General features: G+C 42.0%; 3 protein-coding genes across 3 annotated transcripts; all 3 read right to left on the bottom strand.

Annotated features, from left to right (window-relative positions):
• Positions 1–11,084: 11,084 nt before the first annotated feature.
• LOC111588688 (olfactory receptor 52E1-like) lies at positions 11,085–12,119 on the bottom strand. Its single transcript, XM_055011892.1, has 2 exons — positions 12,053–12,119; positions 11,085–11,991 (listed from the first exon to the last, which is right to left on the bottom strand). Exons 1-2 carry the CDS (start codon positions 12,117–12,119, stop codon positions 11,228–11,230), a joined length of 831 nt encoding a protein of 276 aa, XP_054867867.1. The 3' UTR covers positions 11,085–11,227.
• Positions 12,120–18,609: 6,490 nt separating this feature from the next.
• Positions 18,610–43,511, bottom strand: abcg1 (ATP-binding cassette, sub-family G (WHITE), member 1). Its single transcript, XM_023299192.3, has 15 exons — positions 43,418–43,511; positions 38,393–38,624; positions 29,386–29,503; positions 29,161–29,293; positions 28,965–29,015; positions 28,039–28,184; positions 26,087–26,210; positions 22,911–23,025; positions 22,466–22,599; positions 21,794–21,895; positions 20,988–21,156; positions 20,431–20,531; positions 19,802–19,960; positions 19,609–19,727; positions 18,610–19,066 (listed from the first exon to the last, which is right to left on the bottom strand). The coding sequence occupies exons 1-15, from the start codon at positions 43,478–43,480 to the stop codon at positions 18,838–18,840; spliced, it is 1,995 nt and encodes a 664-aa protein (XP_023154960.2). The 5' UTR covers positions 43,481–43,511; the 3' UTR covers positions 18,610–18,837.
• A 3,611-nt stretch (positions 43,512–47,122) lies between these two features.
• LOC111580532 (olfactory receptor 6N1-like) lies at positions 47,123–47,895 on the bottom strand. The gene is given in 3 exon segments (XM_023288315.2): positions 47,123–47,306; positions 47,308–47,345; positions 47,347–47,895. Coding segments are annotated over 3 exon segments (771 nt in total).
• Between the last annotated feature and the right edge of the window lie 3,716 nt (positions 47,896–51,611).

Here is a 51,611-nt window from a genome sequence, read left to right on the forward strand (position 1 = left end):
TTTTTAGAGCGACATGCTATACTATGATGTTTTTAGAGCGACATGCTATACGCTCACGTTTTTAGAGCGACATGCTATACGCTGATGTTTTTTGCACGACATGCTATACAATGACGTTTGTTGACCAACATGCTATAGTATGACATTTTTAGAGCGACATGCTACACTATGACGTTTTCAGACCAAAGGCTATACTCTGACGTTTTTTGGACGACATGCTATACTGTGACAATTTTAAAGAGACATGCTATACTATGATGTTTTTTGGACCAAGGGCTATACTCTGACGTTTTTAGAGCGACATGCTATACTATGACATTTTTAGAGCGACATGCTATACTATGACATTTTTAGAATGACGTTATAGTATGACGTTTTAAGAGCGACATGGTATACTATGACGTTTTTTGGACCAAAGGCTATACTATGACGTTTTTTGGACCAAAGGCTATACTATGACGTTTTTTGGACCAAAGGCTATACTATGACGCTTTTAGAGCGACATGCTATACGTTGATGTTTTTTGCACAACAGCGACATGCTATGCTATGACATTTTTAGAGCGACATGCTATACTTTGACGTTTTTAGAGCAACATGCTATACTATGACGTTTTTAGAGCGACATGCTATACTTTGAGGTTTTTAGAGCAACATGCTATACTATGACGTTTTTAGAGCGACATGCTATACTTTGACGTTTTTAGAGCAACATGCTATACAATGACATTTTTTGAGCGACGTCCTATTCAATTCAATTCTATTCAATTTTCTATTCAATTTTATTTATATAGTGCCAATTACAGTCAAATTGTCTTGAGACGCTTTACAGAACCCATAGGCCTGAACCCCCAGAGCAAGCCAAAAGGCGACAGTGGCAAGGAAAACACCCTTTTAACAGGGAAAAAAACCTCGAGCAGAACCCAGCTCTAATGTGGGGGGACCCATCTGCTGCTGGCCGGGTGGGTTGAGAGGGACAGAAGAGTTAGAGAGGTAGAGATAGAGGGATACAGATAGAGGTAGAGGGGAAGAGGCAGCGGGGTAGAGATAGAGGTGTAGAGGTAGAGATAGAGAGGTGGGGATGGGACACAAGGACCATAAAACACAACCACACATCTGAAGCATCCAGCTCTGGGACCAGGGACACTCGGAGAAAGGACACAGAAAGAAACAGAGTGAATGTAATGCAATAATGGTATATATAGTAAATACATAGGTAGTTAGAGAAGGGCTCAGTGCATCCAGAGAGGTTCCCCAGCAGCCTAGGTCTATAGCAGCGGAACTAGGGGCAAACTAAAGGGACGTCAAGAGGGGAAGTCAGTTGTGCAAATGAAAACACCAGCTCACCCCATCAGGGTCCCCCAGTCAGCCCTAACTATAAGCTTTGTCAAAAAGGAAGGTTTTAAGCCTGGTCTTAAAATTAGAGAGGGTGTCCGCCTCCAGAATCCAAACTGGGAGCTGGTTCCACAGGAGAGGAGCTGATAACTGAAGGCTCTGCCTCCCATTCTACTTTTAGAGATTCTAGGAACAACAAGTAAGCCTGCAGTCTGAGAGCGAAGAGTTCTGCTAGGATAATATGGTACTATCAGGTCTTTAAGATATGATGGAGATTGGTTGTTAAGAGCTTTATATGTCAGAAGAAGGATTTTGAATTCTATTCTAGATTTAACAGGAAGCCAATGAAGAGAAACCAATATAGGAGAAATATGATCTCTCTTGCTAACTCCCGTCAGTACTCTGGCTGCAGCATTTTGGATCAGCTGTAGATGTTTCAGAGAGCTATTGGGACAACCTGATAATAAGGAATTACAGTAGTCAAGCCTAGAAGTAACAAATGCATGGACTAGTTTTTCTGCATCACTCTGAGACAGGATGTTCCTGAATTTCACAATATTTCTCAGGTGGAAAAAGGAAGTCCTACAGATTTGTTTTATGTGCGAGTTAAAGGACATGTCCTGGTCAAAGATAACACCGAGGTTCCTCACAGTAGTACTGGAGGCCAATGTAATGCCATCCAGAGTAACTATATGCTTTGAAAGCAATTCTCTAAGATGTTTGGGGCCAAATACAATGACTTCAGTCTTGTCTGAATTTAGTAGTAAGAAATTATAGGTCATCCATGTCTTTATGTCCTTAAGACAATCTTGCAGTCTAGCTAGCTGATTAGTTTCATTTGGCTTCATAGATAAATACAATTGAGTGTCGTCAGCATAACAATGGAAATTAATACAGTGCTTCCTAATAATATTGCCTAAGGGAAGCATGTATAATGTGAACAGTATTGGTCCTAAGACAGAACCCTGAGGAACTCCATGATTAACCCTAGTATGCTCAGAAGAGTCATTGTTGACATGCACAAACTGGAACCTGTCTGATAAGTAGGATTTAAACCAGTCCAGTGCTGTCCCTTTAATGCCAATAGAATGTTCTAGTCGCTGTAATAAAAGTTTGTGGTCGATTGTCTCGAATGCTGCACTAAGGTCCAATAAAATAAGTATAGAGACCAGTCCATTATCTGACGCTATGAGAAGGTCATTAGTAACTTTCACCAGAGCTGTTTCTGTGCTATGATGCACTCTGAAGCCTGACTGAAACTCTTCAAACAAGCTATTCCTTTGTAAATGTTCACATAATTGATTTGCAACTGTTCTTTCCAGAATTTTGGAGAGAAATGGGAGGTTGGAAATTGGTCTATAGTTGGCTAAAACATCTGGATCTAGAGTGGGCTTTTTCAGTAAAGGTTTGATTACAGCAACCTTAAAAGCCTGTGGTACATAGCCTGTTACTAGAGAGAGATTAATCAGATCTAACATTGAGGAATTAATTAAAGGTAAAGCCTCCTTGAACAGTCTAGTTGGGATAGGATCTAAAAGACATGTCGATGGTTTGGATGTAGAAACTATTGAAATTAGTTCAGAGAGATGTATGCGAGTGAAAAATTCTAAATATCCATTTGGTCTTACAGCCAATTCTAAAGTATCTGTACTCGATGATACATCTGTGACATTTGCAGGAAGGGCCAGATAAATTTTTTCTCTAATCGTAATAATTTTATTTGTAAAGAAGCTCATGAAGTTGTTACTGCTCAAAGCTAAAGGAATACAAGGTTGAACAGAGTTCTGACTCTTTGTCAGCCTGGCTACAGTGCTGAAGAGAAACCTGGGGTTGTTCTTGTTTTCCTCTATTAAACATGAATAGTATGTTGTCCTGGCATTTCGAAGAGCTTTTTGTTTTTATAAATTACTAGACTATTTTTCCAAGCTACATAAACTTCCTCTAAATTGGTGGAATACCACTTCCTTTCCAGCTTTCAGGACGCCTGCTTTAAAGTCTACAGCTGGGAATTCAACCAAGGAGCAGGTCCTCTCTGAGATAGAACTTTCTTTTTTACAGGTGCAACACTATCAAGTGTTGTACGCAGTGAGGCTGCAGCATTATTAACAATATAATCCACTTCTGTGGGGGTAAAACTATAATATTTCCCTTCCATTATATCAGTAAGTGGTGCTGAAGTAAATAGAGAGGGTATTATTTCCTTAAATTTAGTCACCGAATTGTGAGACAGACATCTACTGTAATGATATTTATTCTTAACTCCTATACAATCTATTGTTGTAAATTGAAATGTTATCATAAAATGGTCAGAAAGAAGAGGGTTCCGGGGAAATACTGTTAACTGTTTGATTTCTATGCCATAAGTCAGAACGAGGTCAAGGGTATGATTAAAACTATGAGTTGGTTTATTTACATGTTGAGAAAACCCAATTGAGTCTAATATTGAATTAAAAGCAGTCGTAAGGCTGTCACTGTCCACGTCAACATGAATGTTGAAGTCACCCACAATAATGACTTTATCTGAGCTGAGCACTAAATCAGATAAAAAGTCTGAGAATTGAGATAAAAACTCAGAGTAAGGAGCAGGAGGACGATATACAACAACAAATAAAACTGGTTTCTGAGCTTTTAAATCTGGATGAGAGAGACTGAGAGTAAGATTTTCAAATGAACTGTAACTAGGTTTAGGTCTCTGGTTCATTTTTAAGCTAGAGAGGTAAATTGCTGCCACTCCTCCTCCTCGGCCCGTGATTGGAGGAACATGACAGTTAGTATGACTAGTAGGAGTTGATTCATTTAGACTAACATATTCTTCCTGCTGCAACCAGGTTTCAGTCAAACAGAACAAATCAATCTGGTTATCAGTTATCAAATCATTTACTAACAGAGATTTAGACGAGAGAGATATAATATTTAACAGACCACATTTAATTTTCCTGTTTCTTCGCTCAGTTGAAATAGTGGTATTAATTTTAATTAGATTTTTATGGTTACTATGTCTTTTGTTTATTTTTGAATTGCTTAATTTATTGAATTTTGGTGGTCGGGGGACAGACACAGTCTCACTAAAGCTAACTGAATTACTGGAGGATGACAGCTGAGAGGAAACTGCAGAGAGGTGTGGAAGACTACAACTCTGCATCCTGGTCTGAACTCTGGGTTGTCATGCTTTAGGAGTTCTAATAAAATCAGCCATATTTCTAGAAATGAGAGCTGCACCAGCCAAAGTGGGATGGATGCCGTCTCTCCTAATCAGACCAGGTTTTTCCCAGAAAGAGCTCCAATTGTCTATAAAGCCAACGTCGTTTGCAGTACACCACGTAGACATCCATGCTATACTATGACGTTTTTTGAGCGACATGCTATACCATGACATTTTTTGAGTGACATGCTGTACTATGACGTTTTTACAGCGATATGCTGTACTATAATGTTTTTAGAGCGACAAGCTATACCATGATGTTTTTTGGACGACATGCTATACTATGACGTTTTTAGAGCGACATGCTGTACGATGACGTTTGTTGGACAACACTATACTATAGGCTTTTTAAATTGACATATTACTATGACGTTTTTTTTGTTTTTTAGCAACATATAAGAATTTGAACAGTTTTGAAAATTACTATACTTTTACTTGTGCAATGAAATATTATTCTATGGCATTTTTTAGACGACATATTATACTCTGATGTTTCCTTGAATAACACACTATTTTGACAATATACTGCACTATGACATTTTTGAACCACATATCATACATGACAATTTTAGGCAACATCCTATCATTTTGCGCTTTTTGAACCACATAATAATCTATGGGTTTTTTTTGCCGACATGCTATACTATGAACTACAGGCCATACTATGTTATTCTTGAGTAAAGCATACTATACTTTGACATTTTCTGAACTACATCCTATACTATGGCGTTATACACAGAGTGCTTTGGTTACATGTTGATTTATAATCTAGATTTGTTTCTGTTTTGTTTTTTGACAGGATTACCACAGACCTGACTGTGAACACTGTTGACACCCACCTGAGGGAGACGCTGCCTAAGATCTCAAGGCTGCTTGGTCGTGGTCTTTCTGGTCCTGCTCCAGAACGCCTTCATCAACTACGTCTTCTTTTGAAGATCCCCTCAGATGCTGCAATCTCTGACCTTCAGGAGGAACTGCTACTTTCACTCTGTAACGAGACGGCGGTTATTTTAAAGACCCAGCTCCTGGCGGCTTTGAGTGAAAGTTTAACATCCATTAAAACGGAGCTACAGACAGTTAAATCTGAGCTGTGGGTCAGTATTTCAAACATCAAGTCCGACCCGGCTGCCCTAAAGCACGCTGTGGGTGAAACGGAAACTTCATTCTCCACATCACCGACGACATCGTCACACTCCAAAGCAGAGCACCTGTCTGCTGAACTTTTAAAAGTGGACAATAAATGTGAAGAATGTGAGCAGCAGCAGCAGCCTGTGAGCAGCGGAACAGATGTGATCAGAAAGAAGTCATTTTCTTTTTTCTTTTCTTTCTGGTTGACTTGATGCTGTCAGATGCAGATGTTGGAGCCGATTCTGATCTTTCAGGATAAAAAGCTGCTTTTCCTTCACAGACTTTTCAGGAAATTATTCTCTCAGGTTTTCTCTGCTATTTATATTTTTATTATCTGTGATTATTTCATTATTTCTTTATTGTAAAAATAAAGTTTGAGGCATAAAGACTCATTTAGTTATTTTATTCCTGAAATCTTTGATGTAGCAGAACTAAACTTCCATTTTCCTTCTTGTACTTCTGATACTAGAACTAAACGTATCTTCAACATGGATCATCTGCTTTTCATGAATCAGCAGCAACATCACAACAACAAATGAGACAATTTTCAACAAATTAATGAAACTGATGTCATTTAAAACTATCAGAGTCTGTTTTAGTGTCAAATTTAAGCTGATTACTGACAACTAGAACATTAACGTTACTGTTTTAATCACATTTAAGTTTCCCGAATGTTACATTAACGTCAACCAGCCACAGTTTTATGAACTTAATGAACCACATTACAGGAACACAACACACTTCAGCTGTTTACATGAAACTCAACACAAACATCGCTAGCTTAATGCTGTTAGCTTAATGCTACGTTAGCTTGATGCTACGTTAGCTTTAATCAGGCTAGGACTGAGCAGCTAGCTCGGTTAGCATCGCTAACATTAAAGCTAATATTTACTGGATGCTAACTTTCTTCTCTGGTCAACATACACAGAAATAAACTCCACCAACATCTGGAGTGCATGGCAAACATTATATCTGACACTAAAGCTGCATATAAAGTGCATTAAAAGCGGCACCAATACGAAAATAAACATTTACTTCCCAAACAATGAGTCCTTTCAGTGTCTGCTGGTAGAATCAGCCGAAGGCAGAAAACTGGTTAAAAAAGCCAACGGGCAGGAAAACTGTCTGTGGAAAATGTTGTGCTGCTGCACCGATAAATAAACCAACAGTTATTATATCAGAATTAATCCAAACGAGGAGAGCAGAGTCTCTGCTGCCTCCTCCATAGGACCTGTCAATCATTCCAGACCAGACTGTCAATCAAGTAGTCCCGCCCCCTGGCTTCTCAAAACTTTAACGCTCTATAAAAAAAAATCAATATTGATTTATTTTAAGATCGGCCACCTGATCTCTCATTCTGACCATGAAAACTAACGAAAAAAAATGTATATACAGTCTATGCACCATACTCTGTTTGGCCCCACACTTGCTGATGACCACTTCCGGTCTCAGAAAATGAAAAAACCCAGCTTTTTTCGTTTCTGTCTCTTACTGATTTTTGTTATTCTAACTATAAAACGAAAATCAAAGCATTTAAGAAAAAAAAAAAATCGTATATCCCGTTTTGATCATGAAAAGGAAAAACGCCTTGTATTTCAATTTTAATTTTTGTATTTTAAAATGACAATCAAATAACCACTCATTTTTTGTTTTTCAATACCCGTTTCAGAACGGAAAATCCAATTGCCAGATCCGTACACGGACCTGTTTGGATAGTTAACAGGGAAATTTCTTTTTTTATTATTTTGATAGTTTTTTTTTTAAAACAAATTTATATATTTTTTCATAATTTAGTTTTTCAATTTTTATACATATATTTTAATTTAACAAAAAAAGTTAACATGTGAATTGACTTGTTTTATTTTAATAAAATTAAATTATATGTATTTTATGATCATAAAAAAGTTGATGTTTAAATGAACTTTTATATTTATTTTAATGCTTTTTAAAAATGTTTTAATATTTTTTCATTTTAATAAATTTGGCCGGTGTCTGCACAGTTAACATGTAAATGAACTTTTTTATTTTAAGAAAACAATTTTTAGACATTTTTTAATAGGGTTAATAAAATAAAATATATATTTTTTAAATATTTTTTTCATTTTAATAAATTTGGCTTGCCTGTACAGTTAACATGTGAATTAACTTTCATTTTAAAAATATTTTTAAATAGGTTTCTATTTTAAAAATGCATTTTAAAATATTAATTTAAGTTAATACATTTGGCTGGTGTTTAGACAGTTAACATGTAAATTAACTTTTTTATTTTAATTTTTTTGTAATTCAACAAAACTGTTAAACTACAGTTAAAATGAGTTTGAGAAATAAACTTCAACACGATCAGAAATCACAGAATCCGTCAGATCATCTGGACTTTTACTTTTTCATTCGAATACTTTGAATTTCTAAACTTTTCCTGAAGATCAGCAGCGTTCACATGAAGCTGCTGTCTGGTTTTCTGAAGACAGAAGCTCCTGAATTTGTGATTTTCAGCCCCAGAAAGTGAATTTAACAGCAAACATGCAGCAGCTTCTCAGCATCAGAGTGAAAGAACCAAAGAGACCTGTTTAGAGATCAGCTTCACCACTGGAGGGAGACACAGGAACAGGAAACATCTGCAGGAGGAGAAGAACCCTGGAGAAACATCTGGACAAACACTGAACACAGAAACGGAGGAATCAGAAGCTGAGCTCTTTTACCTGCTGAGGTCTGCTCGATGATCTTCTGGTTGGTCCTGCTGAAGATCTTTAATGGTTTCTGTCTGACGCTGTGATTGGATGAAAACTAACAGAGGAACGCAACCGAAGAAAGAGAGGAGAAGTTGGAGAATTAAAGCAGTGATTCAGAACAGAAGACAGTAAATGTTCTGACAGATTAAATCAAAAAACGCTTCAGATGCTCTTAAAGGCTAAAATGGTTTTTGCGTCATCAAAAACATCTTTCAGTTGATTTTTATGTCATTAAAACTGTTTTTATGTTGTGAAAATCACCTCAGGAGACATCTCCTTTATGCAGATCCATGAAGGTTGAATCCACTGAGTCCATCAGAGCTGCAGTAAGTTCCTGTTTAATGTGTTGAAGCATCTTCAGTTCCTCTGGTCACTGTTCAGGTTCTCTATGAAACAGTCAGATGTTCTTCAGTTAAACATGAATCAACCTGAAGCAGCTTCTAGCTCTGAGCATCTACCACCAACATCTAGACCTCTATGAACATCTGGACCTCTATGAACATCTAGACCTCTACGAACATCTAGACCTCTATAAACATCTAGACCTCTACGAACATCTAGACCTCTAAGAACATCTAGACCTCTATAAACATGTAGACCTCTATGAACATCTAGACCTCCACGAACATCTAGACCTCCACAAACATCTAGACCTCTACGAACATCTAGACCTCCATGAGCATCTAGACCTCTACGAACATCTAGACCTCCATGAACATCTAGACCTCTACAAACATCTAGACCTCTATGAACATCTAGACCTCTACGAACATCCAGACCTCTACGAACATCCAGACCTCTATGAACACCAACATCTAGACCTGTGTTCTGAAAGATCTGCTCTGTGGAAACAACCTGAAAACTCTCAATCAGTTTTGGTTTTACAGAATCTTTGGGATTATTTTGGAGGATGTTTAAATGAGACATTTAGAATAAAGTGATTTCATTGATTTCATACTCTCCTGATCGAACCAAACATCACAGGCGATGAGTTCAAGGCCTGTTGGAAGTTTCCGTTCTACCAGCTAGTAGCTGCTAAAAGCTTCCAGAAGGAGGTTTTGTGGTTGTGTGGGTGAAAGTTCAGCAGATCCACCAACATGTTGACTGACTTCCTCTCAGTAACCAGTCTCTGAGGACTTGGCTGCTCTCTGAGGCCAGAGTCTTCAGGGCACTCGGACACTCCGGAGGCTTTGCTATGCTAACGGGCTAATTAGCTACTTAGAACCATGGAAGGAAGCTCTGCCATCGTCACGGTTACCTGCAGCACAAACACAAACTGTCAGAGTTCAGGAAGTTAAACTACAGCGAAAACCAAACATGAGAAGTTAGAAACTAATCCTTCATACTGAATCCTCAGATCTGAATCTGTTCTACTAACATCCTCTCATCTCATCATCTCCATCAGATCCATCATCTCATCATCTCCATCAGATCCATCATCTCATCAGATCCATCATCTCATCATCTCATCATCTCCATCAGATCCATTATCTCATCATCTCATCAGATCCATCATCTCATCAGATCCATCATCTCATCATCTCATCATCTCCATCAGATCCATCATCTCATCATCTCATCATCTCATCATGTCCATCAGATCCATCATCTCATCAGATTCATCATCTCATCAGATCCATCATCTCATCAGATCCATCAGCTGCTTCCTGCTGGAGGAACATTTAAGAACCTGCCAGGAAAAACTGTTAAAGTCACCTGATTAAATACTGACTGAATAAAGTCTTTGTTTGTCATCAGACTGAAACTCATTGTTTAACTTTTTATCCAAACTCTGATCACTTTAATCTAAACTCTGATTATTTCAATCTAAACTCTGATTATTTTTAATCTAAACTCTGATCATTTTAATCTAAACTCTGATCATTTTAATCTAAACTCTGATTATTTTAATCTAAACTCTGATTATCTTTAATCTAAACTCTGATCATTTTAATCTAAACTCTGATTATTTTAATCTAAACTCTGATCATTTTAATCTAAACTCTAATTATTTTAATCTAAACTCTGATCATTTTTATCACTTTTTATCTCCTGTCGTTTCAGTTTTTAATCCTGAATGGAATGAATGTAAATAAAGAGCCGGTTCACCACCATCTTTCTTCATCATCAAACTTTGCATTAACTACTGCACTGTGACAATACTATACTGTGTTGTTTTTATAACGTAGTACTGTAAATACTATACTGTGTATAAATACTGTGACATTTTGATGTGGTACTGCACTACACAGTTTTTTATGGAATACTTAACTGGTTTTTGGTCAGTTTTTTGTAAAATACCATATCATGTCTTTGTTATGACAAACTTTACTACTTGTTTTTCTGTACTGTGAACTTTTTAAATCTCAGACTCAGTACACAGTTTTTATTTTTTGGTACCACATTTGTAGTACTTTACAACACACAGAACACTTACTGGAATGTGTAGTTTTGTGCCATGTAGTACTGTATGAAGTATTTTCTGACATGTTAATACTGAGCAGGAAAATACAACAAACTGTCCCAAAACACACCTCTGGATGACAGAGGATCTACAGATTGATTTCTCCTGAATCTCCTAGGATAAATGTATATGTGCACTACAGCATACATGATATACAAAAAGATCTTGAGTAAACTAGACGTTCTGTCTGCTTCTTTATTCATCGAGTCGACATCTTCACAGATTCAAACCAAACTGACCAACAACAGGAGATGTTTTAAACCACTGACAGCAGAGATGCAGCATAACTGATTAGTCTGGTTGACTGATCGATCCACAGATGAATCAGAAATGAAACCATCATCCTAATAATCCATTAACCTGAGAGTCTTTATGGATGAAGGAAAGGTCTCAGGTTTGATGTGAGGTTTTTACAGGCGAAGCGGATCTTGGACATCTTCAGTCCGTACATTAGAGGACTAACCAGCGGAGGAACCATCAGGAAGTACAAGGACAAGAAGATCCGCAGAACGTTGGGCATGTTGTTCACATCAAACCTGCTCTGTAGGATCTCAAAACTGGCCCCAATGGAGAAGTTGAGGATGGAGGCCAGGTGAGGAGGCGAGCAGGTGCTGACGGCCTTCTGTCGGGTCTGCTGAGAACCAGAGGAACACACCAGGAATATCTTCATGTAGGTGTACAGGATGGAAACCAAAGTGCCGATGATGGTGCTGAAGGTAGCGATGAGTTCGTAGATGTTGAGCCCTGTGGTGTCAGAACAGGAGAGCTTCACCACCAAGTAGGCATCGCAGTACAGTTTGTTAATGAAGCTCCCACACAGCTGCAGAGGAGAAGCCCAAGACAACAAGGCGACCATCATAAAACACGGGTAGAACCATGTCAACGCCACCAGAACAGCCACTGTTTTAGACGTCATTCTGGTTTTATAGCGCAGAGGATCACAGACGGCCACGTAGCAGTTGTAGGACATGATGGCTAAGGTTAGATATTCTACAGCTCCGTAAGAGTGAACGATGAAGATCTGCAGGAAGCAGAGAGGAGCAGCAACAGTGTGGAGGTCAGAGGGGATCTGGACCAGGAGGAATGGAAGCAAGCCTGTACTACCATGTTCATCATTATCAATCACTAAGATATCTGATAACGAGGTTTCTAATGATGAGGTTTCTAATGATGAGGTTTGTGATGATGTTCCTGCTCAGCCTGTTGGTCAATGAGCTGTCATTGACCAACAGGCTGAGCAGGAACATCATCACAAACCTCATCATTAGAAACCTCGTTATCAGATATCTTAGTGATTGATAATGATGAACATGGTTCTAAATGAGCTGTGAACAGCAGAACATTCTCAGTTCTGGACCTATGGACTGGGTCTATCTATGTCTGCATCATGGCTCCACATGGAAAAGAACTGAAGGAGGTACAGAAGGAGTCATAGTAGCACTAATCAGGAGGTCTAGAAGGAGTCATAGTAGCACTAATCAGGAGGTCTAGAAGGAGTCATAGTAGCACTAATCAGGAGGTCTAGAAGGAGTCATAGTACCACTAATCAGGAGGTCTAGAAGGAGTCATAGTACCACTAATCAGGAGGTCTAGAAGGAGTCATAGTACCACTAATCAGGAGGTCTAGAAGGAGTCATAGTACCACTAATCAGAGCTGTAGGTTCTACCAGAAGTAATGTGATTACTGTGAGGGATGCAGGTTCAGTCACTGCTGTCTGATGTTTCCTCAGTGTGGAGCAGGTGGATGTCTGATTGATCTGGCTCAGGAGCTGCTGGTCATCATGGTGGGAAAACAGCTGATCAACAACATCCAGGAGTTCTTCTTACTGTAAGAAAACAAACGGACTCATGAGCAGAGAATGAATGAGCTTCATGATTTCATAGATGAACCTGAAGACTCACTGTCTGTCAGGAAGGTGAAGTCTTGGTGGCAGAAGAGGAAGCTGAACCATCAGGAAAAGGAGGAGGATGAAGAGGAGGTTCACAACTACCAGGAGGAGGTTCCTCAATGGGAGGCCGACTACCAGCTGCAGGTCTGTGGAGGACTCTTCGACGAATACCTGGAGACAGGTGAGTTCCATCCAAAGGTTCCTGATCCAACCTCCACAACAGGGTCTGTCCAGAGCTGGACTCTTGTCCCCCATGCTTCCCCAGTGGTGGAACCAGTTACCCTACTCTGTTCAGTCTTTACGAAAAGACTAAAAACCAGCTCTTCATCTGAACACCTGAACTAGTTTTACGGCTCTTATCCATGTTGTTTCCTCCTGACTAGATCCTTGATGTGGGGGATGAAAATGAGACACAAGGGTGAGGAGATCGTAGGAGCTCCAGGAGAAACCAGCTGGAAGGTTAGGATAATGTTTCTAGAAATGTCTTCTTGAACCTCCAGCTGGTTTCTCCTGGAGCTAGTGTTCAGTGTTCAGTCTTGTTTTGGGATGAACTGTAAAGGCATTATCTGTATTCATTCTCTTTACCTTCAAAGAGCAGAGAGATGGTGAAACAAAGTTGTTTTCAGATTAAAAGTTACATTTCATGCCTCATTAGACTCATACAAACAAAACGTTGGGATGTTGGACAAACTCCCGAGTGTGGCGTGTCCAAGGGGACGTCATTACCGTCCTGTGTGGACCAGTCAGACCAGTCGGAGGTCTGCTCAGGATGATTGGTCTCTCTGGTTCTCACTGTAATTTGCTTCAAAGGGAATTATTGGAAAGTGTGGCTGATGAAAGGACGCCTCAGGGACAGACGTGTTGACATTCGAACAACATTTCACCTCAGGGACGGACATGTTGACATTCGGATAACATTCCACCTCAGGGACTTCATTAACGAACTCCACCGATTAAACATCCATAAACACATGTATACATTTGTCATTACTTACAAAAGAGAGAAAAATTATTTTCTGCTAAAGTTTGTACTTCATTTTCTCAGCTTCAGTCACCAGAGTCCATCACAAACCACCTTCTTCTGATGTTTCTAATCACTATTAGGATTTCAGTTTACCACAATCAATTAACGCTGATTATATAAGGAGGGAGCATTAATTTGCCTCAAATGAGTTGCAAATTTGATTGTAAAATCATTGATACTGTCTTTAAAATCGACAGTAGCACAGATGTTTGCAGCACCTTTAATCAGAAAAATAAAGGTTCCAACTTGAACCACAGTGGTTCTTCACAGTGATGCCATAGAAGGACTACCTTCAGTTCCACAAAAAACTCTAAGAAAATGTTTTGGTTCTTAGAGGAAAATGGAACAATTTCTTCAAACAGTTCTTTAAAGACCCAAAGAAGACATGTAGTCAGATGCCACATTCTCCCGAAAAAGACACTGTGAGGTTGTTAGTCTTCGTGGATGGATGGAAAATCAGTGCATACTTTCATTTTGAAATAAGAAACACCCAAATACTGCCGGACCCAATCCACAGATAGCAAGACCCGATCGAAGTCAACCTGAGTACTGCAGAACCTGAACAAAAGATAGCAAGAACCGATTTAAGGCAACCCAAATATTGCTAGACTTGACCCAAAGATAGTAAGACCAGATCTAAGACAACCTGAGTACTGCAGGACTTGACCCCAAGATAACAAGACCTGATCTAAGGTAGACCATTGTACTACCAGACCTGAACAAACGATAACAGCTAAGAGACTGAACACAATCTAAGACAACCTCGAGTACTGCTAGATCTAAACCAAAGATAATAAGACCCAATCTAAGGGCAACCCGATTACCTGAGTACTGTCAGACCTGATCCAAAGAAAATAAGACCCGATCTAAGACAAATGGAGTACTGCCAGATCTGAACCAAGGAAAATAAGAACCAGTCAAAGACAGGCCCAAGTGGTGACAGACCTGACCTGAAGACTATGAGACCCGATCCAAGACTGACCTGAGTGCTGTCAGACCAGGTCCAGAGAGAGTAAGAGCAGGTCTAGGAGAGATCTCCTGACAGACCTGCAAAATAAGATCCAATTTAAGTGAGATCTGAGTCCAACCGGGCCTGAACCAAAGACAAAAGGACTAGATCTAAGACATACTTGTGTACTGTCAGACCTGCACCAAAGATAATTAGACCCAGTCTAGGAGAGACCCAAGTAGTGCCAGACCTGCACCAAAGATAATGAGATATCCAAGTAGTGCCAAACCTGACCCCAAGAAAATAAGACCTCAATCAATCAGTCAATCAAAATTTATTTATAGAGCATTTTCCAACACTCAAGGTGACCAAAGTGCTTTCCAGTTAAAATCAAACAGTAAAATTAGGAGGGCAAGGACCATAAAACACACAATTTGGTACATGCGTGATAAGACAGATGATATATGCAAAGTACAACTGACATGGAAACTAATTATAGTTTACTGGGGCAGTTTGTTCCAAAGTCTGGGCCCAGCGACTGAAAAGGCTCCATCACCCCAGTGTTTGTACCTGGTCCTAGGGACTTCCAGAAACAGCTCTTTAGAGGACCTTAATGCCCTCTTAGGGTTTCAGACAGAAAGAAGTTCTGTTAAATAAATAGGCGTAAGGCCATGTTTAAAAACGAAAAGCAAAATTTTAAAATCTATCCTAAAAGAAACTGGAAGCCAGTGGAGGGGAAAGAGGACTGGGGTGATGTGCTGACGCCTTGAAGTGTTCGTCAGGAAACGGGCTGCTGCATTTTGCACCATCTGGAGGCAGCTCAGGGCTGACTGGAAAACACCAACATAAAGAGCGTTGCAATAGTCTATTCGTGAGCTGATAAAAGCATGAAAAGTCCTTTCAAGGTCGGTGCGATTTTAAAAAGGCTTTACTTTGGATAAAAGACATAGTTGTTAAAAACTTGCTCTGACCACGTTGTCGATCTGTTTGACAAATGTGAAACTGCTGTCAAAAATAACCCCAAGGTTCTTTACGGACAGTTTTAGCTTTGAAAACACGGAGTCTGAATCCGCAAGAACATTGTCACCAAATAAAATGAACTCAGTCTTGTCTTCATTTAGATGGAGGAAATTTTTCCCCAGCCATGATGTGATGTCACTGATGCAGTTTGTGAACACCGGTAGATACAACTGGAAATCATTGGAGTTGCAGTGAAATGCTAAATTATGTCTATTATATTATATTGTATTATATTATATTATATTATATTATATTATATTATATTATATTATATTATATTATATTATATTATATTATATTATATTATATTATATTATATTATATTATATTATATGAGCTGTAGACATGCTGAGCTGTTTGTTTACATTTTCTATATGAAACTGTGAATTATATGTTTTATTCAGTAAACTTTATAAATCAGTCTCATGATCAAACATATGACATAAATATGAAAATAAATTTCTACTGATCTGAATATTTCCAAAACAAACACTTGTTCAAGTTTCCTGTAAAACACCAGAGGCTCTGGTTTCCACTATTTATTAAAACTGTCGGTAGAACTTTAATAGGACAGTAAACTGGACTTATAATGTGCTGCTGCTGGAATAAATAACTATGAGGAACATCCGTGTTGTCTCACTAACATCTGTAGGAACATTTATGAGGAACATCCACGTTGTCTCACTAACATCTGTAGGAACATCTATGAAGAACATCTATGTTGTTCCACTAACATCTGTAGGAACATCTATGAAGAATATCTATGTTGTTCCACTAACATCTGTAGGAACATCTATGAAGACTATCTATGTTGTTCCACTAACATCTGTAGGAACATCTATGAAGACTATCTATGTTGTTCCACTAACATCTGTAGGAACATCTATGAGGAACCTCCATGTTGTGCCTCTAGTGACCATCTAGTGACCATCTAGTGATCCTTTAGTGGCCTGCTAAATGGATCTGGTGGACACCCTTTGGGTTAATAACTGATCTGTTGATGTTCTGCTCCTCACATGAACAAACAGAAGAACATTCAGGAGAAGAAGCCAACCTGAAAGTGTTCTCTCTGCTCCATCAGCTGGTTCCACCTGAGAATGAAGCAGATCCATGGACAGAAGAACCTTCAGGAGGAGAACAGCATGAGAAGTGACTTCTGTTGGTCTGATGGAATCATTTCTAGATGAACCACCAGAAGGTTCTCATGGAGGGGTCCTTCCCTTCATTTATCTGCATTAAATCCAGAACACGACAGAAGATGGGCTGTGTTTGTCCAGCCAGCAGGGGGCGCTGCAGGACATCAGTCAGACCGTTAAAGTCATTACTAACTACTTTAGTGTTTAGGAAGCTGAAAACCAACTTGCTGAAAGCTGTCCATGGTACATTTACCAACATCTGATCTCAGGAAGGACCAGACTGATCAGATTAAACATCTCAAACATCTCTAGTTGGTCAGAGATGGTTCAGGAGAAGCTGAAGATCTGAGGAGAACCTGGTTCAGCTTCTACAGTTTGAATCCTCAGAATGATGCTTTAGAAAACCAGCTGAACAGTTCAGTTACCTGAAGAAGCTCACCTGGATTCACACCAACACCTGAGCTGCACTTGGCTTACATGCTCCTCCTCCTCCTCCTCCTCCTCCTCCTCCTCTTCCTCCTCCTTCTTCTCCTTCTTCTTCTCCTTCTTCTTCTTCTTCTTCGGCGCCTGGAAAACAGCAACCTGCTGCTTTTTCTGTGACCTGCTGGTGAGGAGTGGTCCTGCAGGCAGCAGCAGGTTCTCAGGTAACAGCTGCTCACCTGTTCTCACATGTTCTCAGGTCCTTAAATGATATTCCATCATCTGCCTTTAGATGAAATGTTCAGAAAAGGTCAAAAATGACACAAGGACTAAAAGAATGTCTTCAAGAACCTACAAGACAAGCCCTTCTGTGGACTTGTCTTGTAGGTTCTTGAAGACGTTCCACCTGTCATTTTTCTCATTTTGTCTTGTTTCTGTCATATTTGTGTCTTGTTTTTGTGTTTTTTGTTGGAAGTTATGTGATGCTTGGCATTGGTTTGTCTGTCTGCAACATTACATCCGTTGGTCCATTTTTGGTCCATTTCTGGTTCATCAAAAATGAACCAATGGATTTGAATAAAATTTTTTGACAACGTTTGGAGAACATCCTTATTTTATGAGGTCAGATTTGAGTCCTTCTGGGTGTGTTTTTATTGTTTTTAGTCATCTTTGGAACCCTTCTCAGCCGTTCTAGATGTTTAACTCATTGTGGACAGATGGTGAACAGACCAAAGTGGATTTTTTGAGAAACTTCTGGAAAAATTTCTAATAATTTTGGACACGTGGACATTTGTTAAAGATTTCTCATTCGACTGAGCAGCCTTGGAGGAGGACTGCTCTCTGAGTAGTTCTCTAGCTGTTATTGTAATAATTATTATAAGTTATTATTATTTATTCTTTAAAGAACTACCAATAGTGCCCTGGCGAACCTTGGTGGACCAGCTGGTTCTGCTCTGACATCTGTCAGAGGAATTTTAACGTGAGAACATTAGATTAGAACTTGTTTATTAGTTCTGGTTCTGGATGTTGGTTAGACAGAGCAACATGTTCTACGAGGCCAGTTTGTGATTTATGGAACTGTGGAGAACATTTCTCTGTTTTTTGATGTTTTATCGTCCAGATAATGCTGCCTTCAAACCAAAGATCTCCAATAAACACGGAGAACCTTTAAAGAACATGAAGTAGGTGAAGAACCATCTCCTAAATAAAGAGCTTCTTCAGTTAGTGATCTGGTGAAGAACCAGAGACCTTTCTGAAGAACCAAGGTCCAAAGTTTAACGTTCTGCAGAGAACCAGAGCTTCAGAAACAGTGCAGACGGTAGAACATGAAATGATCTTTATTGATCAGAGAGATACAGTCTGTGAGCTTCAGCTACTGAAGAGTCCTGAGAACCTTTAACATCTCATGTCAGGAAGTTCTGTGTTCGTAGAACTTGCAGGAACCAGGAGTCCAGCTCCGGGTTCTGCAGAACCTTCACGTCATCTCTTCATGGTCTTCCAGAAGGTCTACCTCTTCCAGAAGGTCTACCTCTTCCAGCAGGTCTACCTCTCAGAGCTGATCTTGTAGCGCAGCACGAAATAGGCAGTGAGCCTGAGGGAGAAGAAGAAAACGGAGAGGATGATGAAGTCTAGGTAGAGTTTGGCCTCCAGCATGTCCAGCTCCTTCAGGATGGCCTCGGACTTCTGGAAGTGGCAGGTGTCGTCCTCGTCGCAGTGCAGATCCTCTCGATCCAGACCGTAGATGGACAGGATGACGCCCTCGAAGCCGTACCTGGAACAGGGTTAGAGGATGGTCAGCGCTGCAGCACCCCCTGCTGTCTGGAGGATCAACTGCTAGAACCTGCTACATGAGGAACCATCTTCTGGTCCTTCAAATGAAGCAAACTGTAACTATCTCTACACCGTTTAATCATCTGTAGGGGGCGGAGCCTATCCCAGCTGACAGAGGCTGGAGGTTCACCTGGACAGGTAGCAGTCCATCAACCAGACACAGACAGTCTAGAACCACCTTTAACCTCAGCAGGTCTCTGGACTGGAGCTGGAGAACCTGAGAAGATGTGGACCAGTTGGTCCACAGATCTTCTAGCAGTTAGAGAGACACCTGAACTCTAAATAATAACAATCATTTCTAAGGTAGCTTTTCAGCAGTCACTGCAACATCAGCTTCATGATTTCATTTCATTTAACTTTGCTGGTTTTAATTTCCTTCATTTTATTTGATTGTATTTTATGGTATTTTATGTTATTTTATTTTATTTTCTGGTGCTTGGATAAAGGGACCAGCTGTGAGGTCTTCTCTAACGACGCCCCCACCTGACGTAGGAGATGTAGGACATCCACTGCAGGTACCAGGGGATGGTGTCAAAGCTGACAAAGAACCCGGAGAACAGCAGAACCGGGATCGCCGTGACCGGACCCACAAACGTGGCCACCTGCAGGAACAAACACACCTGAGCCATAGGTGAACACACACAGACACACACACAGGTGAGGGGGCGGGGCCAACCTGCAGCGAGGTGGAGGCAGCTCCTATCAGAAGACCCAAACTCTGAGCCACCAGGGAGGTGAGGATGCCCAGAGACAGGAAGAGGAAGAACCGCCCGGCGTCCGGAGGCTGAGCTGTCATCCAGTACACGATGCTGCAGTACACCACCGGGAACACCACCTGGACAGGTATGGGTCAGACAGATAAACACCTGGACAGGTATGGGTCAGACAGATAAACACCTGGACAGGTACGGGTCAGACAGATAAACACCTGGACAGGTACGGGTCAGACAGGTAAGCACCTGGACAGGTACAGGTCAGACAGGTAAACACCTTGACAGGTACATGGGTGCAGGTGTACGGGTTCATCTGTTCTATCTCGTTTTGTGTCACTTTATGTCGTTTTGCATCTAGTTTTTGTCGTTTTGCGTCTTGTACTTGTCGTCTTGTGGAGGGAACTATTCAGAAGATAAAGAATAATTCCTGTTCAGTCAGTGATCAGGTCTGTTTCTGTTTCTCTTCATGTTTTATGAACTTTAATGAATCTGCAGAAACTAAAACTGTTCCTCTGAATCTCTGAAGTCCGTTAAAATCATCGTATTTACAGTTTAGTGTGGAAATGTGACGTCTTTAGAGATGCTGGTTCACCTGGAAGGGGACGTCGGCCATGGTCTTAGCCAGGTAGTACGCCTTCAGACTGTACCAGTAGTTCAGGTGTTCTCTCAGGAACACTCCCATCTCCAGAGGAACTGAAACACACAATCACACTGAAGACTCGCTCTGGCCCTGCAGGTTTCACCAGAAATGAGATGTGTTTTTCCTCCTAAATGTCATGGTTCTATCTGCTGTGCTGATGAAGTTCTGAAAAAGTCCATTAGAAAGTGATAAATCTGGACCCACCTCTATGGGCTTCAAGGACCTGGAATGTTCTGAGTGAGACTAAACTTAAAGACTGGAAGCAGGAAAGTAGAACATCCCCTGGAGAAAGTTCTAGAGTAGACCTACCGACAACTGGAGAAAGTTCTAGAGTAGACCTGCCGACAACTGTTGTCGGTAGGTCTACTCTAGAACTTTCTACAGGGGACGTTCTCGTTTATGGACTTCAAGGAGCTGGAACTTGGAGGTTCCTTTGGGGTTCCTACATGTAAGTCCTCCACAGCGTGAACAGGTGATAAGCATGTTCTGGGTCCAGGTGTTGAACTCACAGGTGAGCACTGTGGGCATCAGAGCGGCGAACATCAGAAACAGCATGGAGAAGAACAGGAAGCCAGAGTTGCTGAGAACCTTTTTGGCCTCGTTGCCAATGCCTAGGTACAGCAGACCAATCAGAACGCCGATCCCGATGTGAGACGAGATCCTCAGGTGAGTCAGCACCTGCCCCACCAATGACAGCACTTCTTACTGAGATGGAACCCAACTGGTTTTATTTTACAGGTAATTTACTCAGAAATGTTTGTTTATCATTGTTAGTATAAGGTTAGTGTAGGGTTAGTATAAGGTTAGTGTAGGGTTAGTATAAGGTTAGTATAAGGTTAGTATAAGGTTAGTGTAGGGTTAGTGTAGGGCTAGTATAAGGTTAGTGTAGAGCTACTATAATGTTAGTATAAGGTTAGTGTAGGGTTAGTGTAGGGTTAGGGAAGGGTTAGTATAAGGTTAGTGTAGGGTTAGTATAACGTTAGTGTAGGGTTAGTATAAGGTTAGTGTAGGGCTACTATAATGTTAGTATAAGGTTAGTGTAGGGTTAGTGTAGAGTAAGGGAAGGGTTAGTATAAGTTTAGTGTAGGGTTAGTGTAGGGTTAGTATAAGGTTAGTGTATGGCTAGTATAGGGTTAGTATAGAGTTAGTTTAAGGTTAGTGTAGGGTTAGTTTAAGGTTAGTGTAGGGTTAGTGTAGAGTTAGTATAGGGTTAGTATAGAGTAAGTGTAGGGTTAGTATAGAGTTAGTTTAGGGTTAGTATAGAGTTAGTTTAAGGTTAGTGTAGGGTTAGTATAAGGTTAGATTTGGGGTTTACCGAGTCTCTGAGGATGCTGGTGAACGTCCTCCTGAACAGGATGGAGAACTGAGTCAGGCAGCTGGCTGAGAAACTGTGACAACCTTCAGAAGAACAACTCTCCTAGAAAACACGAAGAGGAAATAGAATAAAAGATCACTTTTAATTTCCTGTTTACCACAGTTTACATCAGCAGTCTGAGGGGTGTGGTTTTTCCTGATCCTCTGGATGGTGTTTTAATGTCCACTGAATGAGACAACTAGAACTGTTGACAGAACGTTGGGTTAATGTCCACTGAATGAGACAACTAGAAGTGAAGACAGAACATTCGGTTAATGTCCACTGAATGAGACAACTAGAAGTGAAGACAGAACGTTGGGTTAATGTCCACTGAATCAGACAACTAGAAGTGAAGACAGAACATTGGGTTAATGTCCACTGAATGAGACAACTAGAAGTGAAGACAGAACGTTGGGTTAATGTCCACTGAATCAGACAACTAGAAGTGAAGACAGAATGTTGGGTTAATGTCCACTGATTATTAAACCTAAGAGATAAATAGTTGTGGAACTAAACGGATCGAAGCCTGTCCTCTACTGGTCATTAAGGATTCCTGTCATCATGTTCTTTATGAATTACAGGTGTTATTAATGGACCAATCACAGCGCTGGGCTTGGGTGCATTTGTTTTTACCTCCTGCCACAGCAGCGGGTGGAGACTGGAGTCTCCGTTCAGCTCCGTCTGAGGATCCTCAGTCCTCCCATCCTGGACAGCTTTGACCAGATGGACCATCTGGTCCCCATATTCACCTGAAGCCACCTCCATCACTGGCAGGGAGATAGGTAGGCAGGGAGACAGGTAGGCAGGGAGACAGGTAGGCAGGGAGACAGGTAGAGAGACAGTTAGGGAGACAGAGACAGGTCGAGAGACAGGTAGAAAGGGAGACAGGTAGAGAGACAGGTAGAAAGGGAGACGGGTAGAGACATGGGTAGGGAGAGAGACAGATATGGAGACAGGCAGAGAGACAGGTAGAGAGACAGGTAGAAAGAGAGACAGGTTAATAACAGACAGACAGACAGACAGACAGGTTAATAACAGACAGACAAACAGACAAACAGACAGACAGACAGTCTCCTACCAAAGTCAGCAGGGTTGTGGTAGGTGGGACAGTTGAGTCCGAGGTGTCTCAGGTAAGGAACCAGGCTGCTCACCTGTCCTCTGTAGATACACTGACCCTGACTGAGAACGTAGAGCTGCAACACACAGATACCACCACGTTATAGAACACACACACTCCGATGTCTTAATTCAATTCAATTCAATTCAATTTTATTTATATAGCGCCAATTACAGTCAAATTGTCTCGAGACGCTTTACAGAACCCATATGCCTGAACCCCAGAGCAGCCCTAAGGTGACACTGGCAGGAAAACACCCTTTTAACAGGGAAAAAAACCTTGAGCAGAACCCGGCTCTTTATGTGGGGGGACCCATCTGCTCCTGGCTGGGCGGGTTGAGAGGGACAGAAGAGGTAGAGAGGTAGAGATAGAGGTAGAGGTAGAGGTAGAGGTAGAGGGTTAGAGGTGGAGGTAGAGGGATAAAGGTAGAGGGATAGAGATAGAGGGATAGAGATAGAAGGGTAGAGGGATAGAGGTAGAGGGTTACAGTTGGTGGGAGAACAACCACACATCTGAAGCATCCAGCTCTGGGACCAGAGACACTCAGAGAAAGGACACAGAAAGAAACAGAGTGAGTGTAATGCAATAATGGTATATATAGTAAATACATAGGTAGTTAGAGAAGGGCTCAGTGCATCCAGAGAGGTTCCCCAGCAGCCTAGGCCTATAGCAGCAGAACTAGGGGCAGACTAATAGGGACGTCAAGACGGGAAGTCAGTTGTGCAAATGAAAACACCAGCTCACCCCGTCAGGGTCACCCAGTCAGCCCTAACTATAAGCTTTGTTGAAAAGGAAGGTTTTAAGCCTGGTCTTAAAAATAGAGAGGGTGTCCGCCTCCCGAACCCAAACTGGGAGCTGGTTCCACAGGAGAGGTGCCTGATAACTGAAGGCTCTGCCTCCCATTCTACTTTTAGAGATTCTAGGAACAACAAGTAAGCCTGCAGTCTGAGAGCGAAGAGTTCTGCTAGGATAATATGGTACTATCAGGTCTTTAAGATATGATGGAGATTGGTTGTTAAGAGCTTTATATGTCAGAAGAAGGATTTTGAATTCTATTCTAGATTTAACAGGAAGCCAATGAAGAGAAACCAATATAGGAGAAATATGATCTCTCTTGCTAACTCCCGTCAGTACTCTGGCTGCAGCATTTTGGATCAGCTGTAGATGTTTCAGAGAGCTATTGGGACAACCTGATAATAAGGAATTACAGTAGTCAAGCCTAGAAGTAACAAATGCATGGACTAGTTTTTCTGCATCACTCTGAGACAGGATGTTCCTGATTTTCACAATATTTCTCAGGTGGAAAAAGGAAGTCCTACAGATTTGTTTTATGTATGAGTTAAAGGACATGTCCTGGTCAAAGATAACGCCGAGGTTCCTCACAGTAGTACTGGAGGCCAATGTAATGCCATCCAGAGTAACTATATGCTTTGAAAGCAATTTTTGAAGATGTTTGGGGCCAAATACAATGACTTCAGTCTTGCCTGAATTTAGTAGTAAGAAATTATAGGTCATCCAGGTCTTCATGTCCTTAAGAAATCTTGCAGTCTGCCTAGCTGATTAGTTTCATTTGGCTTGATAGATAAATACAATTGAGTGTCGTCAGCATAACAATGGAAAGTAATACAGTGCTTACTAATAATATTGCCTAAGGGAAGCATGTATAATGTGAACAGTATTGGTCCTAAGACAGAACCCTGAGGAACTCCATGATTAACCCTAGTATGCTCAGAAGAGTCATTGTTGACATGCACAAACTGGAACCTGTCTGATAAGTAGGATTTAAACCAGTCCAGTGCTGTCCCTTTAATGCCAATACAATGTTCTAGTCGCTGTAATAAAAGTCTGTGGTTGATTGTCTCGAATGCTGCACTAAGGTCCAATAAATTAAGTATAGAGACCAGTCCATTATCTGACGCTATGAGAAGGTCGTTAGTAACTTTCACCAGAGCTGTTTCTGTGTTATGATGCACTCTGAAGCCTGACTGAAACTCTTCAAACAAGCTATTCCTTTGTAAATGTTCACATAATTGATTTGCAACTGTTCTTTCCAGAATTTTAGAGAGAAATGGGAGGTTAGAACACAGATCTACCTGTCTGGAGGTTAAACCTGAAGTCTCCTCACATCCTGTTTGCTGATGTTCCCTAAATGCCTCACAGTCATCAGCAGACGCTCTAGTTTACTGATGTTCCCAAACGCCTCAATCATCACAGTCACATTCTTGTGTTGTTTGTTGTTTGTTGTGTATTTTGTTGTGTAGTGTGTTGTGTTGTTGTGTAGTTGTGTTGTGTAGTTGTGTAGCTGTGTTGTGTAGTTGCGTAGTTTATTGTGTAGTTGTGTAGTTTATTGTGTGGTTCTGTAGTTTATTGTGTAGTTGTGTTGTGTAGATGTAGTTGTGTACCTGTGTAGTTGTGTTGTGTACTTGACTGTGTAGTTTGTTAAGTAGTTTGTTGTGTACTTTGTTGTGTAGTTGTGTTGTGTAGTTGTGTAGTCTTTGTGTGTAGTTGTGTAGCTGTGTCCTTTTTTGTGTAGTTGTGTAGTTTGTTGTGTTGGGTAGTTGTGTATCTGTGTAGTTGTGTAGTTTGTTGTGTAGTTGTGTAGTTTATTGTGTAGTAGTGCATTTTGTTGTGTACTTTGTTGTGTAGTTTGTTGTGTTGTGCAGTTTGTTGTGTTGTGTAATTGTTGTGTTGTGCAGTTTCTTGTGTAGTTGTGTTGCTGTGTAGTTTGTTGTGTACTTTGCCGTGCACTTTGTTGTGTAGTTGTGTAGTTTGTTGTGTTGTTGTGTAGTTGTGTTGTGTAGTTTATTGTGATGTTGTGTAGTTGTGTAGTTGTGTTGTGTAGTAGTGTAGTTGTGTAGTTTATTGTGTAATTGTGTAATTGTGTTGTTGTGTTGTGTTGTGTAGTTAAGTAGCTGTGATGTGTAGTTGTGTAGTTTATTGTGTAGTTGTGTAGTTTATTGTGTAATTGTGTAATTGTGTAATTGTGTAGTGTAGTTGTGTAGTTTATTGTGTAATTGTGTAGTTGTGTTGTGTAGTTGTGTTGTGTAGTTGTGTAGTTTATGGTGTAGTTGTGTTGTGTAGTAGTGTAGTTTATTGTGTAGTTGTGTTGTGTAGTTGTGTAGTTGTGCTGCTGTCACCTTGTCGAACAGCTCAAACAGTTTGGCCGATGGTTGGTGGATGGTGCAGATGACGGTTCTTCCTCCCTGAGCCAGAGCTTTGAGCAGAGACACCACCTGGAAGCAGGACGAGCTGTCCAGACCGCTGAGGACACAAGACCAGAGACCAGGATCACAGGATCAGAGAAGACCAGGGACCAGAGACCAGGATCAGAGGAGACCAGGGACCAGGATCAGGATCAGAGGAGACCAGGGTCCAGGATCAGGAGACCAGAGACCAGGATCAGTGGAGACCAGAGACCAGGATCAGAGGAGACCAGGGACCAGAGACCATGGACCAGGATCAGACCAGAGACCAGGATCAGACCAGAGACCAGGTTCAGAGGAGATCAGAGACCAGGTTTGGAGGAGAGCAGAGACCAAGATCAGAGGAGACAAGGGACCAGAGACCAGGGACCAGGATCAGACCAGAGACCAGAGACCAGGATCAGACCAGAGACCAGAGACCAGGACCAGACCAGAGACCAGGCTCAGACCAGAGACCAGGCTCAGACCAGAGATCAGGTTCAGAGGAGATCAGAAACCAGGTTCAGAGGAGATCAGAGACCAGGTTCAGAAGAGACCAGAGACCAGGTTCAGAAGAGAAGATCAGGAACCTGCAGGTTCTCGACTGTTCTTAAACTACTTGTTGACACCAGAGTGAAGCTAAATTTTCCAGATGTCGGAAAAACAGAATTAAATGTTTTTAGATTATTATAGAAAACCAGACAGTCATGATGCTTCCACAACTGTGCTTCATATCATCACGCTGCCACCACCGTGCTTCACCTCATGATGCTGCCACCACCGTGCTTCACCTCATGATGCTGCCACCACCGTGCTTCACATCATGATGCTGCCACCACCGTGCTTCACACCATGATGCTGCCACCACCGTGCTTCACCTCATGATGCTGCCACCACCGTGCTTCACATCCTGATGCTGCCACCACCGTGCTTCACATCCTGATGCTGCCACCACCGTGCTTCACATCATGATGCTGCCACCACCGTGCTTCACATCCTGATGCTGCCACCACCGTGCTTCACATCATGATGCTGCCACCACCGTGCTTCACACCATGATGCTGCCACCACCGTGCTTCACATCATGATGCTGCCACCACCGTGCTTCACACCATGATGCTGCCACCACCGTGCTTCACATCATCATGCTGCCACCACCGTGCTTCACACCATGATGCTGCCACCACCGTGCTTCACATCATCATGCTGCCTCCACCGTGCTTCACATCATGATGCTGCCACCACCGTGCTTCACATCATCATGCTGCCTCCACCGTGCTTCACATCATGATGCTGCCACCACCGTGCTTCACATCATCATGCTGCCTCCACCGTGCTTCACATCATGATGCTGCCACCACCGTGCTTCACATCATGATGCTGCCACCACCGTGCTTCACATCATGATGCTGCCACCACCGTGCTTCACATCATGATGCTGCCACCACCGTGCTTCACATCATGATGCTGCCACCACCGTGCTTCAAATCATGATGCTGCCTCCACCGTGCTTCACATCATGATGCTGCCACCACCGTGCCTCACATCATGATGCTGCCACCACCGTGCTTCACATCATGATGCTGCCACCACCGTGCTTCACACCATGATGCTGCCACCACCGTGCTTCACATCATCATGCTGCCTCCACCGTGCTTCACATCATGATGCTGCCACCACCGTGCTTCACATCATGATGCTGCCACCACCGTGCTTCACACCATGATGCTGCCACCACCATGCTTCACATCATCATGCTGCCTCCACCGTGCTTCACATCATGATGCTGCCACCACCATGCTTCACATCATGATGCTGCCACCACCGTGCTCCACCTCATGATGCTGCCTCCACCGTGCTTCACATCATGATGCTTTTATGATCCAGATAGCTGTTGTGGTTCTGACCTGGTGGGTTCGTCGAAGAACATGACAGGAGGGTTGTTGACGAGCTCAAGAGCAATGGCCAGCCTCTTCCTCTGACCCCCCGACAAGTGAGACGTCCTGGTTTTAGCACAGTCCAGCAGCCCCAGAGCCATGAGGATGTCCCGGACCTGGACAGACCAGAACCAGAACTCACTGAGAGACCCTCAGAACCAGAGAACTGACAGGTTTGAAACCTGATTTATAGGAAAATAACAGCTTTTATCAGGCATAGACAGAGAAACAGGAAGATCAGATCAGATAACTGTCACATGTTCAATTTTCAGATGGGATTTGAATGCATCATCTGTCATGTGACTTTCTACACGTCTCATTTAAATATTCTTCACACAACAAGATGTTTGCTCCAACAGAAACTATAAAAATTCTTCATTTATTTAACAAACATGTAAAACAGTTTCCGAGCCATGCTGCATTTATTTTCTCATCCTGTAGATTGATTTTATTCTTTTTTATGTCTCATTTTTGTCATTTTGTTTCTCGTTTTTGTTGTTTTGTGTCTCATTTATGTTATTTTGTACCTTGTCTTTATCGTTTTGTGTGTTGCTTTTGTCATTTTGTCTTTTTTATGTCCTTTTAAAGAGTTCTTTTCTTTTGAGATGCTTCAGGTTTTCTGCTGTTTCTGGTTTTACTTTCAGTGGTTTTAGTTCAGTCTTGTGCTTTTTTTTTTTTTTTAACAGAATCTGCTCCAAACATTTATTTTCCATGCATTTTTAAATGATACATGTAGAATAGGGTGATCTTAGGCTCAGATTTCTCTCATTTTCCTGCAGAACGACACGTTGTAGATGAACCTCTGATGATTCTGTGTGTTTTTAGAGTGTTTTTATGCTGAACTCTAACCATCTTTCTGGTGGTTTCTGGTTCTGACGATTAAACTCTGAACTCACCATCTCCCTGCGAGCCTCCTCCTTCTCTTGCAGCTTCAGGCTGGCTGAAACCTGCAACCAGACGCAAGTTTATCTCTGATGCAGGAGAAGCTGCGTTAGCGCTGCATTAGAGCTGCGTTGTTGCTGCTTTAGTGCTGCATTAGAGCTGCGTTAGCGTTGAATTGGCACTGCGTTAGCGTTGCGTTGGTGTTCCTACCATCATGGCCTCGTGCACGGTGAGGTGCGGCAGCAGCATGTCGTCCTGCATGATGTAGCAGGAAACCTTCCTGAAGGACCGCAGGTCTCTGGGCTGATCGTTGATCAGGATCTCCCCCTTCATCCCCGTCTCCCTGCTCACAGAAAGAACACTCAGAAAACAGCACCTGAACACACCTGAAGATACCTGAACGCACCTGAAGACACCTGAACGCAGCACACCCACCTGTATCCGGCCAGGATGTTCATCAGCGTGGACTTCCCGGCTCCAGATGGACCCATGATGGCCACCAGGTCTCCGCTGGTGAACCTCCCAGAGATGCCTCTGAGGAGGGTTTTGTAACCTGAGATAGAAAACAGACAAAGAGCCTGAAGGTTCCCAGAGCAGCTCTTTGTTCCGCCCCGGCTCCGGTTCCACCAGGAGGCGGTTCTCACAGGCAGATTTAACCAGAACACCTGAGAAACAAATCTTAACAGCTCCAGGGACAAGACGACACAGAGAAAGAAACCTGCAGAGATCTGCTCAAGAATAAACCTGCAGAGATCTGTTCAGGAATAAACCTGCAGAGATCTGTTCAGGAATAAACCTGCAGAGATCTGTTCAGGAATAAACCTGCAGAGATCTGAACCACGACTGTTCAGGAAGAGTTCAGCTCAAGAAAGTTCTCTCTAATAAAACATGAGTTCTAGCTAAGAACTAAAGTTAAAAAAAAAAAACACCCAGAAACAGCAGCTGGAAACAAAATGATAGGTAGATAGATTAAACCTTTACTGATCCCACAGCGGGGAAATTTACAATGTAACAGCAGCAGCAAATAGAACAGAATGAAAGAAGAAAAAAATACAATATTGACAGCAACATTCTTGCGAAATTGCACAGCATCATTATGTACATTTTTATTGCACAGTTTGTAGGTGGGTGAACTGAACTACTGGGAGCAGGTTGATTGTAAAGTCTGACTGCAGCAGGAAGGAAGGACCTTCAGTATCTCTCCTTTAGACACTGCAGGTGAAGCAGTCTGTCACTGAAGGAGCTTCCAGTGACGATACTGTTTCCTGCAGGGGGTGGGAGGTGTCCTCCATGATAGACAACAGCTTTGTCATCATCCTCCTATCTCCCACCACCTCCACAGGATCCAGGTTCAGCCCAGGACAGAGCTGGCTTTCTTTACCAGTTTGTTTAGTCTCTTCCTGTCTGCAGCTGTGATGCTGCTGCTCCAGCAGACCACTCCATACATGATAGCTGATGCCACCACAGAGTCATAGAAGGTCCTCAGAAGTGAATGGAGAATAAATCAAAGTAAACAAAAGGTATGGATGTGGCGTTACCATGGAAACAGAGGAGGAGCTAATCTACTGATGAAGGCTGAACTCTGTTTAATGAGATTAGAGCTTTAATCTGATGGACAGCAACCCACAGAGACACAACAAAACACAACATAACACACTGCAACACAACTATAACACAACTATAATGTACTGTAACACACTGTAGACAAACATTAGTGACATAAAATCAGCAGACTGGAAACAGAAAGCAGCTGTCAACAAGGTAAAAGTCTCCAGACTGAAAATGACTCAAAGCTGTGACTCCCTGAAGATCGACTCAACAGAAAACTAGAAACTAAAATCTATGAACTGAAGATGATGGAAGCAGCTAAAGACTGGAGGCTGAACTCGGTTCTTCCTCTGATTCAGTCGCAGCAGCAGAACTGAAAACCGTGTAATGATGTGATTAATGTCCAAAATGACTCCAAAAATGTTTAAAATGACTTTAAAATGTCCCAAATGACTTGGATAATGTTTAAAATGACTCCGAAAATGTTTAAAATGACAAAAAAAAGTTTAAAATGACTCAAAAAATGTTTAAAATGACATTAAAATGTCCAAAATGACTCAAAAAATGTATATATGCTGTAGAACGAAACAACCCTAAAACCTACGATGGTTTTATGGTTTACAGGCCCCATCACTGGTCCATCACTGGCCCCATCACCGGGTCCATCACTGGACCAATCACCGCCCCCATCACTGGTCCATCATTGGTCCATCACTGGTCCATCACTGGCCCCATCACCGGGTCCATCACTGGACCAATCACTGGCCCCATCACTGGTCCATCACTGGTCCCATCACCGGGTCCCATCACTGGTCCATCACTGGCCCAATCACCGGTCCCATCACCGGGTCCATCACCAGCCCCATTACCGGCCCCATCACTGGTCCATCACTGGCCCTATCACCAGCCCCATCACTGGCCCCATCACTGGACCAATCACCGGGTCCATCACTGGTCCATCACTGGACCAATCACTGGCCCCATCACCGGGTCCATCACTGGCCCCATCACCAGCCCCATTACCGGCCCCATCACTGGTCCATCACTGGCCCTATCACCAGCCCCATGACTGGCCCCATCACTGGACCAATCACCGGGTCCATCACTGGTCCATCACTGGTCCATCACTGGCCCCATCACTGGCCCCATTACCGGCCCCATCACTGGTCCATCACTGGCCCTATCACCAGCCCCATGACTGGCCCCATCACTGGACCAATCATCGGCCCCATCTCTGGCCCATCACTGGTCCATCACTGGTCCATCACTGGTCCATCACTGGCCCCATCACTGGCCCCATCACCGGCCCCATCACTGGTCCATCACTGGTCCATCACCGGGTCCATCACTGGCCCCATCACTGATCCATCACTGGCCCCATCACTGGTCCTATCACTGGTCCATCACTGGTCCATAACTGGCCCCATCACCAGGTCCATCACTGGCCCCATCACTGGTCCATCACTGGCCCCATCACTGGCCCCATCACTGGCCCCATCACCAGGTCCATCACTGGCCCCATCACTGGCCCCATCACTGGTCCCATCACTGGTCCATCACTGGTCCATAACTGGCCCCATCACCAGGTCCATCACTGGCCCCATTACCGGGTCCATCACTGGCCCCATCACCAGGTCCATCACTGGCCCCATCACTGGCCCCATCACTGGCCCCATCACCAGGTCCATCACTGGCCCCATCACTGGCCCCATCACTGGTCCCATCACTGGTCCATCACTGGTCCATAACTGGCCCCATCACCAGGTCCATCACTGGCCCCATTACCGGGTCCATCACTGGCCCCATCACCAGGTCCATCACTGGCCCCATCACTGGTCCATCGCTGGCCCCATCACTGGCCCCATCACTGGCCCCATAACTGGTCTATCACTGGCCCCATCCCAGACCACCAGAAGCATCAGGCCAGGGGGCTTTGTGTCGTCCAGTCATGTGTGATGGAGTTAAAGGGAAATGTGCAGCAGTAATAAATGTGCAATGGGGTTCTATGTAACAGTGTCAGAGGGACCTGTGGAGTGGAATCTGATGTTTTAGCAGTGTTTCTCAAACTGTAGGACGCGTCCCTGGAAGGAACAGTTCCGTTTACGTGGAACCAATCAGCTGAACTGTTGTAACGTCAGTCTAGGATGGACTCCCACAGACTCCTGTTAACGGAAGAAACCATCGTTAATGTCTAATTAGAACACCCGCATACTTGATGACATCACCACCTCGACTCCTCTACTCCCATTATTTTTACCAGGGATGTCAAACATGCAGCCCGTGGGCCAAAACTGGCCTTCCAGAGGGTCCATTTGGGTCCAACTTTACAAAGAGTAGAAATTACAGAGATGACATTTACTGTAAATTAGTAAAACCGTAAATTTTAAATAATTTCTAGATCCAGACCAGAGGTGTTGATCCTCCAGTAAATCCTCTGGTTCAGTTCCAGATGACTAAATGTTGTGTTCCTTTGTCGACACTCTGTGATCTGGAAGTTGTAATGTGGAAATGATAAACTGAGGCTGAATGTTGATGAAACTGAATTTATTTTTCTTCATAAATTTCAGGTTGTTCATGATGTTTAGTAAAAAGATAATTCCTTAAATGTGAACATTTTGACACTAAAACAAAGGAACCATTAGGAGTTGTGGTTATTTAGAGGTTATTATGCTGTGGTTCTACTGGTTCTACTGGTCCGGTCCACTGGAGATCAGACTGGACTAAGATGATTTGAATCTTCTGATCTTTACTGTGAAGAACACCTAAATGGAATCAGATAAAACAACACAGCCCTGCATGTTCATGTTTTAATTAGCGCTGGGGACTTTAACGCGTTAATTTCGAATAATTAATTACAGGGAAAATAACGTGTTAAAATAAATAACGCAATTAATTGCACTTTTCTCTGTTCCCTAGTTTCTGTCACACCGGTAACTCTGATGAACACTCCAGCCCAGTAGGTGGCAGTAATGAACCTAAAGTCTGTTTGCAGCCATGAAGAAGAAGCACAGGATGTACTGTCAACACACACAATAAAGTTTGGTAAGACATGATGGAAGACGAGGCAGCACTGAGATTGTTGAGAGGAAAGTTTGTGTATAAAAAACTCACAGATGGCAGCTTGGATAAAACCGTGGTTGTATGCAGAATGTGCAACAAGGAATTTTCTTACTACCACAGCAATTCAAGCTTACGGTATCACCTTAATGCCAAACATGTCACAGTGAGCACGGACACCAGAGGTAACGTTAGCTGTGATGGTTCTGGTACACGCAAACGGTGTAGCCAGTCCACGCTTGACCAGATGACAGGGTTCAGAGCCAAAATAAGTAAGGCTACATCTGAAAAATTAACAAACTCTCTGGTGAAATGGATTGCAGTGGATTGTAGACCACTTTTGGTTGTGCAGGATAAGGGACTGGAAAAGGTGCTACAAATAGCGTCGTCTGACCCAGCTTATGAACTACTGTGCAGAAAGACAATTTCAAGTAAAATCAAGCGGCTTTATGACACCGAAAAACAGACTAAAGTGGACTTACTGAAGAACGCTGAATGTCTCGCTCTGACCAGGGATCACTGGACCTCGGTCAGCAAGTCTAATTACGTCCGTGAAACTGCACATACTATTATTGTCACGGACCGGGAATGGCATCTTCAGTCTTTCGTCTTAACAGTACAAAAGACAAACACCAGGCACTACGCTGTAAACTGCGCAGAGCAGTTTCTTGCTGTGGCAGAGGCCTGGGAAATTGAACAAAAGGCCACCACGATTGGAACAGACTGTGCCTGAACCATTGATGGCTGCAGCAAGACAGCTGCCGTTCCAGCACATGCCCTGTGTTGCTCACATTTTGCAGAGAACCATTACTGTCTGCCTTGACAACTGTGGATTTAGTGATGTGTTGGCAAAGTGTCACAAGATAGTGGGTCACTTTCAGCATAGCCCAGCCAACACAGAGGAACTACACCAGGAGCAAACAGCACTTGGACAAGAAAAAAAGCCACTGATACAAGATGTGCCCACAAGGTGGAATTCAATGCTGGATATGATCTCACGTCTCCTAAAGAACCAAGAGGCTGTCAAAGCTACTCTTGGCAGACAGAAGCACAAACTGGCGATGTTGACTACAGCAGAGTGGACAAAACTGGAGAAGCTAGTGACTGTCCTGGAACCATGCAGGTAAACTGAACTATTTTATTAATGGGATTTATTACTAGTTATCATACCTTTGAAAAGCGTTTTAAATTGACTGCTAATTAGTAAAATAATTTAAAATCACTTTTTAAAAATGATTTGCTGCAGATATGTGACTGAGCTCCTTGGAGGTGAGACTTACGTCTCATGTTCTGTGCTGTTACCGGCTCTCTGCCACCTGAGCAGCACCATGAAGGTCACGGAGGAGGACTCATCCTACATGGTGAGATTCAAGACTGCTTTCATGAAGGACCTATCTGAACGCCAAGCTACACTCAACCATCAGTGGCTCAAGCTGGCTACAGCCCTTGACCCACGCTTTAAGGATTTAAAGTGTCTACCAAGAGGAGAGCGAGAAGGTTATGGACCAGCATTGATGCACTGCTGCAGGAAGAATCCAGCAGAGCTACTCCAGAACCCACAGAGGAGTCACCAAAGAGGAGACTCCTCCTGCTGTTTTCTTCAGACTCTGACTCTGATGACGAAGTGGGATGTAACTGTGCTCTGAGCCTCTACAGAGCTGAGCCCACAATCAGCGAGACAGACTGCAGTGGTGGTCACCTCATGCAGCAGCTCATCCACAGCTGTCTGTCCGAGCCTGAAAGTATCTGGCAAGCCCTGCCGCTTCTGTCCCCTGTGAGAGGGTTTTCTCACTTGCAGGAAACATAATTCAAAAGAAAAGGGCAGTGTTGAGCTCTGAAAACGTAAATGAGCTAGTTTGTCTCTGTCTATGTGCAGCCGGCTGTGAACAGGTACAGTCTGCAAATTGCAAAACCACTGTAACAGCGCAGAGAGACACAAATATTCAATAACTTCACTCTGATACACTGTAGTGTCACCAAAATCACTGCAGCCTTCAGCTGGCTCCTGTTGACACCAATGTTATTCCTGCAACTTGAAAGACAGCTACTGTTGATTAAACTGGGCTTGTAGCACATTGATGGGAAAGAGGCATCGTTTATAATGAGTTACTGATGCTGGAAGTCTGAATCTGTGAATATCTTTCCAACTTTACTGAACTGTGGCCCTGAGGAGCCGTGGTGGGCGTCCTTTATTTTCATTTCTGAAAGGTGGCAACCCTAATTGTGAGGCCAATAGGTTTGCTGTTATAAAGCATTCAAATGTTTCTCAAACTGTTATGGCATATATTTCAGCTGTTTATATTTTGTTATTTCCCATTTTCAGTGGTAAAAATGGCACTTTTTATTAAGCTGTTGGTCTGTTTACTTTGCCAAAGATGCTTTGTTTCCCATTTTAGCAGAAATTGCAGTTTACAAAAAGCCATAAAATGTTGAATAGCTGATAATTGCACTTTCAGCTTGCACTAGTCTGTTGATGTAGCAGACAGATGAAAAACACATATAGATGAAAAATAAACATTTTAGTCATTTAAGTACATGTATATGTCTATTCATTAATTCAGTTGTCAACCAACATTTATTTGATTTGAAAAATTTTGCTCATTGTGTCAAATATTGATATTTGACAAAAATGCAATTAAATTGCGATTAATTAATTATAAAGTCTCTAATTAATTAGATTATTTTTTTTAAGCACGTCCCAATGTGTAATACTGATAGAGGGATATTTGCAGTAGAATTGTGTAAATGTTCATTAATTGCTGTTGGTCCTCCATCTGTTATCTGTTGTGTGAATGGCCCCATTTTAAATATAAATAAAACATAAACTAGTCTCTAAACAACTGTATTTATTCATGTTTCCATAAAAGAGGGTGAAAAGTAATAAAACCTGTTGGAGGTTAGATCAGAGTAAAGTTCCTGAAGGTTCCTTTAAATCTTTCAGGTCTGGACTCTTTGTTCCTGCAGCACCGGTTCTCCTCACGTTCTTTTGTTCCTCTGTGAGAAGCTGAAACTGGATCTGAGCTTTTCTGCCCACATTCACTAAATCTGCTTTTATTTCAGTTCACAGCAGCTTCTGCTCAGCTTTCACACAGACGACCATCCAAAGGTACGAACATTTCACATTTTACAGTCTGAAAACCTGCTGTCAGCTCGGATAAAGCTCAAAATATCAGTTTCACATTTTATCACAAATGCTTCCAATTAAAATGGACAAAATGACTCCAAAATAATGCCTGAAATGACTCAGAAAATGCCCAAAATTACCTAAAATATCCAAAATTATTTATAAAATGCCCCAAAATGACTCAAAATGTCAAAAGGGACCCCAAAAAATGTCCAAAATTATTTAGAAAATGTCCAAAATGACCCAGAAATGTCCAAAATAACTCAAAAATTTGCAAAATTATCCAAAAATGTCCAAAACAACTCAAACTAATGTCAAAAATAACCAAAAAACATCTAAAATGACCCAGCAAATGACAGATAGATGTCTACAGGTAGTTCTCATCGTCCAAAGTGAGTCCAGAGTCATCACCAGTTTGTCCAAAATGAGGACAGGAAGGGACCCATCGGATCATTCTATGTTTTCTTCTGTCTAAGGAATCACTGAGGAGCAGTGGAACCTTCATGTTCCTTCATGGTCCTGACTGTGGAGAACCCAAACACCTCAGAGCATTCTACTGTCTCTGTTTTGGTTCCTGGTTCCTTCAGCTGATCATTAGAAAACAGATCAGAACATGTTCCTGGTTCTAATCTGAGCTGCAGCTATTTCCAGCAGGAGGGAGATTAACAGATTACAGCCCATAATCCACAACAAGAACACACCGCGAACACACACCTGCAGTCACCTGACCACTAGGACACACCTGGACATGCCTGGAAACACCTGGACACGCCTGGAAACACCTGGACACACCTGGACACACCTGGACACACCCAGAGTCACATGACCACCTGGAAACATCTGGACACACCTGGAGTCACATGACCACCTGGACACACCTGGAAACACCTGGACACACCTGGAGTCACATGACCACCTGGAAACACCTGGACACACCTGGAAACACCTGGACACACCTGGACACACCTGGACACACCTGGACACACCTGGAGTCACATGACCACCTGGAAACACCTGGACACACCTGGACACACCTGGAAACACCTGGACACACCTGGAGTCACATGACCACCTGGACAGGTCAGGAACACCTGACCAGACCACCAGAAACATTTGATTATTTGTTTCACAAAAACTGAAGAACCCGGATTGAATCTGCTGGAGGTGTTTGAAGTGGTTCAATCCTCTCTGCCTGACCCAGTCCTGGAGAACCGGAATCAGCAGGAGGGTTCTGCTGCTGGTTCTCCTGACCCAGTCCTGGAGAACCAGAACCCTCCTCCTGGTTCTGGTTCTCCTGATTAGATGAATGTTTTGTTTCTGGTGAGGGTTTAAATGAAGCGGTTTTGATGAATTCTCTCCATTTGAAGCTCAGCTTTGGTTCTTTTTCCTGATGAAACATCTCAGACCAGCTGTTTGAGAACCAGACATTTCATGATCTATGGGATCTAACGTGTTGTCTGACCTGAGAGGTGGAAACATCTGCAGAGGTTCCGTCTGAGACCTTCAGAGAGTTCTATGGTTCTGGTTTTGTTCTCTCGGTTACATCATGGTGATTTAAATAGAACCCTCCAGACCAGAGGCACTATTTCTGTCTTCACCAGCCTAGTGCCCGACAGGAACCCAAAGAACTCTGAGAAACTCTTAAGGAACCACATAAAGCAGGTGAAGAACTGTCCTCTACATGAAGAGGTTCTTCACCAGGTGAGTTCCTACCTTTCTTCCTCCACCAGGGTCCCTCTCTGACCGAATATGACACGTTCTTGAACTCGATGTTGACGGCTGGTCGTCGAGGTAACGAGGAGAACCTCTGGGCCTCCGTCAGGCTGTTCTCCACCCTCCTGGGCCCCGCCGGAGGTCTGGCTGCCGGCTGCCTGCCAACCACCTCCTCCATGCAAACACACACCGACCGTGGGTCCAACATGAGGTCCGGGGGCCCGTTGGTGTTCTGAGGAACAGAGCAGAGGTCCAGGTGAGAATCTGAAGGAACACAAATGGAGCTCCACCAACAGCTTTTGAATAATTATTTAATAATCTCTGAAGAACTCCAATGGATCAAGATCAGATTAATAAGCATCACTGTGGACACACATGCCCTGGATTTACACATACGTACACATATATGCTCAGGTATATACACATAAGTAGACATACATACCGTACATGTATGTGGACAAAGTTGTTGGTCCCCCTCAGTTAATGACAGAAAAACCCACAATGGTCTCAGAAATCATTTGAATCTGACAAAAGTAATAATAAATAAAAATTCTATGAAAATGAACCAATGAAAATCAGACATTGCTTTTGATCCGTACTTTAACAGAATTATTTTTAAAAATAAACTCATGGAACAGGCCTGGACAAAATGATGGTCCCCCTAGAAAAGACTGAAAATAATGTGACCATAGGGACATGTTCAATCAAGGTGTGTCCTCTAATTAGCATCACAGGTGTCTACAAACTTGTAATCAGTCAGTCGGCCTATTTATAGGGTTACAGTAGTCACTGTGCTGTTTGGTGACATGGTGTGTACCACACTAAACATGGACCAGAGGAAGACAAGGAGAGAGTTGTCTCAGGAGATTAGAAAGAAAATTACAGACCAGCATGTTAAAGGTAAAGGCTAGAAGACCATCTCCAAGCAGCTTGATGTTCCTGTGACTACAGTTGCACATATTATTCAGAAATTTAAGATCCATGGGACTGTAGACAACCTCCCTGGACGTGGCCACAGGAGGAAAATTGATGACAAATGGAAGAGACGGATAATAGGAATGGAAACAAAAGAGCCCAGAACAACCTCTAAAGACATTAAAGGTGAACTCCAAGGTCAAGGTACATCAGTGTCAGATCACACCATCCATCGTTGTTTCAGCCAAAGTGGACTTTATGGGAGACGACCAAGGAGGACACCATTGTTGAAAACAAATCATAAAAAAGCCAGACTGGAATTTACCAAACTGCATGTTGACAAGCCACAAAGCTTCTGGGAGAATCTCCTATGGACAGACGAGACAAAACTGGAACTTTTTTGGCACATCAGCTCTATGTTCACAGATGCAGAAATGAAGCATATGAAGAAAAGAACACTGTCCCTACTGTGGAACATGGAGGAGGTTCTGTTATGTTCTGGGGCTGCTTTGCTGCATCTGGTACAGGGTGTCTGGAATCTGTGCAGGTACAATGAAATCTCATGACTATCAAGGTATTCTAGAGAGAAATGTGCTGCCCAGTGTCAGAAAGCTTGGTCTCAGTCGCAGGTCATGGGTCTTGCAACAGGATAATGAGCCAAAACACACAACTAAAATCATCCAAGAATGGCTAAGAGGAAAACATTGGACTATTCTGAAGTGGCCTCTATGAGCCCTGATCTAAATCCTATTGAACATCTGTGGAAGTAGCTGAAACATGCTGTCTGGAGAAGGAACCTTCAAACCTGAGACAACTGGAGCAGTCTGCTGATGAGGAGTGGACCAGAATACCTGCTGAGAGGTGCAGAAGTCTCACTGACAGTTACACAAATGGTTTGATTGCAGTGATTGCCTCAAAAGGTTGTGCAACAAAATATTAAGTTAAGGGTACCATCATTTTTGTCCAGACCTGTTTCATGAGTTTATTTTTAAAATAATTCTGTTGAACCACGGTTCAAAAGTAATGTCTGATTTTCATGGTTAATTTTCATAGAATTTTTATTTATTATAACTTTTGTCAGATTCAAATTATTTCTGTGACCATTGTGGGTTTTTCTTTCATTAACCGAGGGGTACCAACTATTTTGTCCACGTGTTTACACGTGTATGTAGACATATGTGAACATACCTGTACATATGTCTACATACATGTACACTTGAACATATATGTACATGTATGTAGACATATGTACAGGTAGGTTCAGGTATGTGTTCATGCGTGTACCAGCTGCAGGTTGTTTGATGAGCAGCAGCCATGTTGTTTTTTGGAGCATTATTATTATTATTATTATTATTGTTGTTGTTGTTTTTGTTGTTATTTGTTATTATTATTATTATTATTATTATTATTATTATTATTATTATTATTATTATTATTATTATTATTATTATTATTATTATTATTATTATTATTATTATCGTTATCTGCTTCTTTTAGCTTTGTAGTTTCTCACTGAAATTCCGGAGTCAAACCATGACCCTAGGGAGATTTCAGGGCTCAAGAAATGGACAGCGTTTTTCTAATTATATGGGCACTTCCAAGTAGAACAATCTTCTGGAGTTCTGCAGTAGTTGGTTTTCCTGGTATTTCCAGGAGTCGCTTCTCCAGTCCTTTCTTGATAAGGCCCAATGCTCCAATTGCGACTGGTATTGTTGTCACCTTCATTCCCCACATCCTTGTAACTTCAATTTCTAGATCTTTGTACTTTGACAATTTCTCAACTTCTTTGATGCTAATATTCCTTTCAGATGGGACTGTCATGTCAATCATCAGACATGTCTTCTGATCTTTGTTCTTAACAATAATATCAGGTCTGTTGGCCGTTATCTCCCTGTCTGTGTCTTATATTATTATTATTATTATTATTATTATTATTATTATTATTATTATTATTATTATTATTATTATTATTATTATTATTAAGATGTGAACTTCTAGAGATTCTACTGATTCTAGAGATTCAGTAGAATCTCTAGAATCGGTAGAATCTGACCAGCTGCTGTCAGACTGACTTTCTGCTTCCTGAGCTCCTCATTGTTCTGCTGTCAGATTAGCTGCTGTCTGTGTAGGACGGTGGTGGATCTACCTGCCCCCACTCGGGGCACTAATCTGCCCCTGGTCAGAGAGCTGGGGTAACTGTAGGACAGAGCTTAGTCAGGGAGCATTTAGAGCTGCTGTGATTCAGCACATCATTTCATGACAGGAGACTGGAGCTCACTGCAGCGCTGCATGGTTATAGCCTGTATATAGCATGTTTATAGCATTATTATAGCATGTTTATAGCATGTTCATAGCATGTTCACAGCATGTTTATAGCATGTTAATGTCATGTTTATAGCATGATTACAGCATATTTATAGCATGTTTATAGCATGATTATAGCATGTTTACAGCATGTTTAGACCACGTTAATGTCATGTCTATAGCATGTTTATAGCATGTTAATGTCATGATTATACCATGTTTATAGCATGATTATAGCATGTTTAGAGCATGTTAATATCATGTTTATAACATGCTTATAGCATGATTAGAGCATGTTTAGACCACATTAATGTCACGTTTATAGCATGTTTATAGCATGCTTAGATCATGTTTTTAGATTGTTTATAGCATGATTACAGCATGATTACAGCATGTTTATAGCATGATTACAGCATGTTTATAGCATGTTTATAGCATGATTATAGCATGGTTAGATCATGTTTATAGCACGTTGATAGCATGTTTATAGCATGTTTAGATCACGTTTAGATCACGCTAATGTCATGTTTATAGCATGTTCACAGCATGTTTAGATCATTTTTAGATCAAGTTTATAGAATGTTAATGTCACGTTTAGTTCACGCTAATGTCATGTTTAGATCATGTTTAGATCACATTAATGTCATGTTAATGTCACGTTAATATCATGTTTATAGCATGTTTATATCATGTTTAGATCACGCTAATGTTATGTTTAGATCACGCTAATGTCATGTTTAGATCACGTTAATGTCATGTTTAGATCACATTAATGTCATGTTTAGATCACGCTAATGTCATGTTTAGATCACGCTAATGTCATGTTTAGATCACGTTAATGTCATGTTTAGATCACATTAATGTCATGTTTAGATCACATTAATGTCATGTTTAGATCACATTAATGTCACGTTTCTATCTGTAATCTGCAGAGGATCATCTGTGTCTGCAGTTCTGACAGAAAACCTCCTAAATGTGAAAACTAAACGGTTATATTTTATCTTTATTCTACACGCCTCATTTAAACCTCCAGAAACAAGCAGCAGATCCTCTAAAACCAGAACCTTGGTTCTCCTGGTTCTGGTTCTCCAGGACCAACTCAGCTGAGACCAAAACATTCAGAGAGTTTCAGGTTGAACTGCAGGCAGTGTTTCCTCAGAGAGACTAAAATAAATGCAGCAGAAACAGAGAACAGAGGAGATAGTGGGAGATCCATCCAGCATGGAGAAACATCTACAGATGACGAGCAGAGTAGAGAGGAAACATGGAGATAGAAAAACATCTACAGGATGAGGAGATAAAACCACCACAAAGAGACACATGAAACACAAAGCAACAAAGACCAGGTACAAAATGACTAAAACAAGAGACAAAATGACAAAGATGAGACACAAAACGACAACAATAACACAAAAGATGGCTAAAATAAGACATAAAATGACAAAAACTAGACACAAAAAGAGTAAAACCAAAGCTACTGGATGAATAAATAAATAAATGCAGCGGCTCAGAAACAGAACAGAGGAGATAGTTGGAGATCCATCCAGCATGGAGAAACATCTACTGATGATGAGCAGAGTAAAGAGGAAACATGGAAATAGAAAAACATCTACAGGAGGAGCTTCCTCCTGAAGCTCCTATGATCTCCAGGACCTGGATGACTGCGGACCTCCACAGAAGTCTGAGGAACAGCATTAGATCAGAGTTTAACATCTGAGGAGACCTGGTGGACGTGATGATTCCTGGTTCTGCAGCAGAAGCTCCTACAGCAGAAGCTCTTGCTGCATAAGCTCCCGCTGTACTCACCATGATGATGGAGTTGGTCACGGTGGGGTTGTGGACGGACCATGCAGCCATCAGACAGGCCATGTCCCACAGACGGCAGCTCTCCACTCTCTGATCCCCGTCTGCAACAGGCTGGAGGATCAGCGCAGACCACGCCCTATCTACTCTGACCACGCCCCTCTCTGCTTTGGCCCCGCCCCCTGTATGTGAGCAGAACGTGCTGAACTGTGTGAAGCTGCGATCTGGAGGTAAAACCCTGTAGAATAATTCCAGACAGCAACAGAACGCATTTTACTGATGTGTTTTCTTAAACGTTTAGTTATTTTGATTTATTATTTACAAGATGTTGTTGTTTTGTCAGACATATCAGGAATCTTTGTGGGTCTTTTTGCATATTTTTAAAGCAACAGTGTGTCCAGTTTTATTCATCAGTCTTCTGGGAATATGACTACACCTGCTGGACCATAAATATACAACAGAAAGGTTAATATTTGGTTAAATTTGTCCATTTCCACCTCAGTTCAGTTCTTCTGGTTTCAGTCTTCTATTTTATCTTCAGCTCCTCTAGACTCTATACCTACCATTAAGCATGGAGGTGGCAGTACTGTCAGTGTTACTGCTTCAGCCATTTTAAAGTAGTTTAGGACAGGTTTCGAGTCATTTCTGAGTCAATTTGGACCATTTTGGACCAATTTTAAGTAATTTTGAACCATTTTTTAGTCATTTTGGATCAATTTTTGGTCATTTCGGACCAATGTTTTTCATTTTGGACACATTTTAAACCATTTTGGACAAGTTTGAGTCATTTTGAACCACTTTTCAGTCATTTTAGACCACTTGTGAGTCATTTTGGGAAAAATTTAAAACCTTTTTTGACCAATTTTCTGTCATTTTGAACCATTTTTGTAGTCATTTTGGGCCATTTGTTTGTCATTTTGGGCAAATTTTAAGTAATTTTGAACAAATTTAAAGTAATTTTGTACCATTTTTTGTCATTTTGGACAAATTATAGTTATTTTGGACAAATTAGAGTCATTATGGGCAAATTTTTAACAATTTTGGAGCAATTTTAAGTAATTTTGGATGTTTTTTGTCGTTTTGGATCATTTTTGAGTTGTTGATTCATCACATCTGAGGATATTAAACATGAACTAAAGTTTACTTTGCCAGTAGAGACCATGTTTATGATGGCAGCCTTCAGTTTATAATGACTCCTAGAACTCTGAAATCATTGAAACACATAAATCTTTGTCACAATAAAAATCAATCATGTATTTTAGTCCTTTCATAGATTTATTAAAGCTCTTCTGGTTTATCTTTGACTCCTCTGGACAGAACTGGTTCAGTTCCAATACATCTGTGGTCTTTCTGACTTGGTTCTTCAGGTTCTTGATGGGTCTAAGTCAGGACTTTGGGGAGACCAGTGTAGAACCTTCATTCCAGCCTGATGGAACCATTTCTTTACCACGTCTGATGTGTGTTTGGGCTCATTGTCTTGTTGAAACATCAAACTGTGTCCAAGATCAACCTTCTGCTGATGGTTTTACGTTCTCCTGAAGAACTTGGAGGTGATGCTCCTTCTACATTATTCCATTTACTTTGTGGAAAGCTCCAGTTCCACAGAGCATGATAGTGCCACCTCCATATCTGATTGTAGGTTTGGTGTTCTTGGAGTTGAAGGCCTCACCTTCAGTTTTTGTTCCATCTGACCACAGAACTTTCCTCCAGAACCTTTCCTTTGTCCATGTGATGAGTGGAGCTTTAAGGTTCTGCTTCTAGAGGAAGAACTTCCTTCTTCATGGATCCTCTAGAACCCTGTGGACACTGACAGCTGTGTTCCAGCAGCTTCTCATTCATTCAGACCTGCTTTCTGATGGTTCCTGGTTGACTCTTGACCATCCTGACCAGGATCATATCGTTGCTGAGCTCCTCAGACTTTCCCACTGCAGTGTTTGAGTCTAATGAGTGGATCTAATGGTTCTATTTAAACTGGATCAGAGTCAGCAGCTGTAGTCGACTGGAATCACTCTGGAGAAGATAAGAGACCATGAAACTAAGGAAAGTAGATTAACACAACTTTATAAATCAAACTGATAATTCAGGTTTCTGTTTGTTCATTTATGATCCAGCAGATTTAGTCGCGTTTCCAGCACCTTTAATAAATCTAATAAAGAACCAAAACACAGGATTGCTGTTGTGACAAAGATTCAGGTTTCAATACTGGTTCATACTGCATGTAGTAGACGTATTAAACTGCATGTATTAGATGTGTTAAACTGCATGTATTACACGTGTTAAACTGCATGTATTAGTATTAGGCGTGTTAAACTGCATGTGTTAGACATGTTAAACTGCATGTGTTAGACATGTTAAACTGCATGTATTAGACATGTTAAACTGCATGTGTTAGACGTGTTAAACTGCATGTATTACACGTGTTAAACTGCATGTGTTGGACATGTTAAACTGCATGTATTAGACGTGTTAAACTGTATGTGTTAGACGTGTTAAACTGCATGTATTAGATGTGTTAAACTGCATGTGTTAGACGTGTTGAACTGCATGTATAAGGCGTGTTAAACTGCATGTGTTAGACATGTTAAACTGTATGTGTTAGACGTGTTAAACTGCATGTATAAGGTGTGTTAAACTGCATGTGAGAGGTGTGTTAAACTGCATGTGTTAGGCGTGTTAAACTGCATGTATTACACGTGTTAAACTGCATGTGTTAGATGTGTTAAACTGCATGTATTAGACACGTTGCATGTATTTGACGTGTTGCATGTATTAGACGTATTAAACTGTATGTATTAGGCATGTTTTTAGACGTGTTCAGTTTCATTCATGTTGTTTATAAAGTAATCAACACCAGGTAGGACAACGGGCTTTGAACACATGAACTATATGACTGATAGATGTGGACAGATTGTGAAATAGTGAATCTGAAATGCATGAGAAGTCACTGATGAAGCACTGATAATACTTTCATTAAACACATGTTGCTGCTGTGCAATAATGAGGTCTACTTCCTGTCTACAGACATCTTCTGCCTGTCAGATCACCTCTACAGACGTCTATTTCCTGTCTACAGACGTCTACTTCCTGTTTACAGATGTCTACTTCCTGTCTACAGGCGTCTACTTCCTGTTAGATCACCTCTACAGACGTCTACTTCCTGTCTACAGACGTCTACTTCCTGTCAACAGATGTCTACTTCCTGTCTACAGATCTCAACTTCCTGTTAGATCACCTCTACAGACGTCTATTTCCTGTCTACAGACAGACGTCTCCTTCCTATCTACAGACGTCTCCCTCCTGTCTACAGACAGATGTCTACTTCCTGTCTACAGATGTCTCTCTCCTGGCTACAGATGTCTACTTCCTGTCCACAGATGTCTATTTCCTGTCTACAGACGTCTATTTCCTGTCTCCAGGTGTCTACTTCCTGTTAGATCACCTCTACAGACGTCTACGTTCTGTCTACAGATGTCTACTTCCTGTCTACAGATCTCAAGTTCCTGTTAGATCACCTCTACAGACATCTACTTCCTGTCTGCAGACGTCTCCTTCCTGTCACCTCACAGTCACCTCTACAGACGTCTACGTTCTGTCTACAGATGTCTACTTCCTGTCTGAAGATCTCAACTTCCTGTTAGATCACCTCTACAGACGTCTATTTCCTGTCTACAGACGTCTCCTTCCTGTCTACAGATGTCTACTTCCTGTCTACAGATGTCTATTTCCTGTCGAGGCCAGGTGAGGCGTGCAGGTGTTGACGGCCTTCTGTCGCCTCACCTTACAGCCTCGTAAACACACCTACAGGATCCTCAGGTAGCTGAACAGCATCAGACTGGTGGTGATGAGCACCGACAGGCAGGAGATCAGGACTCCACTGACATTACTGAGCGTCATCAGAGCAGGACGGTCTGACGATGGAGTGGAAGCTGCAGGTAGACCTTGCTGATGGTGTTTCCACAGAGCTGCAGAGGAGCAGTCAGACTGATCAGAGCCACACCGAGCAGAAAACAGGAAAACCAGGACGCAGAAATAAGTACAGCAGCTTTCTGAGGCGTCATCCTGCTTCTATAGTGCAGAGGATCACAGATGGCCACGTAGCGGTCATAGGACATGACGGTTAAGTTAAAGAACTCCACACCTGTATACATATAGATACAGAAGATCTGCAGGAAGCAGAGAGGAGCAGCAACAGTGTGGAGGTCAGAGAGGATCTGGACCAGGAGGAATGGAAGCAAGCCTGTACTACCATACAGCTCACTGACCAACAGGCTGAGAAGGAACATGTACATGGGCTCTTGGAGGCTCCTGTTCATGCAGATCACCACCATGAGGAACAGGTTGGAGCAGATGACCAGCAGGTAGAAACACATCAGCAGCATGAAGCACAAGTAATTGAGCAGCCCCATGTCGGTGTAGGCACTGAGAGAGAAACAAGCAACCTGTGAGACGTTTATCTTCATCCTGACCTTTAGAACAACCATAACATTCAGTCAGAACATGTTCAGCAGAAGAACCCACGGCTGACTCCAGGTAGAGTCAGCGAGGATCTGAAGGATCTGCTGCTCTTAAAGCTTCAGATGCCTCCTTCATTTACATACAGGAGAGTAATCAGAGTACTACAACTCCCAGCAGGACAGTAATCAGAGTACTTCTACTCCCAGCAGGACAGTAATCAGAGTACTTCTACTCCCAGCAGGACAGTAATCAGAGTACTTCTACTCCCAGTAGGACAGTACTTTCTCTGAAGGCAGATACTGTATTAACCCTCCTGCTGTCTTTATTTACAGGCACCAAAAAATATTTTTCCCTTGTCTGAAAAAAATCCAAAAATTCAGAAAAAAAAAAAAAATTCCCCAAGTTTATAAAAAGTTTGCAAAATCTTCAGGAAGAAAATTACAATAATTCCTTAAAAGTTTTATTTTTTTAAAAAAAATCCCCAAATTTGGAAAGAAATAAAAATTTTAAAAATAAAAAAATAAAAATTGTAAATATTTTCAAAAAATTAATAAAAATTTTCCCAAAAAATCCTAAAAAATATCTAAACTGATTACATATTTATCAGTAAAACTTCTAATATTTTCTTTAAGAACATTCAGAAAAAAAATCTACCAAAATCCAGCAAATTTCGCTGGATTGATTTTTTTGTGAATGTTGTTCAGAAACATTTTAAATATTTTTTTCCACCAAAAAATGTTCAAAAATTTCCCAAAAATGTTGAAAATGTGGAAGTTTTCACTGTGAAAGTCTTTTTTTCCCCACATTTTCAAACTTTAAAACAGGTCAATGTTAACTCGCAGGACGACACGAGGGTGAAAGAAACACCACAGGTACATTCTGAACTATTTTACACAAAGTCATTTTAGATGTTTTTTTAAAACTGATTATGGATGTATTTAAAATTCTGGACCAGGTTTGAACAATTTTACACAAAAAATGAGTCATTTTGGAACAATGTTTATCTGATGTAACTGGGACCATTTTTCACTCATCTTGGATCTTCTGGTTCCACTTGGTTCTACTGGAGAAGCTCTTTATATGATGTATTGTATGTATGGAACGTTCCTCTTCATCTATAAGCCAGTATTCTGGTTCATCCTCAGACTTCATGCTGCTTCTAGAAATGTCTTCAATATGCAGCCCCAGATCATCATACCGCCACCTCCATGCTTCACTGTCAGGACTATGCATCCACTGTGGTAGTCTTGGTTACGTTCTCACCAAACATCTGGACTCCATCTGAGCCCAACTAATTTTTTTAATCTCACCTGATCATAAATGTGATTTCAAGTCATGCTGGATGATTTTTGCTGGTTTTGGACAGATTTTGACTCATTTTGAGCATTTCTTTGCTTGTTTTGGACCAGTTTTGAGGAATTTTCAACAAATTTTGAGTAGCTTTGGACAATTTTTAAACCTATTTTTGGTAAGTTTTTTGTAATGTTTGGTTTGATCATAAAGTCATTAAAAATGCCTCTAAAAATGCCTCTGCACTTCATTATCAGAACCATGCATTCACTGCAGTAAATGTCCTGGACAGGCGAGACACAAAGCAACCACAAAGAGACACAAAACACCTCCATGCTTCACTGTCAGGTCTATGCATTCACTGTGGTAGTCCTGGTCAGGAGAGACAAAACAACCCCAAAAAGACACAAAATACACAAAACAACCACAAAAAGACACAAAACAACCACAGAAATACACAAAAGACACAAAACAACCCCAAAAAGACACAAAACTGCAAAAAGGTACAAAACAACCCCAAAAAGATACAAAACAACCATAAAAAGAGTCTCAAGCAAGCATAAGTTATGGCAACTGGACTAACCTCGTGTGAGTCGAAAACGTTTCACCTCTCATCCAAGAGGCTTCTTCAGTTCTGAAAGCCTGGTGGGGAGTACCAGATATTTATCCACCAGGAGGGTGGTGGCAAAAACAAGTGGACAAAGACCCGAAACCAACAGACTCGTTAGGTGTTAATGTGAGTCGTTAGCCTTTGATGGGCGGTCGTTACCCCTCCCAGCCCTCTAGGAGGGTGGTTGGGGGTCACCTGACTGCAAGTGGGACAGATGGCTGCACCTCCTTGGGAGGGCTCTAAGAATGGCGTTGTAAGTGGGAGACAAGTGGTGTCTGAGGCCCCTGTTCAAAGATGGCCGTTCTAGTTTGACATGAATGGCTTCTTTTACCCCTCTCTCAAACCATCTGTCCTCTCTGGCTAGAATGCGCACCTTGTGGTCATCAAAGGAGTGCCCCTTCTCCTTGAGGTGGAGGTGGACTGCTGAGTCCTGGCCTGTGGTCGTGGCCCTCCTGTGTTGTGCCATGCGCTTGTGTAATGGCTGCTTAGTCTCTCCAATGTACAGGTCAGAGCATTCCTCATTGCACTGCACTGCGTACACCACATTGCTCTGTTTCTCCCTTGGAATTTTGTCCTTGGGATGGACCAGCTTTTGCCTCAGAGTGTTGCAGGGCTTGAAGTGTACTGGGATCTGGTGGGTGTTAAAGATCCTCCTGAGTTTCTCTGAAATTCCTGCCACATAGGGGATGACAATGTTGTTTCTCTTTTTGTGGTCCTCCAGTGCCAAGTTACCCCCGTCCAACATCTCCGCACAGGAGAAACGGGCACTGATAACTCTGCAGAAGGATCCCAACATCACAATCCTACCTGCAGATAAGGGGAGATGTACTGTTATCCTTAACACAGCTGACTATCACTCAAAGGTCAGCAGCCTCCTATGTGACTCAGCAACTTATGAGACCCTAAAACGAGACCCCACCAACACCTACAAACTCAAAGTGGTTAACTGCCTGCAAAAACTGGAGAAAGGTCAGATCATCGACCGGGCCCTGTACTACAAACTCTATCCAGGCGATGCTATCCCTTGCATATACGGGTTGCCAAAAATTCACAAAGAGGGCGCCCCTCTGAGACCAATTGTAAGCAGCATCAACTCTGTGACATACAACATTGCTAAGTATCTTGCTACCATCCTTTTCCCATTGGTGGGGGACACCCCCCACCACATAAGGAACTCGATGGACTTTACAAACAAGGTCAGAAAAATCAGCTTAGACCCTGAGGAAACTATGGTTTCATATGACGTGACTTCGCTTTTTACTTGCATTCCCACTGGAGATGCAATACAGACAGTAAAGAGAAAACTGCTGCTTGACAACTCTCTGTCTGAGAGGACCAACCTCTCCCCCGAACAGGTGTGTGACCTCCTTAACCTTTGCCTCAGCACCACTTATTTCCAGTACAACAACGGTTTCTACAGGCAAAAACACGGCTGTGCCATGGGATCCCCTGTATCCCCCATTGTAGCTAACCTGTACATGGAAGAAATGGAGATTGTGGCACTGAGGACATTCAGTGGCCACTCCCCGAGGCACTGGTTCAGATATGTGGATGACACATGGGTCACCATCAGGAAGGGTGAGGTCGAACCTTTCACAGAACACCTCAACTCGGTGGATAAAAAACATCAAGTTCACAAGAGAGGATGTCCAAGACAACTGTCTGGCGTTTCTAGATTGCGTGGTACGCATTGAAACCAATGGGGAACTCAACATTGGGGTCTACAGAAAACCCACTCACACAGACCAGTACCTCCTGTTTGATTCACACCACCCACTAGAACACAAGTTGGGGGTGATCCGTACCTTAAAGCACAGAGCACAGAACATCCCATCAGAAGCG

This window comes from Amphiprion ocellaris, chromosome 7 (assembly GCF_022539595.1).
Source record: "Amphiprion ocellaris isolate individual 3 ecotype Okinawa chromosome 7, ASM2253959v1, whole genome shotgun sequence".
Lineage (NCBI taxonomy): Eukaryota > Metazoa > Chordata > Actinopteri > Pomacentridae > Amphiprion > Amphiprion ocellaris.

Coding starts and splice junctions, on each gene's coding strand:
- LOC111588688 (XM_055011892.1), bottom strand. CDS start 12,119: ATGAGGTTTGTGATGATGTTCCTGCTCAGCCTGTTGGTCAATGACAGC. Junction 11,992..12,052: donor CTCATTGACCAACAGGCTGA/GCAGGAACATCA, acceptor CCTCGTTATCAG/ATATCTTAGTGATTGATAAT.
- abcg1 (XM_023299192.3), bottom strand. CDS start 43,480: ATGGCCTGTCTGATGGCTGCATGGTCCGTCCACAACCCCACCGTGACC. Junction 29,294..29,385: donor AACATCCTGGCCGGATACAG/GTGGGTGTGCTG, acceptor TTCTGTGAGCAG/GGAGACGGGGATGAAGGGGG. Junction 21,157..21,793: donor CCAGCATCCTCAGAGACTCG/GTAAACCCCAAA, acceptor TTGGTGGGGCAG/GTGCTGACTCACCTGAGGAT.